The 72,089-nt window shown below is 39.1% G+C and overlaps 1 protein-coding gene and 1 non-coding gene across 2 annotated transcripts; both read left to right on the top strand.

Moving 5' to 3' along the window:
* The first annotated feature begins 44,555 nt into the window (after window positions 1-44,555).
* LOC117208703 (uncharacterized protein K02A2.6-like) lies at window positions 44,556-72,063 on the top strand. Its single transcript, XM_033449993.1, has 7 exons — window positions 44,556-44,596; window positions 45,263-45,777; window positions 45,815-46,356; window positions 46,414-46,640; window positions 46,728-47,778; window positions 71,641-71,789; window positions 71,862-72,063. The coding sequence occupies exons 1-7, from the start codon at window positions 44,556-44,558 to the stop codon at window positions 72,061-72,063; spliced, it is 2,727 nt and encodes a 908-aa protein (XP_033305884.1).
* LOC117208705 lies at window positions 50,901-51,007 on the top strand. Its single transcript, XR_004487759.1, has one exon. It is a non-coding gene; the product is annotated as a U6atac minor spliceosomal RNA (small nuclear RNA).
* Window positions 72,064-72,089: the final 26 nt, after the last annotated feature.

The raw sequence follows: 72,089 nt of genomic DNA, 5'->3' as shown, positions 1-72,089 counted from the left end.
CTGGCAGGATCGCCAAAATGTCACGTAAAATAACAAAATAAAAAAGGAATTTGAGGTAAAAAATAAAAAAAGAAAACTTTATTTTTTTTCTAACATCAATACACTTTACAATCTACTTCCGAACTCTAGGCGTGACTTTCTAAGACTGACTCTTATGATTTTACTTTCGATCGGATCCGATTACTTTCTTTTGTCATCCCTCAACATCCCCACCGTCCATGCATTTGCTAGGCGTCCGCGATCGTTGCCACGTGCTCTTTCTTCTAAAACCTTCGGTGGATGGACCGTTGGGATGTTGATGGTTCATTAGGCACTTCAGCGATATACATTGTCGCCGAGTGCCGCCACATCTTTATCTCTATCGTCAGTCCGTCGGATTTGAAGTATGTCGGTCGTGACAGGCGCATAGTTGTCGCCAAGCAGCGAGCCCTAGAAACGTCGATTTTTGTCCATAACGTTTTCGACACAAGAAGAGCCATACGTGATCATAGGCGCGAGCGGAGGCGTGAACCGAGCATAATGGGGGTCGTCTTCCAAACAAGATAAAGAAATGATCGAAAGGCAATCAGTCCCTTCTGACGAGTCAAGCGTTAGACATCGAGAGCTCTGACGAGCAAAATCAAAATCATATAGTTTAACGAATTCATTAAGAGATATCGTAAAGTCGAGTCAACTTTGTGTAATTTATTCATCATATTATTGTCAAATATATTATTTTATGTTCACCTGTCAATACAGTGTTACTTCATTGAACCACCTCTGTTATCTTAATCGAAACAGGAGAACGACTATTTCGCGGCGTCGAATAACAGAATCGTAGCGAGAATTTACGCCTCTCGCTGACGCGTTTTCCTAGCGGTCGCGTCTCTCCGCGAAAGGTCGTAACAGTATAAAAAAGAACATAGTCGGACTACATGCCGTTGAATAGGGGGGGGGGGGGGCAGAATTACGAAAAAACGAGGAAAAGATAGAAGAAGAGAAGGAGAAAAGGGAATGAACAAGCGAAAGTGTGGAAAAATACCTGGAGGAATGTAGACTGGACCTGCAAGGGAAGAACAGTAGAGGAAACGTGGACTGAAATCAAAAAGAAGATAAACGAAGCAATGCCAAAGAAGAAAGTGAAGATGAGGAAATGGGGTATGGGAGAGAAAGCGTGGTACAACAAGGAGTGGAAAGAAAGGAAAAGAGTGATGAGAAGGGAGATGACAAAGTTTATGAAAGGAAAATGCAGCAGAGAAGCGCTCATAGAGGGAAAAAAGAAAAGGAAAGAGAAGAAGCAAAAGAAAGCAACGGGGGAAAACGGGTTAGAAAATGAGGTACGAAAGTATGCACCGAAGGAAGTGGGGGTGGCGTTATGGGAGTTAAGGGGGGGCTAAGGTTAATTCGTACAAAAAAGGCATGTTTCTGTGAATTTTTTGTGACGACACAGTTAGAATCTCTTTATTAAAACCAATAATACACTAAAGTATGACATTCGAAGTATATTGTATAAAATTTTCACGGACGTGTCTCGGAAAAAAGTAGAATTGCGGTGCCTCTCGTAACTTGGTGCTGTATCATCTGAAATCAAAAAATTAAAGTTCATTCGTTAGGAAGCAGTTTTCTCCAGGTAACGCTGGGAGGATTTTTCGAAATTTCAATTTTTCACTTTTTTGGAACACTTTGAAGGGAAAAATGCGATTTTTTGCGAAAAGATCGGATAATTTGTTATTGTAAAATAAAAATAATTAACAAATTGGAAAAAACTCTCCAGCGTTACCCCGTAAATTATGTACAGAAATAGTGTTCAAAGGGGCACCGGGATCTGGGGGTAAGATTAGGTATTATATAGAGAGCGAAACATCTGCCAGGTATCAATAGCACGTTCGGGTCGGGTAGGTATTAAAATCCGACATGTATGAAAATACTCGTAACTTTGTCAATTTTGCTCCAATCGACTTGAAATTTTGATACAATATTCTTAAGATATTATGCATTCAATTAAAAAAATACAAAAAAATTTAATACCTTACCCCCTCCCTTAAGGAGAATATGGAAATAGGGAGGGGATACCAGAAGATTGGAAAAAAGGAGTACTACATCCAATATGTAAGAAGGGGGACAAGAGAGTAGCGAAGAGCTACAGAGGAGTAACGCTAATGGATACAGCATACAAGATCTATGCAGAGATACTGGACGAACGACTGAAAGCAGAGATTGAAAACAAACTGGAAGATTCGGATTCAGAAAAGGAAGAGGAGTGACCGATGCGGTTTTTCTGATAAACCACATCATATACAAGCAGCTAGGTAAAGAAAGAGGGAAATTATATGCCTGCTTTGCGGACTTAAGAGCGGCGTTCAACAGACTAAACAGAGAGAAACTGGAGGAGAAAACGAGGAAAATGGGGATTAGCGAAAAACTAACCCGAAGGATTAAAGCGATATACGAAGAAACAAGGAATGTAGTGAGAGTCAAGAACCGCGACACAAGGGAATTTTGGACTGCGAGGGGAGTCAAACAAGACTGGAAGAAAAACTAAGGAAAGGACAAGCTGGGCGCATAGTGGTAGGAGAAAGAAAGGTATGGTCACTAACATATGCAGACGATATTGTGTCGATGGCAGATAGAGAAGAGGAGCTAAAAGATATGCTAAAGAGATTCAAACAATTTTTAAAGAAAGCCGAATTAGAACTGAGCACGGAAAAGACCAAGATAGTAGTTTTCGAAAAAAGAAGGAATAAAAGGAGACAAAGAAAATGGAAATGGGGAGAGCAAGAATTAGAAGAAGTGGACGAGATAACATACCTAGGGTACATGCTAGAGAAAAACGGCAGTGATGAGAAACACATACAAGACAGGAAAAAGAGAGCAACAATAGCAACGAAGAAAACATGGAGCGTGGGAGAAAGAATATTCAAACAGGACTACGAGAGGAGAATGAAGATGTTTGGAGCAGAGGTATGGGGCTGGGATATGGAAGAAAGACTGAATAGAATACAAAGAAGATATATAAAACGGATATTAGGTATGACAGCACCAAATTATATATCGATAGAAGAATGCAAGCTAATAGAAATCAAAGAAAAAGCATTAAAAAGAGCAGCAAGGTATGAAGATAAAGCCCTAGAATGAAAAAGGAACTAAAAAGGAGTAAAGGAGTGTATAAAGGAAAGAGAGAGAAATTGGGGAAATGGCCAAGAAGGAAAAGGAGCAAGAAAGAGAAAGAAGGGACTAAAAGAGGTGAGAAATGGAGGGACACAGATAGAAGCAAGAGAGGAGCAAACAAGGATGACAGTAGACCAAATTATAGAAGAAAGAAGTAAGAGAGAAGCAGACACTACAGAAATATCGCCAAAGAAAAATTACCAAAGTACTTAGAAGGGAGGATGAAGTGGAAGGACGGAAGAATATTGGCAAGTTTCAGATGTGGAAAAGAGACCAAAGCAAGGGAATACTGGAAAGAAGAGGGAGAAAAAAGATGCAGACTATGTAGAAGGAAAGAAGACCTGAGACATGTAATAGAAGAATGTGAAATAACGGGAGGATCGAAGGACATAGGGAAAACACTAAATGAGACTGGAAAATGTTCAACAGAACTAAAAGCAATAATAGAGAAGAGAAGGGAAAAAGGCAGGAAGGATGCACAGCAAAGAGGCTAAAGTCCAAAGTTGCAATAGTTTTTAGTCATTAGTTGCTAATTTGAAGTTTCTAGTTTTAGTTTTTAGAGATAGAATAATTAAGGGAGTGAAATAGAATAGAGCGGATAAGAGGGGAGGTAGACATATAAGAAGCGAAATAGATATAAGAGATGTAAAACCGAAAGTTCGTCCAAAGCCGAAAGGCACGGACTAAGCAATAATAATAATAAAATAATAATAATTTATATAAGAAAAATTTAATGTGAATTAAATTTAATGTAAATTAAATTATTATTATATAAATTATATAAATTACCTTACGGTTGATATCGTACGTGATAAGGATCGCGAAAGAGTATCTAATTTGGTATAGTCCTTACCACAAAAAGTATTTCAACCTGAAAAAGTTGTGTAATTCATTTTCGTTGATCCGAGGTCTTATTCAAAAGATATTATTTCTTAAAACTATTGCCTATTATTTAGTAACAATTGTGTCACTATTACTGCAAACTTTTCAATTTTACATAACATAACGCAAGAAAAAAAACAGAAAGGAACAATGAGTAATTTACTTATATATTATTTATACAGAATTTGTATAAATCTCTAAACATTTATACAACTTTATTTTTTACACTAATATTATTATATTCTGCTCTATATTCTGCTGCTATATTCTGCTATCTATATGCTCAAACTTTTTATTTATTTTTGCAATATATTTATTGTAAAATTATGAAATACATTTATTAGGACAGGGCCGCAATTACATATACTTATTTTCATTAGATTGATTTAAGTCAAATTAGTTATGCATAGTATATGTGGATATGCATATTAAAGGTTGGCTGTTCTATTAGCCGTTCAGAAGTCACAGTAATCCATTTCGCAAATTAAGTGACGATGTTGCAAACACTGTTTTTTAATTCACATTAGAATCGATTATCATTTATGTCATCTTTCTGCAATACATGAATTTTTGTTGGAATACAACGATATTAATCGCATACAGATGAAGTGATCGATCGAACGGATTCTTCCCTTTGAGGTGGTATGTCGTGATAGGGTCGGAAGGAAAACTCAGATTTATTCAACGATAAATGTTTATTCACTGTAATGTCAATGAGTACACTTGACGCAGGACTCGCGATTATATTCGGTTCGCGGATGCGCGGTTACAAGTTAGAGCTCGGATAGCTATGATTCGAGATGCGCTACGAGTGCGGACAATGATTGCGCGAGATGTCGAGAGCTTGGGTAATTATTCGGCTCGAACCGCGTAAGTGTAACGATCGTTGTGTGTTGACTCGCTGTAATAGACTGACTTTTTTTGTCGCGATGCTGCTGCGGAGGAAGACTGCGTTGGGATGTGTCTAAGGATGCGAAGGCGTCGGATTCGTTGAGAAAAGATTTGGTTCGGAAAGTGAGGGAAATGTACTTTAATGTTTATTGGCTAATTCGTGTTGGTCGTTGGAAAATTATGCTAGCTGCCCTTGAGAGGGTGTTGCTAGCTGGAAGCATCGTACGTGAGAGATAGCAGATTTCTCGTGTGTCCCCGTGGTAGGTGGTCGACTTCGAGACTGATAAACAAAGACTGTTTGTCTCTTTGGAGGACCTTAGCTAAAATAAATCCTAAGATTTATAGCGGTCCTTAGGCTAGCTGGAAATATTCGGTACGAATGTATCGACATCTGGCAATCATCTTGTCCGCAGGTATAGGGTCTTTGTGTCGTGCGTCACGCGACGTAAACTGTTGGGAAGTTTACTGTCAAGTGCCGCCACACCTTCGTTGCCCAGCGATATCCCCACTAGCGTGCGTTCGTGAGATGTACGGCGGCGGCTAGCGCGTGCATGCTCTTTCGAGAATTCGGCGGAAGAAGCGTAAGGATATGGATTGAACATTGGGCACGTCGAGAAGCTACTAGAAGGTTCCGTGGCACATGTGACGCCACACAGGCATCTACACAGGTCACACTCATTACTGCATAGAGAGTGGGATTCGAAACCTTTTCAAGGGCCATGGATCACTAAGCCAGTCAGTCCGAGAATAACTAGCCAACTGTCTACATCCCACAACACACTTATATTTCCTGTAATAATTGTTTAACAAATATCACATAATATTATTTCAACACAAACATTGTGTCTTCCACAGATTATTAATCTTAATTCCGAGATTAAATTCTAACAATTTTGTTTTCTGTAAATGGTAAATCCTAATGGTAAATCGTACTTGATTATGAGATCACATATGAATTTTTGCACCTACTAAACACTTCAAAAATGTCCATTATTATAATATTAAATATATTATTGATTGCTTGCACAATTCCATAGATTTATCTGGATTTAAAAGACATTTTTCAAATGTAGCCAATAAATAACTTAAAAATAAAAAATTAATTAAAATAATCTCTGGATGTGTTCTTCAGTTACGTGCAAGTTATACGAATGTGATGACCAATGACATATTATTGAGCGTGTCAATAACAGTGCGATAAAGAAGAAAAACGTGTAATAAGAGACCCAGAGAAAAATTATATCATGTTTTTAACATGTACTTATACCAATATGTTATCATCCTTTAGAATAATAAAGCAATAGTAGAAGCACGTGCTGCACAATGTATTTGCTGATGATGTAACATGAAATGATCTCAAGCTTTGATTACGCGCGTGAATTATAAAACGTGACTCTGTCTACATGCTAAAATACGTAGAACACGTTTCTGTACGGGCTGTTCAGCTTGTCCTTTACAAGACGATCGAATTGCTCTCTTAGACCACTGTAATTAGATCGCCCAATGCTACTTTGCAAGCTGCTTTGCATCTAAATTTGCTGCTGAACGAAGTCATGATTTAAAACAATTTAATCAGCGTTATGATATCTAGTGCCCAATAACCTATATGTCGGGTTTACATTAGAATTAGGGTTAGGGGCGTGAAACGAATCTTCGTTTGGGTTACACGTTGTCGTTATGCAATAGAGAAGACATTGGCTAGTGCAAATACGATTACCATAGAACCGGACAAGTAACCGTGGTAGTTAGGTACTCGAGGAACTAATGACAATGATCCTAGGTTCAATAACGAATTCGCGGTCGACGGGATGATAGATGAACGTACTCACAAAATCTAAGTCGGACGCGTAATATTCACTGGTCGTAAAGGGTTACTCTTTTATCGATGAGATCGCGAGCGAGAATGGCTTTCCCGTCCCGATGATGCCACAGAGGAAAACTATAATGGGGTGTGTCTAAGGATACGAGATCATCGGATTCGTCGAGAAAAGCCTTCGTTCAGAAAGTAAGGGAAATTGGCGTTGCTGCTAATTGGTCAATCTCCATATCGGTGGTTAGAAAAAGATGCTAGCCGCCCTCGAGGGAAAGTTGCTAGCCGCCCTCGAGGGAAAGTTGCTAGTGGGAGACGCCGCTCGTTGAAAAATATGTCTCCCCTATCTTCCCGTAGTTGGGACAGAGACTGTTTGTCTGTTTGAAGGACTTTAGTTAACTAAACCTTAAGATTTATAACGGGCCCTCGGGCTAGCCGAACATGTACTGCGGAGACGCATCGACATCTGGCAATCATCTTACTCGAAGAATAGGGTCTGCGTGTGGCGAGCCACGGGACAGAAACCGTTGGAATGTTTACTGTCGCGTGTCGCCACGAATATTTCTTTTAAGGAGAGCTATAGAATTACTCCATACCTTTGTTAGACAAAGCGTTCATCCCGTGACCGCGGCTACGTTCGGCGACTGACTGTCGCCTCGAGCCCAAGCTCATTATCACGACTCTCGAACAATTACAAACGGGTTGAATAACTACAATTGTTCAATTACAGCTATAGTAGATTCTAGGTTACAATGTTGCGGGATTATCCAAAATTCCAAAGGCTCTGGTGTTCTTTCATCTCCGACATATATATATGTCGGGTTTACATTAGAATTTAAGGCGCGTAACGATTCTTCGTTTGAATTAGTTCGTCATTGTTTTACAAAACAGAGATTATATTTACGCGTATATACAAGATTTTACAAAATATTATGAATATTGAATTTAATGAATAATAAGATTAACAAACAATAAGTTTAACTAATGATTAGATTAAAGAATAATAAGTTTAACGAATAATAAGATTAACGAATAATATGTTGTACGAATAATAAGTTTAATGAATAATGAGATTAACGAATAATAGGTTTTACGAATAATGAATTTAATAAACGCTATTAACAATGTTCTTGGGTTCAAACGAATCCACGGTCAACGGGATAACTCTTTACTATGCGTAGAACAATTTTAGACACAAAAATACGATTGCTGAGACGCTCGGTAAACTGCTCGATGTATCTCTTTCCAAGGCGATCACACAAATGATAATCTGATCAAAATCTTTCTCGCTGTACGACTGCATTTGTTTGTTATATGCTTGCTGGAGGCATCGAGAAGGTTCCAATCGCCGTTGCTAGGCAGTTTCTGCCAAGAGTTTGTTATATACTCTTTGGAAGGATCGAGAAAGATCCAAACGCCGTTGCTAGGCAGTTTCTGTCTGGAGTTTGATGCCTAATACAACGTGTGTCCCATTATATCGACATCTCCAAAGTACAATTCTATGTGATTTCTAGGGAGAACAATACAACCGATCCACACCTTCGTCAGGCAAAACGTTTATTCCGTGACCGTGGCTACGTTCGGCAACCAATTGTCACCTCGAACCCACTTTCGCTATCACAAATATCGAACAATTACAATCAGATTGAATGACAACAATTACTTAATTACAGCTATGATAAAATCTAGGCTAAAGCATTAGAAGACTTTCCCAAAATTGCAAAGGGAAGGATCCGGTTTTCCTTTCATCTCCGACATATTTATGTCGGAGTGTCATCGGGTGTTGTGGGCGGCCGAGGTATCTTCTCGGGAATTAGCCATGGATGCAGTACGACACGGGTGCGATTTATTACGATAAGGTGGTTATGACAATCAGTGCGGTTACTCACGGCAATTAGGTACTCCCGACGCAAATGACGATGGCTCCAGATTTGTTAACGAATCCACGGTACACTTTAATGTATAGTTTTTGATATAAAAGTAGAATGATTTTGTAAATTATCATCATTGAGGTTTTGCAATGTTATACATCTGTTTGACGTTTGCGGATCTTCTAATCACTTGATATTAGTTTTCACGTTAATTAGTCTTATTTTCGTACGTGAATTCTCCAAATCTACTTTTATTCCTCTTTTCCTTTTTAATGTGGGTAGCTTCCATTGTACATTGATAGCTTTTTCATTTCTGTTTGGCACCTAATAAAGAATTAAACGTGTGTGGCAAAACGAGTTTTTTCCTAAAAAATGTCAAAGTTATTGAAATTTTTCTGAATAATATTTCTGAATTTGATAAATTTACAAATTTATATCTCCTCTTATCACTAACGCTCCAAGTGTGCCTCTCAAGCACCACCGATGTGCGATGCGGTGCGGTACTGTTTTTAAAATCTGACATTTTTTTTCTTTTATTTATTTATTAAAATTACAATCAATTCTCGCGTTGAGAATTTTCAGTAATTTTTCTGGCGCGGCGCAGTTACATGGCTGATTATTTATAATAAGTTAATACTTATTATAGATAGGTATAATTTATAAGTAAGTATTATAAATAAGTGAATATTACTTAATTTAGATAACTAATTAAATCTAGCGTTTAGGTCTAGCGGGTAGTGCCTCTTCAGCTTGCGAATCTGGTCCTGAGCCTGCTGTTGTGGAAGTAAACTCTAATCCTTTTTCCTTTCATGGATATGATAAATATATTATATTTTGTAATAGATGACGGTTTCAAAATTATATTTCATGAATAAACGATACTTCAATAGAAATTCAAGAGTCTTCAAATGTGATTTTATCCGAAGCAATGTAATAATGTAATAATACTACGCCTAAAAGTAAATAGTAAAAAGTAAATAGTAAAAAGTAAAGTAAAATAAACTCTAAAAAAACCTCCATGGTATGATATTTCCTAAAACACTCTGGCAGATGTAAAGCTATCTGTTCACGACCGTGGCTCGTGATATTCATGTTTGGGCCAAAATCTTCATCGCGAGTCTCACTCGTTAAAGCACGGGAAGGGGTTAATGTGACAATGTATATCATAGTAAGTATTCTAATTGCTTTAGAAGAAAGTTCCTTAATGATTTTACCGTTTGTTAAATCAAAATCGAGAATGTTCTGGCTCAATTTTAATTTCAGGATAGTAGCTCAAGTAGCTATAAGGAATGTTTGAAGCGATATTTCATCATTAAATTGAAACATATTATGGAATCATGATTTTTTCTAAGAGACTTCATAGCTCATAATAATTTAGTTATATATGTCGGAGATGAAAGAACACCGGAGCCTTTGGAACTTTGGATAACCCCGCAACATTGTAACCTAGAGTCTACTATAGCAGTAATTAAACAATTGTAGTTATTTAATCCGATTGTAATTGTTCGAGATTGGTGATAGTGAGCTCTGGCTCGAGGCGACAGTCTGTCGCCCAACGTAGCCGCGGCCAAGGGATGAACGCTTTGTTTAACAAAGGTATGGAGTAATCCTATAGCTCAAAAGCTTAAAATCCTATAGCTTAAAAGAAATATTCATGGCGGCACGTGACAGTAAATATTCCAACGGTTTTTGTCCCGTGGCTCGCCACGCGCAGACCCTATTCCTGGAGTAAGATAATTGCCAGATGTCGATGCGTCTCCACAGTACATGTTCAGCTAGCTCGAGGGCTCGTTATAAATCTTAAGATTTAGTCAACTAAAGTCCATCAAACAGACAAACAAGCTTTGTCCCCACTACGGGAAAATAGGGGAGACCAATTTTTCAACGAGCGGCGTCTCCCACTAGCAACTTCCCCTCGAAAACAGCTAGCATCTTTTTCTAACCACCGGTATAGAGATTGACCAATTAGCGGCAACGACAATTTCCCTTACTTTCTGAACGGAGGCTTTTCTCGACGAATCCGATCTCGTGTCCTTAGACACGCCCCAATATAGTTTTCCTCCGTGGTATCATCGGGGCGGGAAAGTCATTCTCGCTCGCGATCTCATCGATTAAAGAGTAACATCTTCGCGATCAGTGGTTATTTCACGTTTTAACCAGACTTAGACTTTGTGAGTATGTTCTTTTGTCATCCTGTTGGCCGCGAATTCGTTATTGAGCCCGAGACCATCGTCACTAATGTCGCGAGTGCCAAACCGGCGTGATCAGTTATCAAGACTGTAATAATTCTATCATTGCAATAAACTACGCCTGTGTGTACCGTACCAATGGCTAATTCTCGAGAAGATTCATTTGACGCCCACAACCCTACTCCCAGTGCAAATCCGACATATATATAACTAAATATATATATACGTTAAGTTAAAATATATATTAAGTTAAAAAATACACTAAATTCTTCCAGAAACCATTTTCAGTATTAACGTTATGAAGAATTTTTATAATTTTTAATACGTAGGAAAACAAAAATTTTTAATACGTACATTTTTACACGTATTTTACGTATTTTCTAGTAATTCATTAGAAAGACCTTAAGGCTCCTTACTCGAGGAAACGATCAGTTCATCTCCTAATGGAGCGTATCAAATATAGGAGTGCCGCCCTATAGAGCGATAGGACGTGATATTTAATCCATTTGCGCCTATAAACGTAAAGCAGCATTCATCGTTGTAACTATGCTTGTGCACATGTTAAACATTGCATCCCTTTGTTGAGTTGCTAAGAAAGTAACAGATTTTTAAGAATTTCAATTTTTAGACATTTTTAAAAAATAACTAAAAATGTCTCCTTTCTTAAGGATCATAGTTATCCAATAAAATTACACTATTAAACAGAAACAAGTCATAACTTAAGATAGCAAATACTTTAGTTCCATTCTTTAAGCGTTATTTTGAAAACTATGAATTTGCATGAATATCCACTCTGTGTTTATACATTTTCTAGCAACATTCTTTCAAAAAATCTATGTTATGTATTTAAAGATGAAAAGATTCTATGAACCAAGGAAAAGGAAATCAGAAAAGAGCCAAGTTTTTATTTCGTATTTTTATAAATTATTTCTTTAAGAGAAAGAAAGTGAAAAATGTGTTAAAGAATAGAAGAAGAATTTTGAAAGTAGATTTTAAAAGATAAATAGACCAAAGAATACAAAATCAGTGCACTGAAATCGGAAAATATAAACAAATAAGCTGTCTGCGTAGTTTGCTTAGGGATCATTGATTAATATTGGGTTCAATGGTTACGATAGAATGACTTCTCGAGGTTTGTGTCGACGTTTTTGAGTGTTTTCGGTGACTATATTCATGATCGTTGTAAATTATTTTGAAGCTGCCCTGCGTTACTTATTTTCGCTATGTCCGATATTAGGTGCCATTCTATGTTCTTTTAAAATCAATAACCAACGTTTAATGTTAGTTTAATCTAAATATTATGACAATTTTATTTATCTTATTTCTTTACTTTGACTTCTACTTAGTTGACCTGCAATTAATGCAAAATAAACAAAAACATGACATTATTTCTTTTGTGTATCTAAGGAAAACCATAAGTGTCCACTAATAGGGAAACTCCCCCTAGACCGATTTCATTGCTCCCAACAATGTCCAAAACACTTATAAAAAGTTGTGAAGTTATTGAAAAAAGTATTTGAAAATGGGGTGGGAAAGATAATCACTGAAAGAAGTTTAATTCCATCGGATCAATTTGGCTTCAAGAATAAATACGCCACGAAAAAGTACATAAGGTAACAAACAAGATCATCAATGCACTCGAGCTGAAACAGTACTGCACTATTCTATTTTTGGATGTTGAAAAGCTATTTGACAAAGTATGATGTGGGGGACTTCTTGACAGAATTAAACAAAACTTCCCTATCGATATTCTTCTGTTTGTTAAATTATACTTTGAAAATAGAATATTCTTTGCTGAATATCAGACACTCTTTCAGATTACACACTGTCAGTGCTGGCGATACTCAAAGTTATGTTTTCATAACTACATCGTATACTCTGTATGTATACAGCCGATATACTGGCCAGCTCTAAAAATACTTTATTTTAACGTTCGCGGATGATACTGTAATTCTAACTACCGAGCTAAGGTTGTATCGACATTATTACAGTAACACATACGATTGCTGGGACTCTGGTTAAATCAGTGAAAAGAGGGTATACCGACAAATGTAATCACATCGCTTTCACGTTAAGGAAGGACAGCATACCTCCCACTTACAAAGAATTTTAGGCATGAAAATAACACGATATAAAATGGAATCCATAAATGTATATAAAAGAAATCATGTAAAATGATTTATTAAATACAATATTATTATATATATAAGTTTGTATGTTTATGTGAAAAGCTTCAGTTAACTTTTCCAATTGCAAACAAAGTTAATGTATACAATGTTAGGAATTCTTATTTAGAAACAAAAGTTATATGATGCGTTATGTTTTTTGTTTCTATTTAAGTTTCTTTTTCAGTGTGTACACAAACGTGTGATTATCTTTTAACCTTTTCGGTACGGTTGAATTTTGGGCAGTGTCTCTATACGTTAGAGTTTGGCATGAATTACGTGTAAACGATATAGCACTACAATGTGCAACAGATAATGCTGTTCTCTATGCAAGAACATTGGGATGAAGTTTTTGATAATTAAATTATAATTTTTCTTAAAGATATTAGACTTTAACTTTAAGAATTTGCTTTGATAATTAATAAAACAATTGAGTGCGATATATTTTAAAGCACGGCAAGGCACATGGACCCACGCCACAATTTTCACACTCATCGCGCGATAGTGTTTTTCAAATTGCTCTTCGTTTTCTATTTTGAAGCGACATTTTCTGGTTGATGATTCTAAAAAGTTATAAGGATACGGATCGGCATATTTATTTTAACGGAAAGCAACGATTGATATCTGATACTGGTGTATCAGAAACAAAGACTATATATTCTGCTTGTATATTATTAACATTGTCATAAAACTTTGCGAGGGCAAGAAAAGTGTGAAGCAAGACAAATGAAAAAGATGAATTAGTTCAAACGTTGAGCGAATGAGTCAGTAGGCTGAACCACTATAGTGGCGTGTCGTAATATAAAGTGACATCCGCGAAAGCCACTATAGTGGTGCATCGTATCTGTATTTTCGACCAATCGCGGGGAGACGCACTCGCGAGGAGAGACGTCAACGGGAGTCGTAAATTCCCGTTACGATTATAGCAATCGACACCACGAGTTGATCGATCCCCTGATTTCCGTTAAGATAATTGGGGTAGTTGAGTTAGTATAACACTGTGATTCACAGAATTATAAGGTTTTATTTCCAACACTTAAGTTACACTGTTGAGTAGATATAATTCCTAGATGACAACTTGTTGCCCGAAGGTACGATAGATATGCACGCTAGAGGAGGTGAGTGTTCGTGCTTAGGCGTTAGAGTTCTGACTTAGTTGGTGAGTTATCTCGCGGTATAGAAGAAGCAGTTGACTCTTCCAACGGCGTAGAAGAAGTTTGACTTGACTCTCCTGAGGTCGTAGGACCAGTGAGTTACAGCCTTGATGCTGGGTCGTAGAAAAGCTCGTGATGGGCGTGTCTAGAGCACGGGATCATCGGATTTGTTCATGCCATTTTAGGTCAGGAAGTGAGGGCAGTATACATTGCCTCGGATTGGACAAACGAAGGTTGGTGGACTAGGAAGGGTCTTAACCGCCCTCGATAGAAGGTTGCTAGTAGGAAGCATCGTACGTGAGAAAAACTAACTTTCCCGTGTCAAGCCGTAGTAAACAATAATCTTTGGAAACTGATTTAGAAAAGACATTTGTTGGGTCTGAAGGACCTTAGCAGGCAAGTGACTCGGGTTTATGACGGGTGCTTAAGGCTATTGAGGGTACGCCGTACGGAAGAGCGGACATCTGGTGTGCGTCTGGCCCGCGGTGTGTGACCTGGGCCAGGCAGAGAGGCCCGGCGTAACACTGAGATGTAGCATGAAATAAAGGAATTGCATGCCTTATGGGTTTTCTCTGTGGGATCCTAAAGTACCTTGACTGTACAATAGGCCCACTGTTTATGATGGGTCCGCACTAGGGTAGCGTAGACCCTTGACGATTGTCCTGCCCGAGGATCGCACCTGATTCACATAAATCGTGGCGGTAATTACCAGGCGACCACTCCAAATCTCGAACAGTATTTCACCATGAATTTTCTATTCGTTAGGTAGGATTTTAGGATGGAGTGGTAGGTGTGTGGTAGGGTTTTCTTTAGTTTCAATAAAAGTCCTTATTACCATACTTTGTCGAATGCCTGTTGAATGTCCAGGAATACCGCTGAGCAATATTTTTTCTTTTCTAAGTCTTGGCTGATATTATGTGTCATACGATGAATTTGCTCTATCGTAGAATATAATCTGAAAACCCAATTGATGATCTGGCAGTGTTTTTAAATCCTCTAAGAATGCAAGGAGTCGATTCGTGAGCATCCTTTCGAATAGTTATGACAAAGTGGATAGAAGGCTAATGGGGCGGTAGGGGCTAGGTTCTTGTATTGGCTTTCCGGTTTAGGGATGAGAGTTATCACTAAAATTTTCCAGGGCTTCGGATAATATTCAAGACGAAGGATTGCATTGAAAATTGATGTGATTAGTGAAATCCCTTTTATGGAAACTTCCTTCATTACTTTATTACATATTTGGTCATGCCCCAATGCTTTCCTGGGATTTAGGCGACGGATTAATTCTGTAACCTCTATAGAAGTGGAAGGTTTAATAGGTGGAGACATTTGGAAGGGAGAGTGCAGGTATTCCGTTATTTCCAGTGCAATATTGGAGGAATCAGGTTTAAATACGTTGGATAGGTGTTTAGCGAACAGGTTGGCTTTTTCTTTAGGGTTACGCGCCCATCCACCTTGCGGACGGCGGATTGGAGGGATTATTTGCGGGGGGCGCGTGAGTTTCCTGGAAGCCTTCCATAGTGAGTAGTTGGAGTCAGCTGTGGGGGACAAATTTGCGAGATATTTATGAAAACAGTCGTTTTTATAATTTTTCATGATTTTGGTTAACTTTCTAGTTGCGTTGTTTAGTTTGCGTTTGTCATCCGGTATTCTATGGGTCCGCCACACTCTTCTTAGTCCACGTTTTTCTGCTATTTTTTTTTAATATGTAGTGGGGATATTCACGTTTGCTGATAGAAGTCTTAGTAGGAGTGGAGGAGCGGATAGCGCGTTACGTTTTGTTTGGCCCGTTTTGGTTGTGTTGCCGTTAATTTTTGAATTCAGATTAAATTGTAGTTTTGTCTGTTGTTTCATGCGATTGGCAATTAAACTCCACGTTTCGGCTAACCTGCTACGCGCAGGAGTACTGGCACGGGAGAGGATTAAAGTTGGTGAAAATAAATGTTCGCTTAATCCTATTATATATTAGACAAATATTCTTCACAAAAAAAAAAATGTTTATTCGTATTCTAATTGGATATTGACAGAATTGTCGTTGAAATTTCAAATACTCGAAGTTGCAATCGTTCGCAATACGTTTTCACTCTTATTAATTACAAGATTTTACTTTTGATAGATTTTCGATAGTTTACAAATTGATAAATACAAACACGTCGATCAACAAGACTAACACGAACGGGGAACTAATGAAACAAAGAACTAAAAGCTAAGGAACTAAAGGACTAAAGAACTTAAAAGCTGCGTGCAAAAAGTAAGAGCTAAAGGAATTAAGAGCTGAAAAAACTAAGGAACTAAAGAATTAAAAAGCAAAGGAATTGAGAAATTAAGAGTTAAAGGAATTGAGAATTAATCGCTATGAACAAGAAATTACCTGCCAAGAAATGGGGAACTGATCGCCAAGAACCAGGGAATTAATCACCAAAAACTGAGGAACTAACCACACAAAACTGAGGAATTAAATACTCTGAACTAAGGAATTATTTCTCTTCCTTCTACGTCGCTTATTTATATGTCGGGTTAACATTAGAATTTAAGGCGCGTAACGATTCTTCGTTTGAATTAGCAGAGATTATATTTACGCGTATATACAAGATTTTACAAAATATTATGAATACTGAGTTTAATGAATAATAAGATTAACAAACAATAAGTTTAACTAATGATTAGATTAAAGAATAATAAGTTTAACGAATAATAAGTTTAACGAATAATAAGATTAACGAATAATATGTTTTACGAATAATAAGTTTAACGAATAATGAGATTGACGAATAATAGGTTTTACGAATAATAAGTTTTAACGAATAATGAGTTTAATAAACGCTATTAACAATGTTCTTGGCTTCAAACGAATCCACGGCCAACGGGATAACTCTTTACTATGCGTAGAATAATTTTAGACACAAAAATACGATTGCTGAGACACTCGGTAAACTGCTCGATGAATCACTTTCCAAGGCGGTCACACGAATGATAATCTGATCAAAATCTTTCTCGCTGTACGACTGCATTTGTTTGTTATATGCTCGCAGGAAGCATCGAGAAGGTTCCAATCGCCGTTGCTAGGCAGTTTCTGCCAAGAGTTTGTTGTATACTCTTCGGAAGCATCGAGAAAGTTCCAAATGCCGTTGCTAGGCAGTTTCTGTCTGGAGTTTGATTCCTAATACAACGTGTGTTCCATTATATCGACATCTCCAAAGTACAATTCTATGTGATTTCTAGGGAGAACCATACAACCGATCCACACCTTCGTCAGGCAAAACGTCTATCCCGTGACCGTGACTACGTTCGGCGACCAGTTGTCACCTCGAACCCACTTTCGCTATCACAAATCTTGAACAATTACAATCAGATCGAATGACAACAATTGCTTAATTACAGTTATGATAAAATCTAAGCTAAAGCATTAGAGGACTCTTCCCAAATTGCAAAGGGAAGGCTCCGGTTTTCCTTTCGTCTCCGACATATATTTAGGTCTACCGTGGAGGGGTCGTCATGTGAGGGGTTATTCCGTGAGGGTTGTGAGGGTCGAATTTGGTTTCTATACAAATTGTTAAAATTTATTTAAATTTCAAATTGGAACGCTCACTCGCGCTATTGGTAGTTTTAGTCTACGTTACGGCGCGTGCGCAGCGCGGGACGTGACAAGCGTTTATTATGCTCATTTTTAAGTATTCCGTGGCTGCTTCGATATCTTCATTAGTTTTTAGTGAAGTTAAGGCTGAAGTTGAGTGATTAAAGACTTCTCTAAAGAGTTGCCAGTTGGTGAGTTGGTTATGAATAGAGACATTAGGTGTATTCTCGAATTGTTGAACTGACCGTTGCTATAACGGGGAAATGGTCAGAAGAGAGATCCGCCGAGGAATTGTTTTGGGCGCGAGATATTTTTAGTTATGAAGAAGTCAAGTAGGTCAGGTATTTTGTTAGTGTCAGTGGGCCAGTGTGTGGGTTCGTATGTGGTGAAGTAGTTGAGATTCTTGGTTATTATGCTGTTTAAGAGATTTTTGGCTCTTACTGTGACCTGTCTGCTACCCCATTGGGTATGTTTGGCGTTATAGTCTCCTCCAGCTATGAATCTATTGCCCAGAGCGTCAAGGAAGTTATCAAAGTCTTCTTTGGCGATGTAGTGTTTGGGAGGGCAGCTTTTTCAATGGTGTATGACCCTAGCCATTCGGTATCTAACTTGTGTTCTTTATGATCGTTATGAACTAATACTAAATCTCCTTCTCTAAAAATCGATTGAGGTTGAATAATTTTTTTTCTTTGATCTCTTTGATATCTTTGTTTACTCTTCATTAGAGTTTCTCTCGCTTTATGTATTTTGGCAGCCCATTCTCGTTTCCAGAAGCTAACCTCATCAGCGTATGTTCTTTGGGGATTTTGAGATATGGTAGAGGGGAGATTGACCTCATGTCCAAATGTGAGTTCGAAAGGGGTATATCCAGTGGCATCATGAACCATTATGTTATATGTTAGACACACAAAATTTAGGTTGTGATCCCATTCTGTTTCATTGTCGTTTTGTATAGCTTTTAACATGTCGGATATTACAGCACGTGTTCGATCTATGCTTCCGTTGAATTACGGGTGGAATGAGGTGGTTTTCATATGTTTGATTCTAAATGCTTCTTCGTATCGTTTCATTAGTTCGCTAATGAAACTTCGTCCTCTGTCAGTTAATATACGTTTGGGTGCGGAGAATATATAAATGTAATGATTCAGTAAAGCGTTCCAGATTGATTGGGTCTGTTGTGTTTTTAAGAGCACAAGTATTAAATATTTGGTTAGTTCATCGTGTATAGAAAGAATGTATTGGTTTCCTGTCTTGGTCTTTTTCAACGGACCTATCAAATCCATAGCGATTTTGTCGTTAGGTTCTAATGGGGGTCCAGGTGGGATCGCAGATGAAATGTCAGGGTCTCGTCATCGACAGCCATTAGACATTCGAGCCACACTTCGATTGCCTGATTCCGAAAGTGTCGGTGGTTGCTAATGCCCTGTGCGGCCTGATACCGAACATCGGCGGGGCGGGAGACGCGGTGCGCCGACTTTACGAAGGCGTCATTCGATCCCGAGTGATGTACGGGGTCCCGGTATGGGCGGACGACCTGATGGCGAGCCGCCGCAGCATCCTGCTCCTGAGGAGGCTGCACAGAGTAACCGCCATCAGAATCATTAGGGGATACCGAACGGTGTCCCACGTGTCGGCGACCGCTCTTCCCCCGTGGGAGCTGTAACCTGTGTTCCTGTACATTATTTCGACTATCAAGATCTACAATTCTCAACATGGTAGCAAAGTCGTGGTTGCCGAGATTCAAGATTATGGAACCACGTGAAACCGGAAGTGAATATATAAAAGCCGATTTTTACAAAATTGGAAATAAGTTCTGAAGAGATAAAGAGGCTATTGGCAGAACAAATAAAAGGAACCTGGATAATAAAGAGAAGTATTTTTGAAAAAGAAGAAAAAGGGATGAAAGTAAAAAACGAGTCAAAATGCCAAGGGACGATGAAATTAAACTTCAAATATTCGATGGACGTGATTACAAAATGTGGAAGAAAAGAGTATTAATGTATTTAAGGTGTTAAAAATGTCTAGAACCGGCTTCATGAGAGAAAATGGACACGGATGCGCACGATAATTGGGATGAAAAGAATCAATGGACGATGAACTACATCTATGGTAGTACAACGTATGAACAATTAGAATTTGTTGGTGATCGAGACATTGCTTTAAAAATAATGAAAAAATTTAATAAAATGTATATGAAGGAATCAACAGCATTGCAAATTTGTATAAGAAGTAGACTGGACATGATGAGGCTGAAAGACTTTGAAGAATCAAATTCATTTTTCACGGAATTTGAAAAAAACGATAAATGAATTAAAGAGTGCTGGTGCAAACGTAAGTGAACGTGAAAAACTCGACTACATGCTGAAAACACTACCAGAATCATTAAGCTATATTGGTGACTTAAACGACTCACTGAAAGAAAGTGATCGAACTTATGAACTTTTAAAAAATAAAATTAGAATGTGAGAAACGCGTAGCGAGAGTGAAAGTTTTTTTTTATTTATTTGTTTACATTCACAATTTGTCCAATTTGGACATTTGGTAGAATCTTTTAGCTGTTAGATTATCATGTAGGTGGCTACCCCCAGCGAGATAGCATCTTGGTGTTTGTTAGGTTGTGTACTTTGTGAGGTCTGCTGGGTGTTTCTTTTTCAGTCTTCTATCCATGTTTGAGGTGCTGATCGTTTCCTGAGCTAGCCGGTTTGGGTGTGTTCCTATTCTTTCTTTATATTTTTCTGCGTGTCTTCTAATTTCCTCTTTGACCGTTGCTATTCTCAGGTCCTTCCGTATATCCTCGTTTCTAACGTACCATGGGGCGTTTACTATTGTTCTAAGAATTTTAGCTTGTATGGTCCCTGTTTTGTTTATATGGTTCATTGCTGCTGTCCCAATGGTGGTATTCCGTACGTCCAGATTGGATTTATGATCGTTTTGTATATTTTTAATTTATTTTCTATTCAATTTGGATTTTCGACTTGTTAGCCAGTGCATTTGTCTCCTTGTTGTCTCTATTTTGTCCATTGTTGATTTAGGATGCTGTTTCCACGTGAGTTGTGTTTCTAGGTGGAGTCCTAAGTATTTTACTTGCCTGGTTTGCGGTATGTGCGTGTCGTTCAGTAGGATGTTTGGTGGTGTCTGTTTTCGCAGTATGAATGTAATGTGGTTGCATTTATCGGGGTTTGCTTTTATTTGTTTATGTTGAGGTTATTCAATGTGTAAACAGAGAAAACACGTGGATAAATTGTAAGGCAGAAAATATATTTAAATAGAAGTGTAATATGTAAGAATACAATTTGAGCTGGTCCAGATCCGCACGCTAGCTGTGTTACCCAATAACTGAAAACCCCGAAGCCAACGTCGCCTGTCTACTGTTTATGGCCTGACTACGTCGCAGTCTTTTGTCTACGCGCTGTCAATGGCTTCACTGTCTGAGATAACTAAAAAGACCAGATATAGAGTTTTCTTAGAAGCGGTAACCACTTCAACAGTTTATCTTGCAGCCACTTTTCTATTTTTGTGATACGTTCTTGTAGTAATTTGACTGCTGTTTCTGGGTTAGTGTGCCTGACTAGTATAACTGTGTCGCCCGCGAATGTCAGTATTTTGCTATTGGTAGTTGTTGGTATGTTGGCCGTGTATAGTGTGTATAGTATTGGTCCTAGGATGCTTCCTTGCGGAACTCCTGCCTTGATGTGTTTGACTTCGAAGTATGTGTCAATGATTTTTATTACGTGGGTTCTGCTGCTTAAGTAAGATTTTATTAATTGGAATATTTGCTCCGGGAATTGTTTCCTGATTGTTTGTAGTAGGCTTTTGTAGTTAATTTTGTCAAATGCTTTCTCTATGTCCATACAGAGGGCTATGCGGTATTGTTTGTTTTCTAGTGCTAGTATTATTTCGTTGACTAGCCTGTGCATTTCCTCTATAGTGGAGTGTTTGTTTCTGAATCCGAATTGCTGATCCAGTATTAATTTTTCCTTCTCTATTATTGGTTTTATGCGTTGCTGTATTATTTTCTCTAGTATTTTAGAGAACACAGGAAGTAGCGATATTGGTCTGTATGATGTATTTTGATGTGGGTCTTTGCCTGGTTTAGGTAACATTATGATCTGTGCCAGTTTCCATAGTTTGGGAAAGTATTGAATTCTTAGTATTGCATTGACTATTATTGTGATTTGTCTTATCGCTTTTGGCGGAAGGTTTTTCAAGATTTTTCCATCGATTAGGTCGATTCCTGGCGCTTTATTATTTTTTGTTTTCTCGATTATGTTTCTAATTTCTTGTGCTGTTGTTTTAGGTATGGTGTACTGTTCGTCAGTTGAGGTACTAGTAGTTTGCACATCCTCGTCCGTATGGCATTTAAGGTTGCTGTTGTTGATATTATGTGGTGTAAAAGTGTTGTACAGGTGGTTGGAAAATTCTTCAGCTTGCTGTTCGTTGCTTCTTGCCCATGTGTTGTCTGCTTTTCTGATTGCTGGGACTAGTTTCATTGGCTTCCTTATTTTTTTCGTGGCTTTTCATAGGGAGTAGTTGGAGTTCTCATGTGCAGAGAGTGACTCTATGAATTTTGTGAATTCGTTATTCTTGTGCTCTTTTATTTTGTTTTTTTATTTCCTTTGCAAGTTTGTTTAGGTATTTTTTGTTTTCTCGTGTTCTATGTTTTTACCATTTTGCTTTCGCTTTTCTTTTTTCTCTAATTTCTTCGAGGATGTCTGGCGGAATTATTTTTGCTTGTCTGTTAGTTGATTCAGGTATAGTGGTTGTCCATGCTGCTTCTTGGATAGTTTCTGGCAATGCTGTTACTGCTTGTTCGATGTGTTCGGGTGTTTTCAATGGGATGCTGCAGTTGAGGTTGTTGTTTCTAATGTATCTTTCCAGGGTTCTACCTCGAGTTGTGGTAATTCTTGATCCCCATAGCGTGTGCTTTGCATTGTAATCTCCCGCTGCGATATACTTGTCGCCTAAGTGTCGAAAGTACTCTTTCCCCACATTTGTGTTGTCATTTTGTGTCGCGGTGGTACGCATACTGCGACAACTGAAGCGTAATAAACTGCTTGTACAGTAACGCTGGCCGTTAGGCATATTCCTTTCCTTACTTGGCTGTAAGCGATGTTTCGATCGTTTTTATTATCATTGCGGCCCCACCGTGTACTTTTCCTGAGGGATGCTTGGTATCATATATGGGGTAGTACGGTATTTTTATGTCACTTTTTGTAGTGAAGTGTGTTTCTGATACGAGTAGTATGTCGATATTATTGTTATACAGGAATGTTTTAGTTTCTAGGGCTCTTTGTTATAGGCCGTTAGAGTTCCAGGCCGTTATTTTAAGCACGTTCATTTTTATTTTTTGCTTAGCATGTTTAAAGTATTGTAGCATGACTGTGATTTGTTGCGTTTGCTGTCTGAGGACTACGTTTTGCTCGCTTATCATCATTTTTGTTAGCATTTCTATGTTTTGATGAATTGCCTTAGTAGTTCTTTAATTCTGTAGTGTTGTTAAGCGTAATTTTCTGGGATTTTATTGTCTGCTGGGCGTTGATTGCTTGGTTACTTCTGCGCGTAGTTTCTCGGCTACCAACGGTGTTGGTGTTACTGTGGTTATTGTTCATTACGCAGTAGATGTGGTGTCACTGTTTCTGTGCTATCCTATTGCGCGTGAAAGTTGTTGTGTGTTCTTGTTTCGAAGCGGTGGAACAAGCCATTTCGCAGTTAAGTTTCGACTCACACAGCCTTTTGTTGTTGGCTGCGGTTTCCACCGCAGTTGTAACATTTTCATGTATGGGCAGTTCGTTGTTAGATGCATTTCGCGCATTTGATACACGCCGAGATTCTGTTGCAATTTTTGTATGTCCATATTGCAGACACCGTGTGCATTGCGGTATGTCTTTTTATGTCTAGGTGGCTCCACTGTTACTATATTGTGCCAGGAACCTTTTAATTTCAAAATTTCTTTGTTATTGCTTTTAGGTCCGAGTTCTATTAGGAACAGCGGTAATAGTTGTTTAGTATCGTACCTGGTTATATTGTTTATTGCTCTTACCTGATGCCCGATTTTAGCTAGTTCCTCGCATGTTATTTGTATTTGTTTTTGGATGTAATCCTCTGATTACTGCTTTATAACTTTTATCAGCTTTGAGCTGGTAAGTGTGATACCCGGCGTTGTTTTCTTTTGGTGCTTTTGTCACTTTTCTGAAAATTTCTGGAGTGTTCGTTTGTACTTTTACTTGGTCTTGTTTTAATTATTTTATACTGTAATTTTTTTCCTGTCGTGTTGTTAAGTAGTTCAATGAGGTCAAATTGACGGTAGTTTAGCGATGTGGGTTATTGGTTTTCCGACCGGAAGGAGTTTCGAAGTGGGATTTCTTGTAGCCATTGTTGTTTTTGTGCTGCTATAGCTTTCCTCATGTTGATGTTTGCTGTTATTTTTCGTTTTTTGTTGCAACTTGCGACCTTCCATCTTTCATCCTGGTGGGTTAGTTCGTTACTGGTTTTATTCTCTTCATTGTTTTGGATTGGTTCCATTTCAATTTTGTTTGTAGCTGAGCACTCCTGTTCTTCGTTTATTGATTGGCTTGATTTTGAAGTATTTGTTGTTTTGTTTATGTAGTATGTTTCGTCTTTACTAATTATTTTTATCGGTCGGATGTGATTTTGCATTTTAGATTTGATAATAGTCTTCTTAGTAGAAGACACGAATTTCCACCATTTGGCTATGGGCGTTGACGTTCGTAACTTTCTTCTCCCCACTTCCCGCACTTTCTCTGAAGCACTGTTTTACACGTTCGTTTAGCTCGGCTGCTCGGATAGAACCGAGAGCGAAAGTGATAGGAAAAGATCAAATGAATTCAAAGCCGAAAAAAGCGACATAAAGTGCCATGGCTGTGGAAAGTACGGCAACATGGTAAGAAATTGTACAAACACGTGCAGAGGCGGAAACAATGGCGGAAACAATGGAGGAGCGCAATGGCAAGGAGGTGCGTATCAGACGCAGCAGAATAGGGGTCGCGGCGGACTAAAGGTTTTGGCAACAGAGGACGAGGATATGGTCAACGAGGATTTGGCCAACGAGGACGAAGCAGAGGCTGACAACAACGCTACAACGGGGCAAGTCAACACGACTCAAATTATTCATACAACGAGGACTACGACAACTAAGAAATTGGATCTTTCCTAACGCGAGTAGAGCGCGATAATAATAAGAATGATATTACAGTATGTACTAGCGATACGCGAAAAATAGATTGGATATTGGATAGTGGATGTTCAGATCACATTGTAAATGATGATTCTTATTTTGTTGAGTACGAAAGTTTAAAAAGCCCGTGTTACATCGGGCGACCCTCTACCTGGACCAGGCCATACACCACGGTCTAGACGGACACCAGATGTCCGCTCATCCTTACGGCGTACTCTCAATAGCCTTAAGTACCCGTCATAAATCCCAGTAATTTGCTTGCTAAGGTCCTTCAGACCGAACAAATATCTTTTTCTAAATCACTTTCTAAGGACTATTGTCTACCACGGCTTGACAAGGGAAAGTTGGGTTTTCCCACGTACGATGCTTCCTAATAGCAACTTTCTATCGAGGGCAGCTAAGATCCTTCCTAGTCTACCAACCTTCGTTTAACCAATTAACAACGAATCCTATTTCCCTCACTCTCTTAGCCAAAATCGTCACCAACAAATCCGATGGTCCCGTGCGCTAGACACACCCATCCTTATCTTTCCTCCGCTACAGCATCGTCACCGAACATCACTGATTTTTCATCCTTCAAGCAGTCAACATTCCTTCGATCGTTTACACCCGATGATCAGTCACTCACTTATCTTATACATACGCACCAGCGTAACTATCTTCTTCACAAAGTTGTTGGAATAAACTGTCATTTACAACTTGTTACATCAGTGTAATATTCAATTAACCACCTCTATTATTCTAATCGAAATAGGGGATCGATCATTTCGTGGCGTCGATTCTCTAATCGTAACGGGAATTTACGACTCCCGAAACAGCCCGATAAACGTAAAGGTAGGAGATGGTAGAATTCTGAAAGGAACAAAAGTTGGAAAAATTTTAACTTACTTTGAAGTAAACAAAAGGAGGATTAAAATTATAATGTCTAATGTATTTTACGTGAAAGAAATGGATAACAACTTGGTTAGGTATGCGAGAGTAACGAATGAAAATAAGATAGTCTCAGCAGGAAATACTTCAAAGATACATAACAAATATCGCATTCAAAGATCATGGTTTATATAAGATAAGTAGTTACATTGAAAGGCAAGAATCTCACGCTATAAATGTAGAAAAAACGACAAATAAGGAAAAACTTTGCAAGATCTTAGGACATGTAAACTTTGGTTATTTAGATACAATGTGTAAGAAAAAATTAGTTGAGGGAATGCCAGAAAATTTTGAGCAAGTACAATTAAAATGTGGTACATGTATCCAAAATAAAATGCACAATTTGCCCTTCCAAAATAACCGTAGTAGAGCACGCGAGATTTTAGAATTAGTACATACCGATTTAAATGGACCTCATAAAAAAAACCGGGTTTGATGTATCCAAATATTTCTTAACATTTAGAGACGACTACAATAAGTGCGCATTGATTTATACTTTGAAATCAAAAGGTGAAATTTACAATTGTTTCCTTGATTATATAAACAAAGTTGAAAATCTTACTGGTAAGAAGATAAAGAGACTAAGATGCGATAATGGAAAAGAACACATGAACAAAAACATGTACAATCTAATTAGGTCGTAGAACCATGCCCACCTTATGTTCACGAGTTAAATGGAACAGCTGAGCGCTACAATAGAACAATCATGAATTCTGCTAGATGCTTATTACATGATTCAAAGCTGAATATTAAATATTGGCCGGAAATAGTTAGAGCCGCGGCGCACTTAAAAAATAGAACCATTACGAACACATATGAAAATAAAACACCATTTGAAATATTTTTTAAAAGGAAACCGAATATAAATAATTTAAGATTGTACGGAAGTAGAGTTTTCGTAAGAATAGCTGAAATTGCACTGGGATACTTGTAGGTTATGAAAACAATGGATATAGGTTAATAATAAAATTATAATTGCAAGTCACGTAGAATTTATAGGTGAAGATGAAAATTTAGTAGGATTTCAAGGAAAAGATGAAACAGATAATGAAACAGAAAAGGATTTTGACTAACGTTCGGATTCAAACGAAATTCATGAAAATGAAATAAATGACGAAAAGGTCTTGCAGGTTGCAATAGAAAAGGAGAGAAATTGAAGTAACGAATCAGAAGAAAAACTTGAGGACATAGAAAATAATTTGAGAAGGTCAGGACGGGAAAGAAAGAAATCTCAAAGATGGCCAAACGAGCTCATATTTCATTTATGTGAATGTAGTTAGCGCAGACAGTCCTCAAATCTATGAAGAAACATTAAGTGGTGATGACAGCGGTTCATGGAAAGAAGCAATGGATCGAGAAATGAATAGTTTAATCAAAAATAAAACCTGGTAAATTAGTAGAGAAACCAAAAGACAAAAAAGTATTAGATTTGAAATGGATATATACGAATAAATCTGATAATCGTAAGAAAGCGGGACTAGTTGTTCGAGATTTCCAACAAAAGGAAATACTGGAAGATTTATACTCTCCAGTGGTAAAAATGCAAACGTTGAAGTTATTACTATCTTATTGTTGTCAATATGATTTGACGGCTATGCAAATGGATGTAGAAACGGCATTCCTAAACGGAACTATAAAAACGGAAGTGTTTGTAAAACAACCTGTAGGTTACGACGATAAAAGCGGGAGAGTATGTAAATTATCAAAAGCGTTATACGGATTGCGTGAAAGTTCAAGAGCTTGGTGTTACGACCGTTCGCGGAGAGACGCGGTCGCGAGGAAAACGCGTCAGCGAGAGGCGTAAATTCTCGCTACGATTCGGTGAATCGACGCCGCGAAGTAGTCGTTCCCCTGTTTCGATTAAGATAACAGAGGTGATTGACTGAATATGACACAGTAGTAAGTTATATTTCACCGTTTATTCCACAACTTATAACGAAGGCAGTTACACCGGTGCGTATGTACGAGATGAGTGAGTGACTGATCTGCGGGTGTGTATACCCGCTCGAAGGATGTTGACCGTTCGAAGGACGTAAAAACAGTACTATCTTGGGAGACGATGATGTGTCGGAGGAAAGCTAAGGATGGGTGTGTCTAACGCACGGGACCATCGGATTTGTTGGTGCCGATGTTATTTAGGAGAGTGAGGGAATAGGCTTCGTTTCTAATTGGTTAAACGAAGGGTCTCAACCGCCCTCGAGAGAAAGTGGTTAGTGGGAGGACAGTTGCAGCGTACGTGCGAAAAACCAACTTTCCTTTGTTAAGCCGTGGTAGACAATAGTCTCGAGAAATTCCTCGGAAACAGATGTTTGTTTGAAGGACCTTAGCAGGCAAGTGACTCGGGTTTATGACGGATGCTTAAGGCTATTGAGGGTACGCCGTACGGAAGAGCGGACATCTGGTGCCGGTCTGGCCCGCGGTGTGTGACCTGGGCCAGGCAGAGAGTCGCCCGGCGTAACACTTTGTATGAATGTTTCGACGGGTATATGAAAAAATTAGGATTTCAAAGAAGTGAGAGCGATTATTGTCAGTATATGAAGTATGAGAGCGATGATGTTATATATTTAATTCTATTCGTAGACGACTTATGAATATGTGGAAAAGCAAAAGAAAAATCGATGAAATTAAAAACAAATTGTCAAAGAAATTTGCGATGAAGGACTTAGGTGAAGTAAAGACTTACTTAGGAATAAACATTGAATACGATAATAAGAAGTGTGAGATGAAATTAGATCAAAGTAGTTATATAGTGTCATTAGCGAAACAATATAATATAGAAAATAGTAAACTACATTTTACACCAATGGAACAAAACTTAAGTTTAGAACCCGCACAATCAGCCTCAGATGATATAAGATACAGAAATCTCATAGGAGCTTTATTATATATTAATACTGGAACAAGATTAGACGTTAGCTATAGTGTAAACTATTTAAGTCGATTTCAAAACAGTTACGACGGGACCCACTATAAATATGCATTGAGAATTTTGAAATACTTATATTTAACTAGGAAATTGAAATTAACTTATAAAAGAAATTTGAATACTGAAGTTATTGATTGTTTTGTTGACGCTGATTGGTCTGGAGATAAAGTAGATAGAAAATCCACTACGGGATTTATCATAAGATTTTTCGGAAACGCAATTTACTGGAAATCGAGAAAGCAAAGTAGCGTGACAAAATCATCAACAGCCGTCGAGTATGTAGCTTTATCGGAAGCTGTGAGCGAAATTAAATTTGTAAGAAAATTGTTGTTCACTTCCATTTTATGAATGAAAGTTACGAAAATAAAGAGATTGACATTATGAAAGTAGATTCAGAAAATAGTGTAGCTGACATTTTAACGAAGGCTCTAGGGAGGAACAAATTTGAAAATTTTAGATTACTTTTAAGAATGATTTGTTTGACTTATAAAAGGAAATGAATATGCAGCACAAAAATTAAGGAGGTGTGTTGAGATATACATAATTTTCTGTGCTGGACTGAGTTAAATGCGTAGTAGAGATACTAGTATGTGGGTATCAGTGTGTGGAGGTATGTGTGTGCGCGGCGTCTCGAAAACAGATGAATGTAAACTATTCAATCGGTTAACAGTCAGGTATAAAAGAAACTGCTGAGACGCGTGCAAGTGTGTATCGATGAATATCTTTGGAATCGTTCATCAAATAAATATATAACTATTCTAATATTAATTCCAAATGTAAATTTAGTGCTCCCATGACATTATTTCGGCTATCAAGATCCACAATTCTCAACAAACGTATCGAAGCTAAGTTGTGTTTTGTCAGACCAGTGGAATTGTATGTCTTTCTTAGTTAGTTCTGTTAACGGCTTGGCAATTTTAGAGAAGTTTCTAATAAATTTTCTATAGTATCCAGCTGGCGCAAGGAATGATTTTACATCTATAGGATTTTTGGGTAGTTTAAAATTCTTTACTGCTTCCATCCTTTTGGGGTTAGGTTTTACTCCATCTGCTGTCACTACGTGTCCTAGATATTCTATTTCGGGTTTTAAGAACTCACATTTATCTGGTTGTATTCTTAGACATACTTCCCTGAGTCTTTAGAATATAAAGGCTAAATTTTTATTGTTCTTCTATCGATTGCCCGAATATAATGATATCATCGAGATAAAGGAAACAATGATTGTTAATCAAACCCCCAACGCGGTATCCATTATTCTTTGAAAGGTGCGTTTTTGAGCCCGAATGGCATTCTATTGTAGTGGAAGTGTCCTTGCTAAATGCAGTCAGTCACAGAGTCCGTGTATAGTCGATTGTTCATCGCTCGTCGAGTTCGTCCTTATATTCATTGTTAATGCTGTATTGAATCTTGTTAAAAGCACGTCGAAATCTAATGTTATAATTTAGCACGCTTTCGGTTAATCCTTGCCTTATTTCTCTTAATTGATCTTGGTGTTCTCTTACTGATGCTTGAGTAGCTACGTTAAATCTTAATGCTTCGTACAGAGTTTCAAATTCGTTAATATGGATATTGCGAATTGCCATTGCGGGTTTTCCTACAATTTTCTCTATTTTGATCATTTTTAATAACAACATTTGTTCACCACACATCATTCTCATTTCTTTTATTTCACGAATAAAATCCTCTACACCTATATCATCTTCTCCGTTTAGCATGGGAATACATTTTAATGCAATTTCAGCCTTTAGATTTCCATAGTTTGCAGCTCTTGGATTGGATGGTTGGACGTATGTTGGTGGTCTTTGTGGCATAGGTGGAGGTGGATTAGTATGGTGTTTTAATACTGATATATTATCGCCATCGTTAGTCATCACAGAACCAAATTCAGTTGATTCTACGTCTATTTGTGATAGTTTAACACGAGAGAGGTTTCTACCTAATATTTCTATTTCGTTAGCGCGCTTTCTATTTTCTTCGTTGGCTAATCTTAATGCATTATTTCGTTAAATTGTTGTCAAAATTCTTCGTTCTGTCTCTGTATTAAGTCTAAAATTGCTCTGGTAGAGGAATCAAGTGATCCCGTTTTATTTTGGGTTTTACTTGTAGAGGGTAAACTTGTCTCGGCTTTTGATTCTTTCTTATTGTTCATTGTGAATATTGCCTGTTCGCTAGAGTTGCTAGAGAAAATAACTTTAGGCGTTCTATCGTTTAAAGGAATCCAGATTTTTCTCACCTTGATACGTAAGTTCGTAGAATGAGGTTCCTTTGCGGTGCTTTCCTCTGTGGCACGTTCAAAGGTGTTGTTAGAGTGTCAAACGCGTTCTGTTGATTTGTTCTATGCTGACAGTAGTCTCGCTGATTTGATCCACTGTAGTAAATTATTGGCAGCAGAGTTCACAACACAAATGGTCCCAATCCTTCGATCTTCAATGATGTTCGTAGACCGAAATCGTAATTTCGTTTACACTGAAGCGAATGGATCCTGGCAGGGTCGCCAAAATGTCACGCAAAAATAACGCGAAAATAATAATAAAAAAAAATGTTGGGTTCTTGGACCAAAGTTCGAGATACCTTTATTCTATAATAAGATCACAAGTGTTCGATTGAACTGTTTCCGAAAAACTGAAGCCTCGATCAAGACCCAGCCCTTCTAGATGTTCGTTTATCTTATACTTGCGTGCCGAATTCATATTCCTTTGTTTTGGGAGTTGGTGTCGTGTGCCAGGCGGTTCAGGTTTCCTGAATCGGTTGGAGATATTTGTCGACGTTACAATGGTGTCACGACCAGCTCAGTTAAAGACCGGAGATAAAGATGTGGCGACACTCGGCAACAATGTATATCACCGAAACGGAGTGCCCAATGAACCATCAATATCCCAACGGTGCTTCCGTCGAATGTTCAACAGGAGAGCGTGCGTGGCAACAGTCGCGGACGCCTAACAAACCCGTGGATAGTGGGGATATTGAGAGATGACAAAGGAGAAAGAAACAGTTCCAATCGAAAATCAAATTGTAAGAGCTTCAGTCTTGGAAAGTCACGGCTGGATTTCAAAAGTAAAAAAGTATAAACAGGCCAATTTCTCGTAATTATATGTCGGAGATGAAAGGACATCGGAGCCTTCTCTTTGGAACTTCGGGAAAATCCCTTAACACCGTAATCTACATTCTATCATAGGCGTAATTAAACAATTTTCGTCATTCGATCCGATTGTATTTGTTCGAGATTTGTGATAATGAGCTTGGGCTCGAAGCGACAGTCATTCGCCGAACGTAGCAGCGGTCATGGGATGAACGCTTTGTCAAATAAAATATGGAGTAATTCTATAGCTCTCCGTAAAAGAAATACTTGTGGCGGCACGCGACAGTAAACATTCGAACGGTTTCCGTCCCGTGGCTCGCCTTACGCAGACCCTATTCTTGGAGTAAGATGATTGCCAGATGTCGATGCGTCTCCGCAGCACACGTTCAGCTAGCCTGAGGGCCCGTTATAAATCTTAAGATTGAGTAGACTAAAGTCCTTCAGACAGACAAACAATTTTTGTCCCAACTACGGTAAGATAGGGGAGATCTATTTCTTTCAATGAACGACGTCTCCCACTAGCAACTTTCCCTCGAGGGCGGCTAACTTCCTTTTCTAACCACCGATATGGAGATTGACCAATTAGCCGCAACGTCAATTTCCGTTACTTTCTGAACGAAGGCTATCCTCGACGAATCCCATGATCTTGTGTCCGCAGACACACCCCATCATCGATTTCCTCTGTGGCATCATCGCGACGGAAAGTCATTCTCTCGTGAAGTCTCATTAGCGAGTTACATAGCGTCTTTACGCTCGGTGAATATTCTACGTTTTAACAAAGAGTTAGTTTAGTAATACTTCCACCGTAGCCAAGCAAATCGAGTACGACTTGGAATTTGGAAGAAGGCGCACCCTGTTATCCCGTTGACCGCAGATTCGTTATTGAACCTAGGATCATTGTCATTAGTTTCTCGAGTATCTAAGTGTCGCGGATACTTATCAAGTCATGTAATAATCGTTTTGCACCAGTCAATGTTTTCTCTATTTCATAATGACAACGTGTAATCCAAACGAAGATTCGTTTTACGCCCCTAACCCTAATTCCAATGTAAACCCGACATATATATATTGTTGTTGTAAATAAATTCTACATTTAGGGAGCAACGAATTCAAGTATTATCCTGTGCTGTAGGGTTATTATAGATGGCAGGGCAGTAGCCGCATGGGGTTCGTTGGCGTTGCATCCAGGCCGCTTCGGTCAGTCCCACTCTGCGACTAGTTATTGACGGTTGTGTCGAAGTGAATAGCGAATGAGCGGAGTGGTTTCTCAGTCTAATTCATGTATTTTCTATGCATGTTTTGTGGCGGATGAAAAGAGAGTTGTGCGTTTCGCCCCGGGACTACCGGTGGACTCGTCAGTAAGGCTATGCCCGGTAGTCCCTGCCTTAGACGTAGAGGGAGTCTCGCTAGGTGCGGTATTTGTATCAATCGCTCGTATATTCGACCGCTAGCGAGTTAGACAGACCCGTTGTCGTCGTAGCCCTCTAGTTTTGGCGGTTGGTACTAGCCGTCCGCCCGGGAGGTGTTGCGCCGCGTTCATGCCTCGACCTGTCGGCGTCCTGTTGATACCGATCCGCCACAGTTTTAACACTTTTCTTGGATATTATTTCGTCACAGTGTATAAAGTGACTTTTTTATACTTGTGAACTGATTAATTCTATCTTTGTTGCTGAATCTCACAATATTCTTGTACGTAAGTATATTATTATACGATTGATGCATCAACATGCCATGCAAGAAGAATTGGAAACTAGGACAAAAAGGAAGAAATGTGATGGAGTTACTTATAACCATAGATAACGACAAAAAATTCGTAGAAGTTCAAGTGAATCTGACGAGGAGGATGTTGATAAAAAGGGACATAACAATACAGGAATACAAGTAATAACACAAGAGTCAAACAAACTCCTCGATAAGGGCAAAAGGGTGATGCGAATGGTGGGATATAAAGGAAAAAAAAATAAACAAGGTCGTTTAGAGCCAGTTCAAGCACCTAAACAGCATGGTCTTAGAGGTCTTGGACATCATGTTCCTGGACTTGAAGCTTCAGGTCTTAAATGGCATCCTGAAGAGGAAGTAATAATGTGTGTAGAAGATATGAAATGGATAAAAAATCCAAATTTTAATATACCTGCATTAGAAGAAATGCAGCACTGGTTACATCAGGGACCTAAAAAGTTGACCATAGATGATGAAATTGGTTTCTGTTGTGAAGATATAGTGAAATATATTATCAATTCAAAAACAGTATTCGATCATTTGGCCGACGTTGAAGTGCGTCGAGCAAGAACACGTTGTAATCCTTATGAAACAATTCGTGGTGCATTTATCTTAAATCGTGCTGCTGTTTAAATAGCGAATATAGATAGAGCATGTAACTTTATGTTTACTAAAGCAGAAGGTTTGGGCGACAATGACCTGCTATACATTGCAGATGTTTCTGCTGGACCAGGTGGTCAAGTTGGGGTTAGGATGCAGTGACCCGGCTACGGGAGATGTCACGGGTCATGGTTTCCCGGGATGGGGTAGCGCTGGCAGTCTCTTTAGACATAGTCAATGCATTCAACACCATACTCTGGGATGGGATATTGGGGGCCCTGGAAATTTTCAAGGTGCCACCCTACATCCTTCGTGTCATAGGGGCCTACCTGAGCGACAGATGGGTACACCGGCAAGGGTGGAGAAGGGCAGTGGCCCGTTGAGCGCGGTTTTCCGCAGGGTTCGGTTTTAGATCCGATTCTATGGATCATCGGATACGACGCGGTGCTTCGTTGCCCCATGCTCCCAGACTCGGACATGATGTGTTACGCGGACGGCACATTGGTCTTGGCCGGATGACGTTGGTGGTACGAGACGGTGCGCCACGGAGAGCTTGCCGCCGCTTGCGTGATACGGGCTATACGTAGGCTGGGCCTGAAGATGTCCCCAGCCACGTCGGTAGCCATATGGTTTTATAACAACCGACGTAGGGGGACTCCTCCGCCAGACCTGTGTTTGGACATAAGCGGAGAGGAGGTTGAGGTAAGACCTCACATGAAATACATAGACCTCATCATTGACAGTCAATGGACGTTCGGGCCGCACTTCAAGTTCCTGGTTCCCAAAGTGACGACGACAGCCAACGCTCTATGTGGACTGCTGCAGAATATCGGTGGGACAGAAGTAGGAGTGCGCCGACTGTATGAGGGAGTCATCCGTTCTCGAAGGACAAGACCGCACCATTAGATCGGTCCTGCCAATTTGGGAGCCTTGAAGGGGCCGCGGAGGGCTTCCGCTATTATTCCGGGACTCAAGACTGGGGGAGCGGGGCGTAGTTAAACCTAACCCTGAAGTAATGCCGTAAGACGGTTCCAGGGTTGATGATTGCATAGAAGAGTAGTTGACAAATGAAGCGTTTTTAGTGGGTATAGCAACGCCATCGGCCCAGTCCCACATACTCCAGGTTTGGGCATGCGTAATAGCATTTTCTCCTCCGCCATTAAGGAAAAAAAAGAAAATGGTGCTCGCAAGACATGGAGTATTCGGGGAATACCTATAGAAAATCGGAAGGTAGATGACGAACACCTGACACTACTGCGGAGGGTGCGAGGACACGGTCCACCACATGCTGTAGTTTTGTCCGGCGTGGGAGGCCCCCCGTCGTATTCTGTGACTAGCGTTTTGCGCGAGATTAGACGCCGACCACACTCACTGACAACGCTGACAACACTAAAGACCCCTCAACTCTCTCACGGCTACATTTTATACCCTGGCTCCGGTATACCCAGCACGCCCATGCCTCATGGTTAAGTAAATGAGGAATATAACGCGCATCGTATTGTTGACATATCTATAATAGAAACGGAGATACGTTGATTTGAATATTTGACTCTGAGAATGCAAAACTTCAATTACGCTGGATTTGACAAGGACCACAGCTGACATAGCCCAAACCTACTGATGTGCACAGTATTTGGCAGCAAATTTGGAGTTCAGAGCGCTTTGAATTGTCGGCATATGTGCTATAGAAACGGAGATACGTTGATTTGAATATTTGAGTCTGAAAATGCAAAACTTCAATTACGCTGGATTTGACAGGGACCAAAGCTGACATAGCCCAAACCTACTGATGTGCGATGTATGCGGCGCAAATGAAGAGAATATCGCGAATCGAGTTTTCGACATATATCAAATAGCAGGGTAGATACTTTCTTTGAATATTTCCATAATACAGTGTCGATTCATGAAGTAATACTACTGATAAATGTTCACCACGTTTTCGATTTACCTGCTATGGGGAGAAGTACAAAGGAAGTATATAAGTATATAGAATTACTAAGGAGTACTCTTTCTGGAAGGATTAAAGTTATTCTTCCAATGATACATTTACTATTTTATTGGCTTCTAATGATACATACTATTTATTCATTCCTCTATTTTATTTAATACATCATTCAAAAATTGCAAATTAAATTCCGTAATGTTTCATAAGTTATTGTGATATCGTAAATATAATAATGATTTATTTGTGTAACGTGAACTAATCGCAATAACAGACCATACTTTAAAGAACTCAGTAGTTAATTTACAACTCTGGTCACAACGGATCCAACGCTCTCTCTCTCTCTCTCTCTCTCACGCGGACCACACTCTCTCGACAACGCTAGCAACACCATCTCGACAACGCAACTCGTACTCTCTGACTTCTCGTTTCACACTCTCTGGCTTCTCCACTGATACTGTTCTAGCATCCCTTTGTCTTTTCTTGGGCCCACCACGCATCTGTTCCGCTACCGTCCGTGGCCAGGGTCACGTAGCCCTTTTCTACGGAACTATTCAATTGAAAGACCGAGGACACATTGATGGGCCAGACAGCGCCTCGGCTCGGGCGACATTGTTTACAGTTTACTCGATATCTCTTAGGCCTTTTGCGCACATTATTGGGCAGGTGTTCTTGATGAAACAAACATTAATAAGTTTTTATTTGATCGGCGCTTCTTCCTCACCGAATTTTGACTTCGATGCTTTGTTCAATTTCTAGACTCCATCATAACCGTTTTAGTGCTAATTCAAAATATTCTTCTATACACCACAGACATGCGGCAGCTGATAATATCTGCGCAACGCGAGCATTACAATTTTCACATCGGGTGACGTTGCAGTCTGCATCTATAGCGCAGTATCGGTGGTTGAAGAGGCCCTGAGCATCATCATCTAAGTTACTATGTCAGGCTTCACAAAATGTGACGAAATAATTTTGTCAATAGGTGAGTGGGAATGGCTTTGTGCAATTAATAACATTCCATTAATTGGTTCTATGCCTCAGGATGGTTCGATGGCAGCATTCCGTTTTTAGGCATTCCTCGCCCTCTTTTCGTTTATAATGTATTATAGCTATACTATACATTAGAAACAATTTTCGATTATTTATGCATTATGACCGCTCGTGTCTATATCTGTCTGTTCGTATATAATTTATAGTCTGCTTCCTGAATGAACCAACTTAAGTTTATGTATGTGAACTGTATGTGGAATGCCTTTCGCTTCAATTTTAGATATGTGAATATTTAAGTTAGTTACAATTTTGGAAACTTTATGAAAATAGTCATCATATTTAAATGTTCACCGTTGCAATCGTATCCCATTCTTGCTTATACAGTTCCGATGAATGCGAACGCATAGGTTAGATCCAACTCTCTCTAACACTTTATTACTTACATTTATAATTACATGCTGATCATTAATTGTCACTATTATTATTAAAGCACTTATTTTAACGTTTCACCAACGAGTGAATAAAAATTTTTCGTTTGAGGCTTTGTTTTCGCAAAAATCGACTTTGGATTTTCGCTCCATACGCGTGCACTTTATCACGTCTCGTTATAACAGATCTCGCTGTAGATTTTTAAAAATATTAAAAAATAAAAAATAAAAAAAAAGTTTATTCTATATTTTCGACTTCCTTTTTTCGCGTAGAATCACCCCCTTTCCGCTTGTACCACCAGTTACCAACCACCCTGCATATACATAATTATAAAAGTATATAATATAATACATATAATATATTTAGTAAATTGAAACAATTACATATAGGCCGAGCTGGCTGCATGTTTTTCACAAACTTGCTGTTCATATTGATCACACTCTCTCGTAGTCCACTTTCCTCATTTCCGGCTTCCACATGGCTTGCACTACGTGAATCAGCTCAAGTTCCAACAGATATCTATGTAAAAATCCGTAGTATAATAACGATAATCTTTAGGATAGTAAAATCGCTTCTAAATATTAGTCTTAAAATTGAAATATATTGCACAGTTGTACACAGGATCCGCTTATATCTTTGAAGCGTAGCTAATGAACGTAGTATGGTAGTAGAATTCATATGGCACGTGGTTGTGTCTAACAAGTATTAATTAGTTGAATTAGTTAATGACGAATAGAATTTGATTATTGGAAGGTTGGCTTGTGAAGTTTGTGAAATATTTTATAACTGAATATTTATAAATTGAATACTTCGTGCGAATTATTTTAATCGGAAAACATTGTTCTCTCTCTACAATGGATCCTACAACATCCAAATAAATTATTCTACGTGTAAAAGTAAGTCATAAAAACAAATGCAGTTTTCTTATACTGTCTTCCTTATTTTCATTATGTTTTTGGCCTTTATTATATGTGATTTATAGTCACTTTTCTTAATAATATTTTCTTTGGTTAGATACTTGCTAACATTTATATTCATGTAAGAGTTTCATATGTCAGTTCTATTGTCCTTTCGATAAATTTATTTGTTTCTGCAAACAAATGTTTTTATCGTCGAGTGATTGTTTGTATCCAAAAACAAATTGTGCCATCGATAATGGTTAATAATAACCGATAAAATCTTTTGTAACTGTTATTCATATATCCAGAATGCTTAAAAATTAATATTCTTTAATAACTCTGATACAGTCGTGTTTTCTTTTAATATTAGTTGCTTCTTGGATTTTTTGTTCTAGTTATCTGATTGACCAGAATTATGTGAGAAATATTTTCAAAAATATGTGCAATTTATGATAAATGCACATTATCATATTCAAAAGCTTATTGCAGCATAAGTCTTCATAAATTCTTTTCTATACTGATATGATAAGTCTGTCTTTTTTCTTTTGTTACAAAATGTCCTATTTCAATAAGAAAGATAAATATCATTTATTGTATCAGTGATGAACGCGATGAAAATACATGGCATGTACAATACTTCTATAGTTAAATACTATGCTCTTAAAAAATAATCATGTTTCTATTAAAATCAACTTCTACAATTATTATATTTATCTTTATATATATCTATATCTTTAAAGTTTCAATAGCGAGCATTGGAATACTTTCGTGAGTCATTGTACATAACACATACATATTTTATTATATTTTACATATTTTATATATTTTACTATAGTATAATCATATATAAATTCGGAGTATAATAATCGTTATTTTCGGTATTAAAATCGTTATCAAATATCTATTTTAATCTTACAACTATTTAATTAATCTTCAAATTGAAGTACAACCATGGAAAATTAACAAAAGAATCACATCTAGATTTTACAAGTATGGCACAAGGTGACTGAGCAATGATTGTGTACATGTTTCACTTCTAGTCCTAAAGCGTAGCCAATCAACAAGCAGCACTACCCCTTTGTCGTCACTGTTATCCTTGAAATCGGTGCTGTTCAATCGTCATTCGTATTCGAATCAAGGTAGAGTGTACATCGTATACAAATTTACTGAACGTTATAAGTTTTGAATTTACCAAGCATGTGTACTAAGAGGAGAATTAAATTCATTCAATTCAATCAGGAACATGATCTGCAAAGTTTCTGTAAAAAGAGATTTAGCGAAGGTAAATATTTTATACATATAATTTTATAAAATGAAAAGATTCGTATACGTATTAGTTTTGTATAAATAATTTTAGCCTAAAAATTTATTCTAGAATGAATGGGGTAGTACAGTAATTGGAAAGGAAATTATTCTATATTTAAACGTAAGTCGTAATATAAAATACAGTTTTCTTCTTTTATGTTTTTTGTATTTTCATTACGTTTTTGATTTTCATATACATAACCGTCTTTCATTTAAAGAAGAATTTACATTCTCAATGACTTTTCATACAAATTTGAATAATAACTGCTATTTTTGATGTGTTATTTTAACCTTTGTCCTTGTTTGTATGGGCTGCTCTATCGCTTATTTCCTTTTAATGTTTGCGCGCTGTACTAATTTTGTGTGAATAATTTAGAAATATATGAGGTCTTGCAAATGAAATGACTTGATGTAGAAAATTCTTAATTTTCATAAAATAGTTCTGAACTGCCATGATTGGGTGGAAACGAAGAATCTCGGAAATGAATATAAAATAAACCGCTTCGCAAATGTACGTTGAGAGAATACATTACGTTTCATCTAATATTGTTTTTTGTACTTTCATTTCACTTATCTGATCGGCCAAAATTTTTTAGGAATAAATTTTTATAAATTTTTTCTTTGTTAAAGTTATCTTTTCTTTTTTACTTCGTCTTTTATTACAGACTGTCACATTTCAATAAGAAATATTCTACTTCTTTCATATTATTTATGTTTATTTCTACATAAAATTATTTGTGGCATATATATTCTTAGGTTAAAAGTCAAATTTGTTAGTTACTACAAAACAAACATAACAAAAGACGCTCATTCACTGTGTTCGCAACCATAGTGTACGTTCGCTCGCGGAAAACCCGACTCGTAGATATTGATCGCTAAATCGTGTCACTTGGTATATACTGTCTCGCCCGCAATAGAGTCTGTTTATTTATAGTGGCCGGGGGGGGGGGGGGTCGGAAGATTTGAATTCGTCTAAGTTCGACGGTTACCTATAAAGGTGGCTTTGTTTTGTCTATCGATATGTTTCTAGCGTCAGGACTGTGTTCGTGTTCCGTGGCACAACAACAACATGAGACGCTCTCGATCCGCCTCGTCCTATGACTCATGTGCCGCTACACTGCTTTTGCTTTTTAATAAAATTTGTCAGTCCTCATAACTATCTTTCTTTGTCAGAAAAGGAAATGACCATCCTATTGCTGTTTCTTTAATGAATTTTGTTGTAAATTCTGAATACTGTATCCAATTTATTTTTCTTGTACATATTATACATTTTGTTTTCATCTGTTTTGTATTTTATTCTATTTTCTGCATTCACTGATCGTTCTTGCCTCTCAGCTACTTTAACTTTGATTGTTCCTTTTACTTATTAATAGCAGTTTCATATGTAAGTAAGTAACTTTAATTATTTTTTCTATATTTTTATCATATTTATATACTTCACTATAGGTAGATTATTCTATTCTTTCCTTCTTTTCTCCAGAAAGTATCTGTAAATCCGACCGATCGTGGGGAGACGCGCTCGCTTAAAAGGTCCAAGTTTATGGTGGGTCCTTAAGTTTGTCGAGAGTCTAAATAACGGTCAGCGGACCCTTAGCGACCCAATACCGAGGGACGTCGCACGGTTTCTATCAGGCGACGTAACAGTCTGAATTGTATGTATTGGGAGAAAGATTACCTATTTCCACTATTACCTTCTTCTCCCCTAACCAATGTCTCATTTTCTTTCATAAATACAAATTTAATAGGTAGGCAATAAAATGTTGACGAGGGTTCAGGGTTTGACCACAGCACTTAATTATATTCGTCTAACATTAACTTAAGCAGCGCCAAAGCAATTACAAACAAATGTTCTAATTCAGATGAACTTTGTGTAAAGTGACTTGGAATCCAGCTTTAACTGGTTAAAAACATGCATGGATTATACTCTTCGCCATTCCTAGGACATTTACAAATTATCCTATCTGTCCTTCTCAGGTTAGAAATTCCATTTTGTACGAAAACGCTATTGTAATTATTCGAAAACAGTTTGTTCAACATTATTTGGCATCCTTTAGCCTTGTGCCTATTCGTTTCTATACACGACTGGCATATTCTTTCCTTTAAGCAGCAATGTCTTCGTATGGATTAATATCTTTATGCGTTTCGCTATCTCCATTTCCAATACATGTAGTATACTTGGCATGTTTCTTTCCTGATCTCATAAACATTTCTGTGATGACATCAATTTCCACTTTGCCAACATTGATATGGTTTATAGTGCAATTATCTTTGTCGCCTTTATACTAATCATTGTACTGTTCTGTGTCCATTTTATTTTCCCATGCAACGTTGCAAGATTGGGAAAATTTTAGATTGGGTTGATTTTACAATTATATCAGGCACTTTCTTACTGTGTTTCCCCAGGAGTGTAGCAAGCCCGAACGAAGAATTCAATTCTCTCATTTTCCTGGCGTTCTCTCTTCAGAAACGCCAACATTTCTTTTGTCTTTCTCGGTAGCTCTCGAAATTGGACAATTATATACCCGTAAGACAGCAGAATGTAAATTTTCCGGACAGCCATAGTATCTATTGATAGCCAATCCCTGAAAAATATCCGTTAAATATAATTTCCCATGCGGCTCTCTAAAAGTTGCCAACACAATCCTGCAATTTGTTTCAGATGGCTTTTGGTATGGATGGCATTGCCAATTAGTGGAGATGAGTTGGAAAATTTCATCCAGTACTCACACTTAATTGCAATTTTGGAACCTAAGCCGCGGTTTCTGGTTCTAGAAGACTGAATTTTCCTTTTGCAGTTCTTGCAAATAACACTAGTCGCTATCATCGAAAATGCAGCAACAAAGTTCAAGATATGTTAACTAAGATCACTTGCGAACACTTCATTGTTATCTCTATTTCACAATTTTTTAGTTGATGCGCTTGTTATTCGGTTCAGCAACGTGTATCATTCGAGTTGCAGTTGATGTACACGTAGAACGCCATATTAGAGCTGATGCAATTTTCTCGAACCCATTTGCTGCTACATATGCACTGCAGCTAGTTCTCATCACGAACGCTATCGCTATAAGGTTCATTTCATATCAAGCATTCTGTGCGAAGCAACAGTAATGTGTCATGTTGCCAATATTGAGTCGCTTCTTTAATAGCAGGGCATTCGATATAGATTGCTTTCCTCATTGATTCTGTTTGATTCAGTTTTCTTGAGGAGTAAGCAATCGGGTGTAACATACCGTTATCTTAGGGTTGTCTAAAACGGCTCCTAAACCATCACTACTTACATCTGTGTAAGTGAATATTTCTTAGTTTTGTGCATATATTGCTAGGATCGGACTTGAACATAGGTATTTCTTGATCTTCTGAAATGATTTCTCACATTCTTCATTGCAGATGAATTCCTTCCATTTTTCCTTAATAAGTTATGAAGAGGTTCCAGCAGTTTGCAGGCACCTTCATTAAATTTATGATAAAAATTAATTTTCCCCAGTAATTGTCTTGCATTCTTTTTTGTTCTTTGGGCGTTCCAATTCGCCCAAGTCAAGAAACGTTCTTTTGGCTTTTAGCCCTTTGTTTCTCTTTTCCAATTCGCTTTCTTCCTTTCTTCAAATTTTTTAATCATTTTTTCTGTTTTTCTCTTTCTCTAGCTATGTGCACGATAGGCTAATCGTGTCCACACACAGTTTGTTTCTACAATGTTTAATATAAAGAGAATGTCCGGCGAAGGCGCGCGAGAACACACGTCCAGCGAAGTGCACTGTCACTGATTCTCTGAACTGACTTGAAGCGATTCGACGACTAGCCAGATACAATGGAGCGCGGTGTCATCGTTCGACGCTCTCTTGGAGTAGGCCGCGGGATGACCATGCAATTTCAAAAACTCGTCGTTCTGTCGATCACCCAATGCAATCCATGTCCTGATGACTTCAGCAGTGAGTGTTGGAGAAAGACGCCTTATCAGTGCATCGGTTGGCAAACAGTTAAAAGACGCTTTGCGAGAGATCCAAACATTGTGTTGATGGTGTGCATGAATATGTAGGCTCCAAGTCAGACGACAACGATACGAACTATAATAAGCTACGTTTATGAAGGGAAGCTAAACGCTACGATTAAATTTTACAGATAACTCACGCTTCATGGATATAATCGGAACAAGATGTGCGACGACGTAAGAGGTCATATAATTAATCTAATAAATTCAAATTTCATGTACCCATCTATGCCATATATTACATTGAATTCTTTTCTTTTTTTAGATTTCGGTGATATATAGAGTTCATCACAGAATATGCGAGCCCGAGTGAAGAATTTTGCATCTTTCATTTTCCACTGCTACATTTTCTTTATCTCTGCTAAGTGCGCTCCTGGATTTGAAAGATGTTTTCTTTCGGTCTTTTCCCAGCCTGAATAATTTCTTGTTCGAAATGGTTTTTATATTGTTGCGAGATGACTGTTACAGTGTTCCCTCTCTTCTTTGCTTTTCTCTTTACCCTTTCCTTTGCTTGGCAGATAGATTTGATTATTTTGGGGGAAAATATAAATGCTGAAGACTTTGCATCCTTAGACGTCACTGATAGCGTTCCTGCGTCCTTAGATGTGGATAGTAGCGTCTCTATGTCTTTTGATTGTTATCGCCTGTTGGTCTATCGGATCCTCTTGTATCTGGCTGTTGATATTTTGTGGTCTCTATTCGTAGTTTTTAAAGGAGCACACATGTAATCGGGAAACACATTAAAAGAAAATATTGCAGATTCTTGGGACCCTTGAATGACAGTTTCAATGATAACTGCTTCGAAAAAATGTTGCTTTATATAATTCCGTAACTTCGTCATTTGTTACACAGCGTTTAAAGTATTTAGTGGAGATGGTTGCAAATGATGGGCGCACTATGGTGGATAACATAAAGTAATAATATTATTTTTTGAGCGAGATTAATTAATTCTACGATTTTAGTGTATTGGCGATACGTGACCATCAAGCAACGAAAGCACCGGTTCCTCAAGCATGTGACTTGAGAATTTTGTGAATCCGCTAAACCAAAGGATAAAAATTATAATATATTTTCAATTATTTATTAGGCACTTGCATAATCCTGCTTTCGTCAGCGTTGTGAATATTACCAGGTTGAGTCTTGTACTATTTATAAATCGACTGTAACTAATGGAAGAGTTGCCCTGCAACAACGCGTTGAAACCAATTGCACGACTAACGAACGTCTTCTCAGATGCTTTTAATGATAATGTTATATGTTTCTAAAGGGAAGCGTACGATCAGTTTTGCATCCTCTTCCCTCTATTAAAGTTACGCAAAATGTTAATTTTCTCTGCTATTTGAGAAGCTAATTGTTGTAGATCCGTTAAAGTGACGCCAAATAATGTTTCGTCTGAGATTAGTATGTAATTTACTAACACTTTTTCTTGGGTTTCCGATAAAACTGCCCTGTAATCATTGAATTTTTTTCGAGCAGCTTCTGAAGCAGATGAAGCTTTTTTCATTATATCTTCCTAAGAAGACTGAGGCACAGTTTTGGAAGAATTTCAAAATTCGCTAAATGTGATTGAGCGCCGGTAGCTTTACTCGAGCGAGAGATGGCTCAAGAATCGACGACTCAGAAGAAGACGACGACGACGATGAGATTAGCGTGGTTGGGGACCGTTTGGACGTTAACGGTGCGGGAAATCGCAATCTCAATAGCAAAGACGACGGAGTTCGGGTAACTCCAGTGTTAAGACGATCGAGGCAAGACGAGCCTAGGTGCATGCTGTTAAAGTTCACAGACGTGGAGGACTCGCTAGAGAAATTCAGCGGGGACGGTCTGCCGAGTGTAAGTCGATGGATCGAGGACTTCGAGGAAATGGCAAAAGTGTGTGGGTGGTCAGACATCCACATGGTAGCTTTCGCTAAGAAACTGTTCACGGGCTCCGCTCAATCCGTCGTAAAGCGAGGACGATGCACGAAGTCCTGGATAAAGCTAAGGGAATCGTTAAAAGACGAGTTCGAAGACGCAGTGCGTGATCAACAGATACACCAGAAGTTAGCAAATAGAATGAAGAGACCAGATAAGAGTCTGCAACAGTACATGAACAGTATGCGTGAGCTATATCATCAGCTATATCGTTCAAGGCATTCCCGACGAGGTCGCGAACAAGGCTGTGTTGTATGGAGCCAAGACCATGCAACAACTGAAAGAGCGCCTGAAGCAGTATGAAGCAATGAGGAGGGACATGAAGGCGAAGACAAAGTTTGAGGGACGTAAGGAGGATAAAGGAAAACGATCGGAAGTGCGAAGCCAGCCGAGGCCAACAGCGAGTGATAAGAGAAGATGTTTCAGTTGTGGCAGTGCGGATCACTTAAGCGCTAAGTGTCCGGAGAAAGGAAAAGGTATGAAGTGTTTCAAATGCAACGAGTTCGGTCATGTGGCGGCGAATTGTACAGCGCGACAAGTAAAGACTTACATAATCTCAAGACCGGAGAGGAAAAAGTACTTGAAGGACGTGTCGATAGATGGCTGCAAGTTTGTCTCGTTAGTGGATACAGGTAGTGACCTCACGTTTATACGATCGGATAAGAGTGCGAGGTTAGGATCACCACCTCTGGGAAACTACAAACTTAGGTTTGATGGTTTTGGTTCCGATGGCAATAGTACCTGGAGCGAGTTTACAAAGGTAATGACGGTCGACGGGTACGACTTTACTGTCACCCTGCATGTTGTCTCGAATAAGGTAATGACAAGACACAGTCTGCTGCTAGGTACTGATTTCTTAGACCAGGTAGAGTTGCGAGTCAAACGGGGCGAGGTGACCTTTTTACGACTCAACGGTCAGACTGACGGTCACGAGGACGCGCCGGATGTACTGAGAGTAAACGCGATAGAACAAACCGACGAGATAGACTTGTCGCATGTACGAGAACCTCATTACCGTGAAGCCATTCGCGATATCATTAAAGGGTATAGGCCGGAGAAGAAGCGAGATGTCGGGATAACCGCAAAAATAGTTCCAAAAAGCGACAAACCCGTAGCACGATGACTGCGAAGACTGGCGCCGTCGGAAAGAAAGGAGGTGGACGATCTGATGGAAGCGTGGACAAACGAGAGCGTCATCAAACCATCAGACTCGGAGTATGCGAGTCCGATAGTGGTAGTCCGAAAGAAAGATGGCTCCATCAGGGTTTGCGTCGATTTTCGTGAGCTTAACGAACTCATTGAGTGTCCACATTTTCCGTTGCCTTTAATTGAAGACGTTTTAGATACGTTGCAGGGCGCCCAGCTTTTTACGACGATAGATCTAAAAAATGGGTTTTTCCACGTAAGTCTAGACAAGGATAGCCAGAAGTATACCTCTTTTGTTACGCCCACGGGGCAATACGAATTTCTGAAGTTGCCGTTCGGTCTGAAAATTTCCCCTATTGTCTTCCAAAAGTATATATCGAAGATCTACAAAGAACTGATGGACAAGGGTATTGTCATCGTGTACATGGACGATATCATTATCCATGCGCAGAATTTAGAGGAGGCATGGGAGCGCTTGCAAATGGTTGTAGAATTAACTGGGCAGTATGGGCTAGTCATAAATTGGAAGAAATGTCGTTTTATGCAGAGGGAAATGGAGTATTTGGGACACATAGTCTCGGGAAACACCATAAAGCCGTCCGCTCATAAAACCAAGGCCGTTGCAAACTTTCCCAAGCCAACATCGGTTAGAAAAGTCCAGAGTTTCTTGGGACTTACGGGATATTTTCGAAAATTCATTAGAGATTACGCGAAGATTGCCAAACCCTTAACCGATCTGTTGAAAAAGGAGATAGACTTCAGGTTCGGGGATCGGGAATCAGAAGCTTTCGAAACCTTGAAAGCAGCGCTTACCAGCGGGCCTGTGTTAACACTTTATAGAATAGGCGCAGAGACCGAGTTGCATACGGACGCGCCCGCAGAGGGTTACGGAGCAATATTAATGCAACTAGGTCTAAACGACGGTAAATTCCATCCGGTCTACTTTGCCAGCGGAAAAACAACTTCCGCGGAAGCGAAGTACACCAGCTACGAACTAGAGGTGCTAGCAATAGTAAAAGCGTTGAAAAGGTTCAGGGTATATCTGTTAGGTGTGCCCTTTACTATTGTTACGGATTGTCAAGCATTCAAGCATTGTCAAGGACACAAGATCATCGGATTCGTCGAGGATAGCCTTCGTTCAGAAAGTAAGGGAAATTGACGTTGCTGCTAATTGGTCAATCTCCATATCAGTGGTTAGAAAAAGATGCCGTCCTCGAGGGAAAGTTGCTAGTGGGAGACGTCGTTCGTTGAAAAAGTAGGCCTCCTCTATCTTCCCGTAGTTGGGACAAAGACTGTTTGCCTGTTTGAAGGACTGATCGAGACTTCAGTCTTTCGATAACGGTCTAATCGTACACTTGCAATCTTATTGCAGAATAAAGGTATCTGGACCTCTGGTTCAAGAGCCCAACATTTCTTTTTATTATTATTTTCCCACTATTTTTACGTAACACAATCATCGCTTTTTTATTAATTATACTTTAAAACGAATAACTTTAATGTATCATGTATTTTTGTTATAATGTACGAAATAATTATAATTTATCAACAAGCATCGTTATAAATATCATTCTAAACATCACAAGGAATCATTATAAACATCAGTTCTCTTTATTGGCATAATTATAAACTACAATAAGTTTTGGATCATTATATTACTACATTTTATATGTAGAAAACCGAAAAGTTTACCTTTTAAATATGTGCATATAAAAATAAATATTATTTATAATAATATTTGCGCGTATAGGGTAATAGTTAAGCAAATCATTTTATGGGATGTCTATATTTGTTTCATGTACATTTAGCAATAAGCTGCGCAAACTACCTGAGCGATAAAATGTGTGCATATTCACATATCTGAAAGTTCTTCGATAAAATGAAAAATTATAAGTTAGAGAAGTAAAGTAAATTAGAGAGAAATATGAGAAGTAAAGAGAAAAATGAAATGCCAAGAGATTGAAATAATAAGAAATATAACATGTGTAGTAATCCAAATAATCTACGATATAATACTGTGTTGATTGATCTCTTTATCATTATATTCAATATTAAATCATATAAATATTAAAACATCTTTGCAAGATATACCCGAGTCGGCTCTTTTCTGGAGCTCTCTTCAGATCACGCACTTGTAGCAACAACTAGTTCAACAATTATTGAAAACTAAATAGAACTACTCACAACGACCACACAAAGTATCAGTGCTGTCGGGAAGCTTTAAACATCTCAAGATCGGCTTCAGTTCCGCTAAGAACAAACGAAGATTTTGACGCAGGTATGGAATATTTGAATAGCAACATAATAAATACGATCCGTTCTACTACACCTGATGAAGAGTCCGCAACCAAACAGGACTACCCAGATTCCATAAAAAGAAAAATTACAGAAAGACATAAGCTCAGAAGAATATCACAAGGGAATCGAGAAGCAAGAGGAAACGTAGGTTAAACGAAGCAACGAGAAAAGTGACAACAATCCTTCAGAAATTCAAAAACAACTGTTTCCGAAAGTATCTAAGAAACTTGTCCCTTACAGCAGACTGTAACTATTCTCTTTGGTAGATATTCAAGAAATTCACTGGTTCATCCTAAATTATTTCTGCGATCCATTTGTCGCAAGGAGGACACGATACCCCACACAGATAAAGCTAACTTAGTTGTGAATTAGCCGAAGTATTTAAGTCACTTTCTTCTATTGAAATCGGCAGGTACGCAGAAAAATACAAGGAAAAACGACAACACATCCAAACCAACTGACTGCAGAAGCGAGCAAAACTCTCAGAGACAGAAGACAAAAAGAAAACATCCCATTGACCTCACTAAAGAAATAAAATAGTCAAACTCGATGATGGTATCCCGCTGGTCGTAGCCATCCAAATGTTATTTAGCCATTAAGCTAGAAAAATTTACCAAATGTCTAGCTGGACAAATTGTAAAGTACAAATTAAATAATAATAAAAAACACTTTCTTCTACCAACGAAGCAGAAATATTTGTATATCTATAAATCATATTTGTGATAATACATGAAATTTTTGTAAATCACCTTTCTAGATATCTTTTCCTGTAAAACCATTTACAAACTCACAGGTCAAAGAAATGATATATTACCATTTTAACCCCCAAAAAGCACCGGGACACGAATTGATAAGTAAATAAAGCGATTAAGGGAGTGTTCGGAATTACAATGTTCTAAAACAGCCACTTTTTGTGATTTTTTTAGAAGGGAAAGAAAGAAACGAATTTGTTGAATTTTGAGGTATGATTTTGTATATAATTAACGAATACAAACAAATTTTTTTTAAGTAAAAAGAAAAATTATAACAGATTTCTAAGCCTATTTCATTAGCTGCACTTTTCAATCGGCGGGAAAGATCCACATCGTAATTCTTTACCGTAATTCTAATAATCTAAATCTAAATCTTGAAGTTAAAATCTTCTGTTACAAATTATGAATTAGACCTATTTATAACTTATGCTAATCCCATACGTTATAAAATCTTTACCAGTGCGATGGAAAACGCAAGGCTAGGCATCTTGAAAATAAGTGCATTACAAGAGGCAGGAATTCTTTTAGAACGGCCATCTCTTACTACAAGAAATATAATAGCAGCAAAAATATATTATTAAGAGCTTCATAATAGATTAAATAATAATGATTTAATTAAGGGAATTATTTGCCTTTACCCCTTGTATTTTGAGAGGGCTATGAAAAAAGTACATCTCCTTCATGAGGCTAATTATAATACTTCCTGATATACATTGCCACATTAAGAATCAAATACTTTCCAATCAGCTGGAACCTCGGCGAGGCAGTCAGCTACGCTCGTTAAAGCCCAGAACTGAAGACGACGCGTCGCGAGGCACAAATAGCAGAGAACGAGAAAGTTTCTTTTAAAAGAAATATACAACAGGCAAGCGGCCATCCCCCCTCCCCCTTGCGTGTGCTGTGGATGGATGTACTTTCTTGGAGTACATGGTTAAACGTGCTTGGTGTTACGCACACAGGGGCCCGACGATCAACTCGCACAACACTGGTCTACTGTCATCCCGCCCGTGGAAGTTTTAGCCGGTAAGAATCCGGCACTACCTTCTGCCCACCTGCGCTAAGGTGGTAAGGTGTCTATGAAGATTTCCTCCACGTAAAAAAAAAATTTTTTTTTTATTATGAAAGGAGAGACGTTTAACACTCCCGTAGACAAGGGTGGAACACACATATAAATGGTAAGGCACTGTCGCCTTTCGGCGGCACTTACCAGATCTTTTTGGAAGGACCGCGGAGGGATTCCGCTATGCTAATAATTTTATGCTAAAGATAATTATTGGCATATAATAATTTTTGGTGCTAATAATTTTTCCTTTTGAGCATTGGATTTCGAACAATATATTAGACGCGAATCTAGATGTTTGATCCATTGACATCGTGTAATCAAAAACGAAATAGATAAAAAAATTTGATATACAACACAGTATTACTGAGTGAATTTACACTATTAATTACCAAATTCCAGACATGAACAACATAATCATAGGCAAAACTTGGATACATACCGGTGGTTAGAAGGTGGCGCCTATTGACATTCTGAATCAACTTCAGTAAACGTATTTCTTTGAATGATGAAATCAAAGATGTTGTACGAGTAGCGATAATACCGTAAACTGTTTATAATTTAATTAGACATAATGTTACTTATAAGCTTGTAAAAAGTTTCTCTTTGTAAATTGGTTCGTTAATTATTTTGTTTTACTTTTGTTACGCCACGAGGCTTACCACAGGCTGTATTTTATAACCGTCGCTCGCGGTCCTACAACGTCGCAGACGGATCGTCGCGGCTGCCCGGCAAACAAACATTGTAGTGGCAAGCGCATGGTTCATTAAGCAGGGCGACCTCCAGAAACGTCGACTCGTGGCCGTTATTTTACCTCGCGTAAAAGAATGTGGCGTGATCCGAACGTAGTGGGGGTCGCCTTCCAGAAAAGACGAAAATAATCGAAGGGCGTTCAGTTCCTTCTGACGAGTCAAACGTGACACACCGAACATATCAGACCAATAGCAAACGAATTTATCTAGAGATCAAAGTCGAGTCAAATTCCTGTAACATCTTCATCAGATTATTGTAAAATATATTGTTCTATGTTAACCTGTTAATACAGTGTTACATTCATTAAACCACCTCTGTTATCCTAAACGAAACAGGGGAACGACTATTTCGCGGCGTCGATTAACATGATCGTAGCGAGAATTTACGCCTCTCGCTGACGCGTTCTCCTAGCGACCGCGTCTCTCCGCGAACGGTCGTAACACTTATATTTCCTGTAATAATTGTTTAACAAATATCACATAATATTATTTCAACACAAACATTGTGTCTTCCACAGATTATTAATCTTAATTCCGGGATTAAATTCTAACAATTTTGTTTTCTGTAAATGGTAAATCCTAATGGTAAATCGTACTTAATTATGAGATCACATATGAATTTTTTCACCTACTAAACACTTCAAAAATGTCCATTATTATAATATTAAATATATTCTTGATTGCTTGCACAATTCCATAGATTTATCTGGATTTAAAAGACATTTTTCAAATGTAGCCAATAAATAACTTAAAAATAAAAAATTAATTAAAATAATCTCTGGATGTGTTCTTCAGTTACGTGCAAGTTATACGAATGTGATGACCAATGACATATTATTGAGCGTGTCAATAACAGTGCGATAAAGAAGAAAAACGTGTAATAAGAGACCCAGAGAAAAATTATATCATGTTTTTAACATGTACTTATACCAATATGTTATCATCTTTTAGAATAGTAAAGCAATAGTAGAAGCACGTGCTGCACAATGTATTTGCTGATGATGTAACATGAAATGATCTCAAGCTTTGATTACGCGCGTGAATTATAAAACGCGACTCTGTCTACATGCTAAAATACGTAGAACACGTTTCTGTACGGGCTGTTCAGCTTGTCCTTTACAAGACGATCGAATTGCTCTCTTAGACCACTGTAATTAGATCGCCCAATGCTACTTTGCAAGCTGCTTTGCATCTAAATTTGCTGCTGAACGAAGTCATGATTTAAAACAATTTAATCAGCGTTATGATATCTAGTGCCCAATAACCTATATGTCGGGTTTACATTAGAATTAGGGTTAGGGGCGTGAAACGAATCTTCGTTTGGGTTACACGTTGTCGTTATGCAATAGAGAAGACATTGGCTAGTGCAAATACGATTACCATAGAACCGGACAAGTAACCGTGGTAGTTAGGTACTCGAGGAACTAATGACAATGATCCTAGGTTCAATAACGAATTCGCGGTCGACGGGATGATAGATGAACGTACTCACAAAATCTAAGTCGGACGCGTAATATTCACTGGTCGTAAAGGGTTACTCCTTTCATCAATGAGATCGCGAGCGAGAATGCCTTTCCCGTCCTGATGATGCTACAGAGGAAAACTATAATGGGGTGTGTCTAAGGATACGAGATCATCGGATTCGTCGAGAAAAGCCTTCGTTCAGAAAGTAAGGGAAATTGGCGTTGCTGCTAATTGGTCAATCTCCATATCGGTGGTTAGAAAAAGATGCTAGCCGCCCTCGAGGGAAAGTTGCTAGTGGGAGACGCCGCTCGTTGAAAAATATGTCTCCCCTATCTTCCCGTAGTTGGGACAAAGACTGTTTGTCTGTTTGAAGGACTTTAGTTAACTAAACCTTAAGATTTATAACGGGCCCTCGGGCTAGCCGAACATATACTGCGGAGACGCATCGACATCTGGCAATCATCTTACTCGAAGAATAGGGTCTGCGTGTGGCGAGCCACGGGACAGAAACCGTTGGAATGTTTACTGTCGCGTGTCGCCACGAATATTTCTTTTAAGGAGAGCTATAGAATTACTCCATACCTTTGCTAGGCAAAGCGTTCATCCCGTGACCGCGGCTACGTTCGGCGACTGACTGTCGCCTCGAGCCCAAGCTCACTATCACAACTCTCGAACAATTACAATCGGGTTGAATAACTACAATTGTTCAATTACAGCTATAGTAGACTCTAGGTTACAATGTTGCGGGATTATCCAAAATTCCAAAGGCTCCGGTGTTCTTTCATCTCCGACATATATATATGTCGGGTTAACATTAGAATTTAAGGCGCGTAACGATTCTTCGTTTGAATTAGTTCGTCATCGTTTTACAAAACAGAGATTATATTTACGCGTATATACAAGATTTTACAAAATATTATGAATATTGAGTTTAATGAATAATAAGATTAACAAACAATAAGTTTAACTAATGATTAGATTAAAGAATAATAAGTTTAACGAATAATAAGATTAACGAATAATATGTTGTACGAATAATAAGTTTAATGAATAATGAGATTAACGAATAATAGGTTTTACGAATAATGAATTTAATAAACGCTATTAACAATGTTCTTGGGTTCAAACGAATCCACGGTCAACGGGATAACTCTTTACTATGCGTAGAACAATTTTAGACACAAAAATACGATTGCTGAGACGCTCGGTAAACTGCTCGATGTATCTCTTTCCAAGGCGATCACACAAATGATAATCTGATCAAAATCTTTCTCGCTGTACGACTGCATTTGTTTGTTATATGCTTGCTGGAGGCATCGAGAAGGTTCCAATCGCCGTTGCTAGGCAGTTTCTGCCAAGAGTTTGTTATATACTCTTTGGAAGGATCGAGAAAGATCCAAACGCCGTTGCTAGGCAGTTTCTGTCTGGAGTTTGATGCCTAATACAACGTGTGTCCCATTATATCGACATCTCCAAAGTACAATTCTATGTGATTTCTAGGGAGAACAATACAACCGATCCACACCTTCGTCAGGCAAAACGTTTATTCCGTGACCGTGGCTACGTTCGGCAACCAATTGTCACCTCGAACCCACTTTCGCTATCACAAATATCGAACAATTACAATCAGATTGAATGACAACAATTACTTAATTACAGCTATGATAAAATCTAGGCTAAAGCATTAGAAGACTTTCCCAAAATTGCAAAGGGAAGGATCCGGTTTTCCTTTCATCTCCGACATATTTATGTCGGAGTGTCATCGGGTGTTGTGGGCGGCCGAGGTATCTTCTCGGGAATTAGCCATGGATGCAGTACGACACGGGTGCGATTTATTACGATAAGGTGGTTATGACAATCAGTGCGGTTACTCACGGCAATTAGGTACTCCCGACGCAAATGACGATGGCTCCAGATTTGTTAACGAATCCACGGTACACTTTAATGTATAGTTTTTGATATAAAAGTAGAATGATTTTGTAAATTATCATCATTGAGGTTTTGCAATGTTATACATCTGTTTGACGTTTGCGGATCTTCTAATCACTTGATATTGGTTTTCACGTTAATTAGTCTTATTTTCGTACGTGAATTCTCCAAATCTACTTTTGTTCCTCTTTTCCTTTTTAATGTGGGTAGCTTCCATTGTACATAGATAGCTTTTTCATTTCTGTTTGGCACCTAATAAAGAATTAAACGTGTGTGGCAAAACGAGTTTTTTCCTAAAAAATGTCAAAGTTATTGAAATTTTTCTGAATAATATTTCTGAATTTGATAAATTTACAAATTTATATCTTTTCTTATCACTAACGCTCCAAGTGTGCCTCTCAAGCACCACCGATGTGCGATGCGGTGCGGTACTGTTTTTAAAATCTGACATTTGTTTTCTTTTATTTATTTATTAAAATTACAATCAATTCTCGCGTTGAGAATTTTCAGTAATTTTTCTGGCGCGGCGCAGTTACATGGCTGATTATTTATAATAAGTTAATACTTATTATAGATAGGTATAATTTATAAGTAAGTATTATAAATAAGTGAATATTACTTAATTTAGATAACTAATTAAATCTAGCGTTTAGGTCTAGCGGGTAGTGCCTCTTCAGCCTGCGAATCTGGTCCTGAGCCTGCTGTTGTGGAAGTAAACTCTAATCCTTTTTCCTTTCATGGATATGATAAATATATTATATTTTGTAATAGATGACGGTTTCAAAATTATATTTCATGAATAAACGATACTTCAATAGAAATTCAAGAGTCTTCAAATGTGATTTTATCCGAAGCAATGTAATAATGTAATAATACTACGCCTAAAAGTAAATAGTAAAAAGTAAATAGTAAAAAGTAAAGTAAAATAAACTCTAAAAAAACCTCCATGGTATGATATTTCCTAAAACACTCTGGCAGATGTAAAGCTATCTGTTCACGACCGTGGCTCGTGATATTCATGTTTGGGCCAAAATCTTCATCGCGAGTCTCACTCGTTAAAGCACGGGAAGGGGTTAATGTGACAATGTATATCATAGTAAGTATTCTAATTGCTTTAGAAGAAAGTTCCTTAATGATTTTACCGTTTGTTAAATCAAAATCGAGAATGTTCTGGCTCAATTTTAATTTCAGGATAGTAGCTCAAGTAGCTATAAGGAATGTTTGAAGCGATATTTCATCATTAAATTGAAACATATTGTGGAATCATGTTTTTTTCTAAGAGACTTCATAGCTCATAATAATTTAGTTATATATGTCGGAGATGAAAGAACACCGGAGCCTTTGAAACTTTGGATAATCCCGCAACATTTTAACCTAGAGTCTACTATAGCGGTAATTAAACAATTGTAGTTATTCAATCCGATTGTAATTGTTCGACATTAGTGATAGTAAGCTCTGGCTCGAGGCGACAGTCAGTCGCCGAACGTAGCCGCGGTCACGGGATGAACGCTTTGTCTAACAAAGGTATGGAGTAATTCTATAGCTCTCCTTAAAAGAAATATTCGTGGCGACACGCGACAGTAAACATTCCAATGGTTTCTGTCCCGTGGCTCGCCACACGCAGACCCTATTCTTCGAATAAGATGATTGCCAGATGTCGATGCGTCTCCGCAGTACATGTTCGGCTAGCTCGAGGGCCCGTTATAAATCTTAAGGTTTAGTTAACTAAAGTCCTTCAAACAGACAAACAGTCTTTGTCCCAACTACGGGAAGATAGGGGAGACATATTTTTCAACGAGCGGCGTCTCCCTCTAGCAACTTTCCCTCGAGGGCGGCTAGCATCTTTTTCTAACCACCGATATGGAGATTGACCAATTAGCAGCAACGCCAATTTCCCTTACTTTCTGAACGAAGGCTTTTCTCGACGAATCCGATGATCTCGTGTCCTTAGACACACCCCATTATAGTTTTCCTCTGTGGCATGATCGGGACGGGAAAGACATTCTTTCTCGCGATCTCATTGATGAAAGGAGTAACTCTTTACGACCAGTGAATATTACGCGTCCGACTTAGATTTTGTAAGTACGTTCATCTATCATCCCGTCGACCGCGGATTCGTTATTGAACCTAGGATCATTGTCATTAGTTTTTCGAGCACCTAACTACTGCGGGTACTTGTCCGGTTCTATAATAATCGTATTTGCACTAGTCAATGTCTTCTCCATTGCATAACGACAACGTGTAACACAAACGAAGATTCGTTTCACGCCCCTAACCCTAATTCTAATGTCCGCTCCGACATCAGAAGTGGGATCAGTGCCGATTATAACAGTGCAAGAGCTTACGACCATCGTGCGCGAGTTAATTCCGTCGCTAGTGCAAAAATCGATTGCGGAACCTAACAATTTTTCGACTCCGCTGCATGGTGCGCAGCTACCAATCTGATTATGGAGGAAGATCCTTTACAAAGCAGTGCCCTGAATATAATTTCAATACCGAGTGTCGAATCGACTTCTACGTAGTGGAGGCGCTGACTGGTAGATCAAGCCATCCGGGTGAGTCGTTTCCATTTTACCCCGATTTCGGAGCCGAGTGTTCGCTAATTAAAGAATCCGTAGTCTTGAGAATCTCTGGCAAAAGAACGATTGATATAGTAGTAATGCGAGGAATAAGAAATATTGGTACTAAACGTATCGCTCAAATCTTGTCCATTGCAGGTGTCGGTGGTTAGAGATAAACTTTTCATGTTCTCGCTGATAGTTATTTAACAATACGATATCGCGATTGCTCCTTAAATTTTAAGCCAAGGTTTTGACGTAATATTGCACAAAATAGCCTCGCTATGTGTAAAACAAAAATAATTAATGCCTGTAATAAAACCGCTGAAAACGAGATCGATGTTAATGAAGTTGACAATGAGGTACGTGGTAGGGATAAAAGTCGATTAATCTTTCTTTTCGAAATTTCAGAGATTCATCCGTTACGGGTTCCCTACGTACTCGTACAAAGAAAATACAGGCCAGGTAGAAGTACAATTAATTGATCCTAACATTGCTGTACAAGGAGTCCTAATAGACTTCGCGAGCGCAGAATAGTACGTGATAGAACAAGCGACTTAATTACAGCCAAAAATCATAAAGCCTAGTAATTCACCGTTCGCGAGCCCTGTGTTACTCGTGAAGACGAACAATGGTTCAGATAGATGATAGGTAGATTTTCGAGAACTAAATAAATGTACGGTCGCGGATCGGTATCCTTTACCCCTCATTGCGGATCAAGTCGCGAGATTGAAAAAGCGAGATATTTTATTATTCTGGACATGGCCGGTGGGTTTCTCCAAATCCCTATTCATCCTAATTCTAGGAAGTATACAGCATTGATTACTCTCGATGAACAATTTGGATAATAAGTTGTTGTTTTCTTCGAATTCTTTTGTGCCTTTGTTCGATCCATTCGATGTCCTTTATTTGCATAACATAAGTGCGTGCGCGTTTAATGTTTCTTCCGGAAGTCATTTTCGGGACGGCGATACTATGCTGACCCCGTCGAAAATGGGGTTTCTTATACTTTCGGACAACCCTAATAATTGTGCAGCTCATACTTGCCTAAATATTCTAATATTTATGTTCTTCCTTGCTACAATTTTGTAAACCATCAAAGCGTTTAGTACGGAAATCCTCAGGAGTAGTCGCGTGCCAAGTCTTCTGTAGCATTTGACCCTTTTTAATTGCGGTGACATAAGAAATCATTTGGTCGGAGTGATCTGTACTACACTTTCCTTCGTTCCATTCAGCAGCGGCTGCTGATTTCGAGGTCCCGAACAAACGAAACGAGAGATCATTCTTGAGATTCCTTCGAAAACACGTATAACAGCTAACGTGCCATTCTTACGTTGTCGTCTATTTGGATAATCCCCTAATTATTGCCGACTCGATAGAACAAGCTCTAAAAGTATTGCACACCGTACTAGATACCCTTGTAAAAGCCGGATTCTCCTTTAACTTTTCAAAATGTTCTTTTCTAAAGGCATCGGTACTCTATTTGGAATATGTAATTTACGACGGAGAAGTTCGTCCCAATCCAGGTAAAATGCACGCCTTGAGTTCTTTACCTGCGTCAACGACCGTCACACAGCTCAGGCAGTTCATAGGTTTAGCCCTTTATTTCCGAAAATTCGTCCCTAAATTTTCACGGGTAATGAAACCCTTGTATGCGCTTATTTCCGATAATAAAAACATGACTTGGACAGATAGGCATGGAAAAATAAGGCAAAAGGTAATTTCCGCCCTGACCGACGCGCCGGTGTTAATGATATTTGACCCGAACTACCCGATAGAACTTCGTATCGACGCTAGTTCGGGTGAATATGAGGTTATTTTAATGCACAAGATTGAAGGTAAAAATAGAGTAATAGAATATTACAGTATAAGAAGTAGCCCTGCGGAATCTAGGTATCATTCTTACGAATTAGAAACGTTAGCAGTTGTGAACGCCGTCAAGCATTTCCGTCATTATCTCCACGGACGAGAATTTCTTGTCGTCTCCGATTGTAATCCTTTGAAGGCATCCAGTAGTAAGGTAAATTTAAATGACAGGGTTTACAGGTGGTGGGCTTACTTACAAACTTTTACTTTTGACATTCTGTACCGGGAAGGTAAACGAATGGCCCACGTAAATTTTGTCTCGCGAAATCCCGTAGACTTGGATCACCTTACGATCAACGAAGTCATAGAGAAGGAAATCAATCTGACCGAAATCTCCGAAGACTAGCTATTAGTGGAATAACGTCGCGACTCCCAAATTTCTGGGATCGTCAATAAATTACAGAACGAAGAGCTCGCGGAAGACGTCGCGAATACGTATGAGTTACGGTCCGGTACCCTTCATCGTAAAATACAGAGAAAAGGCAGATGTCTCTGCTTGTCCATCGTCCCCAGAGGTTTTAGATGATCTGTTATTAACCATGTGCAACAGTCAATTATGCACTTAGGTTGGGATAAAACGCTTGAGAAACTGTGCGAGAGTTACTGGTTCGAAGGAATGGCGGAGTATGTTCGCCAATTCGTAGAGAACTGTCACGCTTGCCAAGTTTCGAAGGCCAGTTCAGGTAAAATACAAGCTGAATTACATCCTATACATAAGACCAGCATACCTTGGCATACAGTTCACGTGGACATAACGGGCAAACTAAGCGGTAAAAGTGGTTCGAAAGAGTATGTCATTGTTTTGGTCGACGTCTTCACTAAATTCGCATATCTGCATCATACTCGTAAAGTAGATTTCCTTAGTACCGTTAAAGCACTTAAGTACTATATTTTTATTCGGCAGTCCCTGCCGGATAATAGCGGATCAGGGAAGATGTTTTACGGGCAAAGAATTTCCAGACTTTTGTCAAGATAAATACATTAAATTCCATTTAATTGCGACCGGAGCTAGTAGGGCCAACGGACAGGTAGGGCGTATTATGAGTACGCTAAAAAAAAAACATGTTCACAACAATAGAAACCAACTGGCGGTCCTGGCAAGACGCGATCGGGGAAATACAACTGGCCTTAAATTGTACCACCAACCGCGTGACTAAGTCAAGCCCGTTGGAACTACTAATCGGTAAAACAGCGAGACCCTACGGCTTATCCCTACCCGACAATATCGAAGAAAGAGAAGTAAATATCTCCCATATAAGACAGCAGGCGATAAAGAATATAGAAGCAAGCGCCAAATACGATAAGGATAGGTTCGACGAAAACAAAGCTAAAATAGTTAGGTTCAACCTTGGCGATTTCGTATTACGCAAAAACGAGGAAAGAAACCAGACGAAGTTAGATCCGAAATTCAGGGGTCCATTCGTAATAGCAGAGACTTTGGAAGGAGATAGATATACCCTAAAAACCTTAGACGGCAAACGATCATATAAGGACAGACACGACAGACTGAGAAAAATGCCAGAAGGTTGCGTCCCTGCTGAGTTAGACGTCTGCGGTGATGACAACGGCGGTGATAATAACGATGCAAGTACACTGACCTCAGAGGATCATTAACACTGCGTTGTGGTCATAGTAATACACCGAGTGGTTTTATATGCTTTTTGTTGTAAACCGTTGAGTGGGTTTACGTGCTTTTTGTTGTAAACCGTTGAGTGGGTTTACGTGCTTTTTGTTGTAAACCGTTGAGTGGGTTTACGTGCTTTTTGTTGTAAACCGTTGAGTGGGTTTACGTGCTTTTTGTTGTAACCCGTTGAGTGGGTTGATGTGCTTTCTGTTGTAACCCGTTGAGTGGGTTGATGTGCTTTTTGTTGTAACCCGTTGAGTGGGTTGATGTGCTTTTTGTTGTAACCCGTTGAGTGGGTTGATGTGCTTTTTGTTGTAACCCGTTGAGTGGGTTGATGTGCTTTTTGTTGTAACCCGTTGAGTGGGTTGATGTGCTTTTTGTTGTAACCCGTTGAGTGGGTTGATGTGCTTTTGGTTGTAACCCGTTGAGTGGGTTGATGTGCTTTTGGTTGTAACCCGTTGAGTGGGTTTATGTGCTTTCTGGGTGTAATGCACCCAACGTGGCAATATGATCCAACAAACTGAGGTTCACCAGTGTACGAAATAGAAAATGATCTGTTGTGTCATTACGGTCTGACTGGCGACTCACAGAACGCACCTAACATTTTGAATACTAATTATAACATTACAAATTCCTATTCTCTTTTATTTTTCTGTTGTCAAACCTCCGAACGAAACTTTGTTATTGCACTGGACCCTTGACTTGCTTGGACATTTAGTTAAATCGTAAATAATGTCAGTTGAATCTAATGTAAGAAAACACGATATTTTAGTTACACACGAGGACGTGTGATAGTCAGGAAGGCCGTGTCGGAGATGAAAGAACACCGGAGCCTTTGGAATTTGGGATAATCCCGCAACATTGTAACCTAGAGTCTACTATAGCTGTAATTGAACAATTGTAGTTATTCAACCCGATTGTAATTGTTCGAGAGTTGTGATAGTGAGCTTGGGCTCGAGGCGACAGTCAGTCGCCGAACGTAGCCGCGGTCACGGGATGAACGCTTTGCCTAGCAAAGGTATGGAGTAATTCTATAGCTCTCCTTAAAAGAAATATTCGTGGCGACACGCGACAGTAAACATTCCAACGGTTTCTGTCCCGTGGCTCGCCACACGCAGACCCTATTCTTCGAGTAAGATGATTGCCAGATGTCGATGCGTCTCCGCAGTACATGTTCGGCTAGGACGAGGGCCCGTTATAAATCTTAAGGTTTAGTTAACTAAAGTCCTTCAAACAGACAAACAGTCTTTGTCCCAACTACGGGAAGATAGGGGAGACATATTTTTCAACGAGCGGCGTCTCCCTCTAGCAACTTTCCCTCGAGGGCGGCTAGCATCTTTTTCTAACCACCGATATGGAGATTGACCAATTAGCAGCAACGCCAATTTCCCTTACTTTCTGAACGAAGGCTTTTCTCGACGAATCCGATGATCTCGTGTCCTTAGACACACCCCATTATAGTTTTCCTCTGTAGCATCATCAGGACGGGAAAGGCATTCTCGCTCGCGATCTCATTGATGAAAGGAGTAACCCTTTACGACCAGTGAATATTACGCGTCCGACTTAGATTTTGTGAGTACGTTCATCTATCATCCCGTCGACCGCGAATTCGTTATTGAACCTAGGATCATTGTCATTAGTTCCTCGAGTACCTAACTACCACGGTTACTTGTCCGGTTCTATGGTAATCGTATTTGCACTAGCCAATGTCTTCTCTATTGCATAACGACAACGTGTAACCCAAACGAAGATTCGTTTCACGCCCCTAACCCTAATTCTAATGTCCGCTCCGACATCAGAAGTGGGATCAGTGCCGATTATAACAGTGCAAGAGCTTACGACCATCGTGCGCGAGTTAATTCCGTCGCTAGTGCAAAAATCGATTGCGGAACCTAACAATTTTTCGACTCCGCTGCATGGTGCGCAGCTACCAATCTGATTATGGAGGAAGATCCTTTACAAAGCAGTGCCCTGAATATAATTTCAATACCGAGTGTCGAATCGACTTCTACGTAGTGGAGGCGCTGACTGGTAGATCAAGCCATCCGGGTGAGTCGTTTCCATTTTACCCCGATTTCGGAGCCGAGTGTTCGCTAATTAAAGAATCCGTAGTCTTGAGAATCTCTGGCAAAAGAACGATTGATATAGTAGTAATGCGAGGAATAAGAAATATTGGTACTAAACGTATCGCTCAAATCTTGTCCATTGCAGGTGTCGGTGGTTAGAGATAAACTTTTCATGTTCTCGCTGATAGTTATTTAACAATACGATATCGCGATTGCTCCTTAAATTTTAAGCCAAGGTTTTGACGTAATATTGCACAAAATAGCCTCGCTATGTGTAAAACAAAAATAATTAATGCCTGTAATAAAACCGCTGAAAACGAGATCGATGTTAATGAAGTTGACAATGAGGTACGTGGTAGGGATAAAAGTCGATTAATCTTTCTTTTCGAAATTTCAGAGATTCATCCGTTACGGGTTCCCTACGTACTCGTACAAAGAAAATACAGGCCAGGTAGAAGTACAATTAATTGATCCTAACATTGCTGTACAAGGAGTCCTAATAGACTTCGCGAGCGCAGAATAGTACGTGATAGAACAAGCGACTTAATTACAGCCAAAAATCATAAAGCCTAGTAATTCACCGTTCGCGAGCCCTGTGTTACTCGTGAAGACGAACAATGGTTCAGATAGATGATAGGTAGAGCCCTGTGTTACTCGTGAAGACGAACAATGGTTCAGATAGATGATAGGTAGATTTTCGAGAACTAAATAAATATACGGTCGCGGATCGGTATCCTTTACCCCTCATTGCGGATCAAGTCGCGAGATTGCAAAAGCGAGATATTTTATTATTCTGGACATGGCCGGCGGGTTTCTCCAAATCCCTATTCATCCTAATTCTAGGAAGTATACAGCATTGATTACCCTCGATGAACAATTTGGATAATAAGTTGTTGTTTTCTTCGAATTCTTTTGTGCCTTTGTTTGACCCATTCGATGTCCTTTATTTGCATAACATAAGTTCGTGCGCGTTTAATGTTTCTTCCGGAAGTCATTTTCGGGACGGCGATACTATGCTGACTCCGTCGAAAATGGGGATTCTTATATTTTCGGACAACCCTAATAATTGTGCAGCTCATACTTGCCTAAATATTCTAATATTTATGTTCTTCCTTGCTACAATTTTGTAAACCATCAAAGCGTTTAGTACGGAAATCCTCAGGAGTAGTCGCGTGCCAAGTCTTCTGTAGCATTTGACCCTTTTTAATTGCGGTGACATAAGAAATCATTTGGTCGGAGTGATCTGTACTACACTTTCCTTCGTTCCATTCAGCAGCGGCTGCTGATTTCGAGGTTGCGAACAAACGAAACGAGAGATCGTTCTTGAGATTCCTTTGAAAACACGTATAACAGCCAACGTGCCATTCTTACGTTGTCGTCTATTTGGATGATCCCCTAATTATTGCCGACTCGATAGATCAAGGTCTAAAAGTATTGCACACCGTACTAGATACCCTTGTAAAAGCCGGATTCTCCTTTAACTTTTCAAAATGTTCTTTTCTAAAGGCATCGGTACTCTATTTGGAATATGTAATTTACGACGGAGAAGTTCGTCCCAATCCAGGTAAAATGCACGCCTTGAGTTCTTTACCTGCGTCAACGACCGTCACACAGCTCAGGCAGTTCATAGGTTTAGCCCTTTATTTCCGAAAATTCGTCCCTAAATTTTCACGGGTAATGAAACCCTTGTATGCGCTTATTTCCGATAATAAAAACATGACTTGGACAGATAGGCATGGAAAAATAAGGCAAAAGGTAATTTCCGCCCTGACCGACGCGCCGGTGTTAATGATATTTGACCCGAACTACCCGATAGAACTTCGTATCGACGCTAGTTCGGATGGATATGAGGTTATTTTAATGCACAAGATTGACGGTAAAAATAGAGTAATAGAATATTACAGTATAAGAAGTAGCCCTGCGGAATCTGGGTATCATTCTTACGAACTAGAAACGTTAGCAGTTGTGAACGCCATCAAGCATTTCCGTCATTATCTCCACGGACGAGAATTTCTTGTCGTCTCCGATTGTAATCCTTTGAAGGCATCCAGTAGTAAGGTAAATTTAAATGACAGGGTTTACAGGTGGTGGGCTTACTTACAAACTTTTACTTTTGACATTCTGTACCGGGAAGGTAAACGAATGGCCCACGTAAATTTTGTCTCGCGAAATCCCGTAGACTTGGATCACCTTACGATCAACGAAGTCATAGAGAAGGAAATCAATCCGACCGAAATCTCCGAAGACTAGCTATTAGTGGAATAACGTCGCGACTCCCAAATTTCTGGGATCGTCAATAAATTACAGAATGAAGAGCTCGCGGAAGACGTCGCGAATACGTATGAGTTACGGTCCGGTACCCTTCATCGTAAAATACAGAGAAAAGGCAGAACTCTCTGCTTGTCCATTGTCCCCAGAGGTTTTAGATGATCTGTTATTAACCATGTGCAACAGTCAATTATGCACTTAGGTTGGGATAAAACGCTTGAGAAACTGTGCGAGAGTTACTGGTTCGAAGGAATGGCGGAGTATGTTCGCCAATTCGTAGAGAACTGTCACGCTTGCCAAGTTTCGAAGGCCAGTTCAGGTAAAATACAAGCTGAATTACATCCTATACATAAGACCAGCATACCTTGGCATACAGTTCACGTGGACATAACGGGCAAACTAAGCGGTAAAAGTGGTTCGAAAGAGTATGTCATTGTTTTGGTCGACGTCTTCACTAAATTCGCATATCTGCATCATACTCGTAAAGTAGATTTCCTTAGTACCGTTAAAGCACTTAAGTACTATATTTTTATTCGGCAGTCCTTGCCGGATAATAGCGGATCAGGGAAGATGTTTTACGGGCAAAGAATTTCCAGACTTTTGTCAAGATAAATACATTAAATTCCATTTAATTGCGACCGGAGCTAGTAGGGCCAACGGACAGGTGGGGCGTATTATGAGTACGCTAAAAAAAAAACATGTTCACAACAATAGAAACCAACTGGCGGTCCTGGCAAGACGCGATCGGGGAAATACAACTGGCCTTAAATTGTACCACCAACCGCGTGACTAAGTCAAGCCCGTTGGAACTACTAATCGGTAAAACAGCGAGACCCTACGGCTTATCCCTACCCGACAATATCGAAGAAAGAGAAGTAAATATCTCCCATATAAGACAGCAGGCGATAAAGAATATAGAAGCAAGCGCCAAATACGATAAGGATAGGTTCGACGAAAACAAAGCTAAAATAGTTAGGTTCAACCTTGGCGATTTCGTATTACGCAAAAACGAGGAAAGAAACCAGACGAAGTTAGATCCGAAATTCAGGGGTCCATTCGTAATAGCAGAGACTTTGGAAGGAGATAGATATACCCTAAAAACCTTAGACGGCAAACGATCATATAAGGACAGACACGACAGACTGAGAAAAATGCCAGAAGGTTGCGTCCCTGCTGAGTTAGACGTCTGCGGTGATGACAACGGCGGTGATAATAACGATGCAAGTACACTGACCTCAGAGGATCATTAACACTGCGTTGTGGTCATAGTAATACACCGAGTGGTTTTATATGCTTTTTGTTGTAAACCGTTGAGTGGGTTTACGTGCTTTTTGTTGTAAACCGTTGAGTGGGTTTACGTGCTTTTTGTTGTAAACCGTTGAGTGGGTTTACGTGCTTTTTGTTGTAAACCGTTGAGTGGGTTTACGTGCTTTTTGTTGTAAACTGTTGAGTGGGTTTACGTGCTTTTTGTTGTAACCCGTTGAGTGGGTTGATGTGCTTTTTGTTGTAACCCGTTGAGTGGGTTGATGTGCTTTTTGTTGTAACCCGTTGAGTGGGTTGATGTGCTTTTTGTTGTAACCCGTTGAGTGGGTTGATGTGCTTTTTGTTGTAACCCGTTGAGTGGGTTGATATGCTTTTTGTTGTAACCCGTTGAGTGGGTTGATGTGCTTTTGGTTGTAACCCGTTGAGTGGGTTTATGTGCTTTCTGGGTGTAATGCACCCAACGTGGCAATATGATCCAACAAACTGAGGTTCACCAGTGTACGAAATAGAAAATGATCTGTTGTGTCATTACGGTCTGACTGGCGACTCACAGAACGCACCTAACATTTTGAATACTAATTATAACATTACAAATTCCTATTCTCTTTTATTTTTCTGTTGTCAAACCTCCGAACGAAGCTTTGTTATTGCACTGGACCCTTGACTTACTTGGACATTTAGTTAAATCGTAAATAATGTCAGTTGTATCGAATCTAATGTAAGAAAACACGATATTTTAGTTACACACGAGGACGTGTGATAGTCAGGATGGCCGTGTCGGAGATGAAAGAACACCGGAGCGTTTGGAATTTTGGATAATCCGGCAACATTGTAACCTAGAGTCTACTATAGCTGTAATTGAACAATTGTAGTTATTCAACCCGATTGTGATTGTTCGAGAGTCGTGATGGTGAGCTTGGGCTCGAGGCGACAGTCAGTCGCCGAACGTAGCCGCGGTCACGGGATGAACGCTTTGCCTAACAAAGGTATGGAGTAATTCTATAGCTCTCCTTAAAAGAAATATTCGTGGCGACACGCGACAGTAAACATTCCAACGGTTTCTGTCCCGTGGCTCGCCACACGCAGACGTCTTTGTCCCAACTACGGGACGATAGGGGAGACATATTTTTCAACGAGCGGCGTCTCCCACTAGCAACTTTCCCTCGAGGGCGGCTAGCATCTTTTTCTAACCACCGATATGGAGATTGACCAATTAGCAGCAACGTCAATTTCCCTTACTTTCTGAACGAAGGCTTTTCTCGACGAATCCGATGATCTCGTGTCCTTAGACACACCCCATTATAGTTTTCCTCTGTAGCATCATCAGGACGGGAAAGGCATTCTCGCTCGCGATCTCATTGATGAAAGGAGTAACCCTTTACGACCAGTGAATATTACGCGTCCGACTTAGATTTTGTGAGTACGTTCATCTATCATCCCGTCGACCGCGAATTCGTTATTGAACCTAGGATCATTGTCATTAGTTCCTCGAGTACCTAACTACCACGGTTACTTGTCCGGTTCTATGGTAATCGTATTTGCACTAGCCAATGTCTTCTCTATTGCATAACGACAACGTGTAACCCAAACGAAGATTCGTTTCACGCCCCTAACCCTAATTCTAATGTCCGCTCCGACATCAGAAGTGGGATCAGTGCCGATTATAACAGTGCAAGAGCTTACGACCATCGTGCGCGAGTTAATTCCGTCGCTAGTGCAAAAATCGATTGCGGAACCTAACAATTTTTCGACTCCGCTGCATGGTGCGCAGCTACCAATCTGATTATGGAGGAAGATCCTTTACAAAGCAGTGCCCTGAATATAATTTCAATACCGAGTGTCGAATCGACTTCTACGTAGTGGAGGCGCTGACTGGTAGATCAAGCCATCCGGGTGAGTCGTTTCCATTTTACCCCGATTTCGGAGCCGAGTGTTCGCTAATTAAAGAATCCGTAGTCTTGAGAATCTCTGGCAAAAGAACGATTGATATAGTAGTAATGCGAGGAATAAGAAATATTGGTACTAAACGTATCGCTCAAATCTTGTCCATTGCAGGTGTCGGTGGTTAGAGATAAACTTTTCATGTTCTCGCTGATAGTTATTTAACAATACGATATCGCGATTGCTCCTTAAATTTTAAGCCAAGGTTTTGACGTAATATTGCACAAAATAGCCTCGCTATGTGTAAAACAAAAATAATTAATGCCTGTAATAAAACCGCTGAAAACGAGATCGATGTTAATGAAGTTGACAATGAGGTACGTGGTAGGGATAAAAGTCGATTAATCTTTCTTTTCGAAATTTCAGAGATTCATCCGTTACGGGTTCCCTACGTACTCGTACAAAGAAAATACAGGCCAGGTAGAAGTACAATTAATTGATCCTAACATTGCTGTACAAGGAGTCCTAATAGACTTCGCGAGCGCAGAATAGTACGTGATAGAACAAGCGACTTAATTACAGCCAAAAATCATAAAGCCTAGTAATTCACCGTTCGCGAGCCCTGTGTTACTCGTGAAGACGAACAATGGTTCAGATAGATGATAGGTAGAGCCCTGTGTTACTCGTGAAGACGAACAATGGTTCAGATAGATGATAGGTAGATTTTCGAGAACTAAATAAATATACGGTCGCGGATCGGTATCCTTTACCCCTCATTGCGGATCAAGTCGCGAGATTGCAAAAGCGAGATATTTTATTATTCTGGACATGGCCGGCGGGTTTCTCCAAATCCCTATTCATCCTAATTCTAGGAAGTATACAGCATTGATTACCCTCGATGAACAATTTGGATAATAAGTTGTTGTTTTCTTCGAATTCTTTTGTGCCTTTGTTTGACCCATTCGATGTCCTTTATTTGCATAACATAAGTTCGTGCGCGTTTAATGTTTCTTCCGGAAGTCATTTTCGGGACGGCGATACTATGCTGACTCCGTCGAAAATGGGGATTCTTATATTTTCGGACAACCCTAATAATTTTGCAACTCATACTTGTCTAAATATTCTAATATTTATGTTCTTCCTTGCTACAATTTTGTAAGCCATCAAAGCGTTTACTACGGAAACCCCCAGGAGTAGTCGCGTGCCAAGTCTTCTGTAGCATTTGACCCTTTTTAATTGCGGTGACATAAGAAATCATTTGGTCGGAGTGATCTGTACTACACTTTCCTTCGTTCCATTCAGCAGCGGCTGCTGATTTCGAGGTTGCGAACAAACGAAACGAGAGATCATTCTTGAGATTCCTTTGAAAACACGTATAACAGCCAACGTGCCATTCTTACGTTGTCGTCTATTTGGATGATGTCCTAATTATTGCCGATTCGATAGATCAAGCTCTAAAAGTATTGCACACCGTACTAGATACCCTTGTAAAAGCCGGATTCTCCTTTAACTTTTCGAAATGTTCTTTTCTAAAGGCATCGGTACTCTATTTGGAATATGTAATTTACGACGGAGAAGTTCGTCCCAATCCGGGTAAAATGCACGCCTTGAGTTCTTTACCTGCGTCAACGACCGTCACACAGCTCAGGCAGTTCATAGGTTTAGCCCTTTATTTCCGAAAATTCGTCCCTAAATTTTCACGGGTAATGAAACCCTTGTATGCGCTTACTTCCGATAATAAAAACATGACTTGGACAGATAGGCATGGAAAAATAAGGCAAAAGGTAATTTCCGCCTTGACCGACGCGCCGGTGTTAATGGTATTTGACCCGAACTACCCGATAGAACTTCGTATCGACGCTAGTTCGGATGGATATGAGGTTATTTTAATGCACAAGATTGAAGGTAAAAATAGAGTAATAGAATATTACAGTATAAGAAGTAGCCCTGCGGAATCTGGGTATCATTCTTACGAACTAGAAACGTTAGCAGTTGTGAACGCCATCAAGCATTTCCGTCATTATCTCCACGGACGAGAATTTCTTGTCGTCTCCGATTGTAATCCTTTGAAGGCATCCAGTAGTAAGGTAAATTTAAATGACAGGGTTTACAGGTGGTGGGCTTACTTACAAGCTTTTACTTTTGACATTCTGTACCGGGAAGGTAAACGAATGGCCCACGTAAATTTTGTCTCGCGAAATCCCGTAGACTTGGATCACCTTACGATCAACGAAGTCATAGAGAAGGAAATCAATCTGACCGAAATCTCCGAAGACTAGCTATTAGTGGAATAACGTCGCGACTCCCAAATTTCTGGGATCGTCAATAAATTACAGAATGAAGAGCTCGCGGAAGACGTCGCGAATACGTATGAGTTACGGTCCGGTACCCTTCATCGTAAAATACAGAGAAAAGGCAGAACTCTCTGCTTGTCCATTGTCCCCAGAGGTTTTAGATGATCTGTTATTAACCATGTGCAACAGTCAATCATGCACTTAGGTTGGGATAAAACGCTTGAGAAACTGTGCGAGTGTTACTGGTTCGAAGGAATGGCGGAGTATGTTCGCCAATTCTTAGAGAACTGTCACGCTTGTCAAGTTTCGAAGGCCAGTTCAGGTAAAATACAAGCTGAATTACATCCTATACCTAAGACCAGCATACCTTGGCATACAGTTCACGTGGACATAACGGGCAAACTAAGCGGTAAAAGTGGTTCGAAAGAGTATGTCATTGTTTTGGTCGACGTCTTCACTAAATTCGCATATCTGCATCATACTCGTAAAGTAGATTTCCTTAGTACCGTTAAAGCACTTAAGTACTATATTTTTATTCGGCAGTCCTTGCCGGATAATAGCGGACCAGGAGAGGTGTCCTAACGGGTAAAGAATTCCAAGATTTCTGGCAAGGTGAACACTAAAACTCCACTTAATCTCAACCGGTGCGAGTAGGGCCAACGGTCAGGTAGCGCGTATTACGGTACGTTGAAAATTATGTTCACGATCATAGAAACGACCGGGCGATCGTGACTAGACGCGGTTGGCAAAATACAGCCGGCTTCGAATTGCACCACCAACCGCGTGACTAAATCGAGCCCATTGGAACTATTAATTGGTGGAACAGCAAAGACCTTACGACTCGTTGATACCCGATAATATCGAAGAAAGAGAAGTAGATATCCCTGATGTAAGACAGCGGGCAATAGAGGATATAGAAATTAGTGCTAGATACGATAAAGGTGGAGTTGACAAAACTAAAGCTAAGGTAGTTAGGTTTAACCTTGGTGATTTTGTATTATGCAAAAACGAGGAAAGAAACCAGACGAAGTTAGATCCGAAATTCAGGGGTCCATTCGAGATAGCAGAGATTTTGGAAGGAGATAGATATACTGTAAAAACCTTAGACGACAAACAATCATATAAAGACGGACATGACAGACTGAGAGAAATGCTAGAAAGTTGCGCCCCTGCTGAGATGGACGTCTGCGGTGATGACAACGATGGTGATAATAACGATGCATGTGCACTGACCTCAGAGGATCATTAACACCACGTTGTGGTCGTAGTATATAC

The sequence above is a fragment of the Bombus bifarius genome, unplaced genomic scaffold (assembly GCF_011952205.1).
Source record: "Bombus bifarius isolate JDL3187 unplaced genomic scaffold, Bbif_JDL3187 scf7180000008158, whole genome shotgun sequence".
Classification (NCBI taxonomy): Eukaryota; Metazoa; Arthropoda; class Insecta; order Hymenoptera; family Apidae; genus Bombus; species Bombus bifarius.
This window is presented reverse-complemented; position numbering and strand designations above follow the sequence as displayed.

What these genes read in the sequence shown, in the direction of transcription:
- LOC117208703 (XM_033449993.1), top strand. Translation starts at nt 44,556, where the DNA reads ATGGTTGCAAATGATGGGCGCACTATGGTGGATAACATAAA. An exon ending in CCTGGAGCGAGTTTACAAAG is followed by an intron (nt 46,357 to 46,413) that starts GTAATGACGGTC and finishes GTCTCGAATAAG; the next exon opens with GTAATGACAAGACACAGTCT. An exon ending in ATTCGCGATATCATTAAAGG is followed by an intron (nt 46,641 to 46,727) that starts GTATAGGCCGGA and finishes ATGACTGCGAAG; the next exon opens with ACTGGCGCCGTCGGAAAGAA.